This window comes from Oncorhynchus kisutch, linkage group LG18, assembly GCF_002021735.2.
Source record: "Oncorhynchus kisutch isolate 150728-3 linkage group LG18, Okis_V2, whole genome shotgun sequence".
Lineage (NCBI taxonomy): Eukaryota > Metazoa > Chordata > Actinopteri > Salmoniformes > Salmonidae > Oncorhynchus > Oncorhynchus kisutch.
Genome location: NC_034191.2, coordinates 75,777,205 through 75,849,293, shown reverse-complemented (window position 1 = coordinate 75,849,293; position 72,089 = coordinate 75,777,205). Strand labels below are relative to the sequence as shown.

Genomic DNA, 72,089 nt, shown 5'->3' with positions numbered 1-72,089 from the left:
AGTGGTGCAGAGAGAATGATTATTTATATTGTTGCTGTTTTATAGCACCTCATGCTTGTGTTCACATTTTTCCATGAGGCTGATATTAAATGTTGCAGTTTTAACGCTACAATCAGTTCTACACATTTTGCTATCATATGCTATCTGGGGCCGTTCAGTAATCCCTGCTGCTGACCTGCTTCCAGAGTCGCTTCTTATTGAAGTGCCGTGAAGAGAATGTCGCGGGTGACACAGGAGGGAGCCAGCCACCTGCAGGTCCTGGACAGCAAGGAGGACATGGGTGCCCTCTTCGGTGGTCAAGTCTAGATGGGATTAAGCTTTTGTCAAAATGATGTGAAAAGTATCATTATTACAGCATTTTAGCTAATCCTAACCCTATTTTGTACTTCAATTTAATTTTCATAACCTGCTATGTTAATTCTCCTAACTTGCAGCAAAAATTCTCCCTAACTTGCTAGAAAACTCAATTTTGACAAAAGCTGTATCCTTTCTAGACAAAACCCTCACCCTTCCCAAAGTCCTTCTGGGAGAAGGAGACCCAGGAACTGAGGGCGTACTTTACCCAGCAGGTGGGAGCCGACCTCCCCCAACAGGTGGTCTCCCAGGCTTCAATGGGAACGTGTGTGTGATGTTTTGTCTAAACGAGTTAAATCATAATCGTTGAATAGAACAAGTGTAGACCTTACCGTGAAATGATTACTTACAAGCCCTTAACCAACAGTGCAACTCAAGAAAGAGTTAAGAAAATGTTTACTAAATTAACTAAGGTAAAACATTAGAAAAAGGAACACAAAAACTGTGCAATAACAAGGCTATATTCCTGGAGTACCGGTACAGAGTCAATGTGGGGGTACAGGTTAGTCGAGGTAATTTGTACATGGAGGTAGGGGTGAAGTGACCATGCATAGATAATAAACAGCGAGTAGCAGCAGTGTACAAAACAAATGAAGGTGGGGGAGTAAATGTAAATAATCCTTTGGCCATTTGATTAATTGTTCAGCAGTCTTATGGCTTGGGGGTAGAAGCTGTTAACGAGCATTTTGGTCCTATACTTGGCGTTGCGGTACAGCTTGCTGTGCGGAAGTAGAGAGAACGGTCTATGACTTGGGTGACTGGAGTCTCTGACAATTTTTGGGGATTTCCTCTGACACCGCCTAGTATATAGGTCCTGGATGGCAGGAAGCTTGACCCCAGTGATGTACTGGGCCGTACGTACTACCCTCTGTAGGGCCTTAGGGTCAGATGCCGAGCAGTTGCCTTACCAGTCGGTGATGCAACTAGTCAAGATGCTCTCGATGGTGCAGCTGTAGAACATTTGAGGATCTTGGGACCCATGCCAAATCATAGGGTTGCCATTTTTTCAACATAAAAAACAGATTTGGTATGAAACAGAGTAAGTGTAATTGTATCTGACTGATTCTCACACGCACCACTCAACTTGTCCTACACCAACTTCCTCTTTTTCTTGCTTAACTTCCTCTTTAAAGTCTATTTGCCAAGAAAACCCTGGTGGGCTGGATGACACATTTTCACACCACTTCTATACAGATTTGACTTTGTCGTATCAGGCTAGAAGAATTAATGCAGCAGGTTAGGAGAATTACGGCTATGGGTTACGGTTAGTGAAAATGCTCTCCTAACCAGGGTCGGACGACCCCACACACCCTCTCTTACTTACTGCATTTCAACCCATTTTGCCATGGTGGGGAGAGAATTTCAACCCATTTTGCCATGGTGTGGAGAGAATTTCAACCTATGGTGCAGAGATGCATATTTACAGTTTTATAATGCTATTCGACATGTTGTCATGAAGCTGACAAAAAATGTTGTTTTCGAGCTAATTTCCCACTATTCAACATATTTTGCTATCATATGCTATATGGGGCCGTTCTGTAGTCCAGCCCTGCTCCTAACCTGCTACCAAAATCACTTCTTATTGAAGTGGCGTGAAAATAATGTCCCGAGACCGCGACCAACAGGTACTGGGAGGCAAGTTGGACATGGGCTCACTCTACAACGGTCAAGTCTAGTTGGGATAAAGCTTTTGTAAAATTGACGTCAAACTCTTTTAGCATTTGAGCTAATCCTAACACTTTTCCATTCCTTGATCTAATTATCATAACCTGCTACGTTAATTCTCCTAACCTGCAGCCTAATTCTCCTAATCTTGCGAGAACACTAAATTTGGACAAATCACTCTTCGACCTTCCCAAGACCTTCTGGGAGAAGGAGACCCAGGAGCTGAGGGCGTACTTTACCCAGCAGGTGGGAGCCGACCTCCCGCAACAGGTGGAGGGAGAGCTGAAGGCTCTGGAGGACAGGATCAGGAATTGAGAGGTGGAGGGACCAGATGATTCAGAGAGAGAAGAGAGATAGTATTGTCTATTGGACATTATAATACGCTGATACTGCAATATGGTGATACGGACAAAAAATTACTAACAAGGTCATTTCAATTTTGTGGAAGCTGCTTTGCCTATCTTTGGTCAAATGTATGGAAATACAATGAAACGATGTGCCTGCATGCAGATCACGCCACCACTCACTATCAATGGATATATGAGTAGGTATTAGGTGATAAAACAGAACCAGTCTTACTGCTCTTTCCATGACATAGACTGACCAGGTGAATCCAAGTCAAAGCTATGATCCCTTATTGAAGTCACTTGTTAAATCCACTTCAGTGTAGACGAAGGGGAGGGAGACAGGTTAAAGAAGGATTTTTAAGCCCTGAGACATTTGAGAAGTGTGTTGTGTATGTGTGCCATTTAGAGGGTGTTTGGGCAAGACAAAAAAATTTAAGTGCCTTTGAATGAGGTGCGCTTGTTGGTGCCAGGCGCACTGGTTTCAAGAACTGCAACACTGCTGTTTTTTTTATCTCACTCTAAACAATTTCCGGTGTGTATCAATAATGGTCCACCACCCAAAAAACATCCAGCCAACTTGACACAACTGTAGGAAGCATTGGAGTCATAATGGGCCAGCATCCCTGTGGAACGCTTTCGTCACCTGGTAGAGTCCATTCCCTGATGAACTGAGGCAGTTCTGAATACAAAAGGGGTTTCAACTCAAAGTTAGGAAGGTGTTCCTAATGTTTGGTATCCTCAGTGTCTTCAGAAAGGACCTCTTGACATATTCCACATTCTGTTGTTTTACAGCTTAAATTAAAAATGGATTAAATAGAATGCCCATAACATGGTGCAGCCATCACCTTGAAAATATGAAGAGTGGTACTCAGTGATGTGTTGTGTTGGATTTGCCCCAAACATACACTTTTTATTCAGGACATAGAATTAATTTCTTTGCTCATTTTTAAGCAGTTTTACTTTAGTGCCTTATTGCAAACAGAATGCATGTTTAGGAGTATTTTAATTCTGTACATGTTTCCTTCTTTTCAGTCTGTCATTTAGGTTAGTATTATGGACTAAGTACAATGTTGCTGATTCATCCTCAGTTTTCTCCAACCACAGCCGTTAAACTATGTAACTGTTTTAAAGTCACCATTGACCTTATGGTGAAACCAGTGGAGGCTGCTGAGGGGAAGACAACTCATAATAATGTCTGGAACAGAGCAAATGGAATGGAATCAAACACATGGAAATCATGTTGGATGAATTTGGTACCATTCCACCTGTTCTGCTCCAGCCATTACCACGAGTACGTTCTCCCCAATTAATGTGCCACCAGCCTCCTGTGGGTGAAATCCCTGTGCAGTGTTTTTCCTCTCCGGCGACTGAGTTAGGAAGGACGCCTGTATCTTTGTAGTGATTGGGTGTATTGATAAACCATCCAAAGTGTAATTAATAAACTCACTACGCTCAAAGGGATATTCAATGTCAGATTTCTTTTCATTTTATCCATCTAGAAACAGGAGCCCTTCTTTGTGAGGCAATGGACAAGCTGGTTATATCTGTTTGAAAGTTGCTGCTTGACTGAGGGACCTTACAGATAATTGTATGTGTGGGGTACAGAGACGAGGGAGTCATTTAAAAATCATGTTAAACACTAGTATTGCACACAAAGTGAATCCATGCAACTCATATGACTAGTTAAGGAAATCTTTACTCCTGAACTTATTTAAGCTTGCCATAGAAAAGTGGTTGAATACATATTGACTTTCAGCTTTTCATTTTTATGTCTAAAAACATAATTCCACATTGTGTGTAGAACAGTGACACAGAATCTCAATTTAATCCATTTTAATGAGATGTTAAATGTTGGACCAATAAGACCAAAAGATTTCATGGAAATGGAATGTAAAGGTTTTTATTGCAGGACAATTCATAAACAACCTTAATAAATTCAGTCTCAATTGTTTCTTCGATTTAACACTCAACATAAAAACTGAAACAATTACTTCTAAATAGATATAAACTGAAAATAGATATTATTGTTATTCTGGGAACTGCACAAAATAATAAGAGAAACAGTGACTAGTAGATGTTAACACCATTCTGCCGTCATGTAGACTTCCTGCACCAACTTCCTGTCTTGTATCATACCACTGTCTCTCCAACTAACTGTGTCTTCTCTCCTCAGTCATCATTGACTTTATATGGTCTTAATCTGCCTTCCGTGAGCTAGTTGAACTCAGCAGTTCCTCTATACTGGAACCCATTAAACAGATGCTCTGTGAACTCAACACTCAAAATAAATGGTCTAAAATAAAGAGTAGCCTGCATCATCATATCACCACTATAGTAACAGTTAAACACTTTTCATCCTAGCAAATTCTACAAATATGCAGATAATCAAAGAGCACACAATTATAAATGTAACAAAAGTACCATTAGAAACTAATACACAATGACAATACTGTACATAAAAACACTTAATACCCAATTGTCAAAATACTTAACCTCCACCTCTTTAATTCACTTGTGCATAAAGCCCATCTAGGTTGTTAAGAGGTGGTTCCTGGGCCCTACTCCCGGTCACGTTGACTTCAGCGTACTCACTCTCCTGTCCCTGGATCCTGTCCTGGGCTGCAGCTGGGGTCTCTTTGGTCTGTAGTTTGGAGAAGTCTATGTCACCGTATTGGATCTCTTCAGGCTGGTCTTCTGCAGGTTCCTCTGGTTCCTCTCCGGCTGTGGTCTGGTTAGTACACACTGTCCCAACCGGGGAGTTCTGTGGAGAGAACACAGAGAGAGGAACAGGTGTAAAGCTCTAAGCTCAGTAATGTGTAAAACTCTTAAGGTCAGCAGGTTACACAACACATACTGAGTGGATGACAATGAAAATGTCAATTCAACTGACAGGTGTAAAGACAGTAAACACTGTCAAAGTCCAACAGCCATTCTGTTATCATTCCATGTCATTACAGGATGTGGCATTGCTTTCGGTGTGGTCATCTCCCCCTAAACTTGCTCTGAAATTATGTTAACCTCATGGCTTTAAATAGTTTCAGCATTAATTCAGTACTTCCTTAGATACACTATGTAGATGGTTTTGTAAGTTGAGCCTTATTCCCACCTGTCCCTGTGGACTGTCTGTCCTTTCAAGTCCATCGTGGAGCCTCGAGTTTCTCCTCCTGGAAGACATTTACAAAGGTATTCTGAATGCACTGAGAGGGTTTCCATATGCAAAAGCACAAACACAGCAGAAATAAAATTGTTTTGCGTTGATGCCAGGAATAGTTCTTACCATACAAAAAGACTGATCAGGCTGATAAGCAAAATGGCCCCCAGAGTTCCTGCTGCAACCCCAATAACCAATTCTTGACCTGAAAATACAGCACATATTGTGGTCAATTCTCACAAAAAGTTCTCTAAAGTACACTACATGACCAAAAGTATGTGGACGCCTGCTCGTCGAACATCAATTCCAAAATCATGGGCATTAATATGGAATGTAGAATGTCATTGTAGGCTGTAGCGTTAAGAATTCCCTTCACTGGAACTAAGGAGCCCAGCACAAACCATGAAAAACAGCCCCAGACCATTATTCCTCATCCACCAAACTTTACAGTTGGCACTATGCATTGGGGAAGGTAGTGTTCTCCTGGAATCCGTCAAAACCCAGATTCGTCCGCCGGACTGCCAGATGGTGAATCGTATTTTCAACACGCCAGAGAACAGATTTCCACTTCTCCAGAGTCCAACGGCAGTGAGCTTTACACAACTGCAGCTGATTCTTGGCACTGCGCATAGTGATCTTAGGCTTGTGTGCGGCTGTTCTGCCATGGAAACCCATTTCATGAACCCCTCAAAAAACAGTTATTGTGCTGCCATTGCTTCCAAAGGCAGTTTGGAACTCGGTAGTGAATGTTGCCATCCTACTGCCAATGCTTGTCTACGGATTTTAAACACCTGTCAGCAACATGGGAGGTTTTAATAACTGAATCCACACATTTGAAGGGGTGTCCACATACTTTTGAATATATATTGTATATCTAACCTACAATTGTGCCCATTTTACCTTTTATAGCCAGCTGCACTTCATTCGACTTCCCACAGCCGTGACTATTTCTTCCTTCACAGTAGTACTGTCCTCCATCACCAGCAGTCACATTGAGGAAGTAATTCTGTCCAGATGCAACCTTTGTTGTTTTACCCTCACTGATATGGAACCAGGTGAAGTTTGTCACAGGAGGGTTGGCTGTACTGCTGCAGGTCAGATTAACACAGCTGCCCACTAATACTGAATCAGCTGGACTGATGGAGGCCGAGGTGTCCTTAGGAGAGACTGGGGGAGAGGGGTTCATTTACAATGTATCTGGATATGGTATATTGAATAGTCTCATCAAAACCACTCTATTACAATCAGAGAAAACATGATAGAATGATCTATTCTACAGGAACCGGTGACTAAATCTTACATGAAACGTTAAGCATCATGTTATGTTCAGCTGTCTTGTTGCTTGTCCCTACTGGGTAGACTGCAGTACAAGTGATGTTCATCTCATGATGAAGGTATGACGGAGTGAAGGTCACCGTGGAGAGAACTGAATTGGTTTGGTCTGGATTCTCCTGCAGTTGGTTCTCAGATGTAAACTGTGTTGGGAGAGTCCATGTCAGCTCAGGGGGGTGTTCGGGACAGGGAGCGACTGCAGAGCAGTTCAAACTGACAGGGGTCCCTTCCTTCACCTCACCTGAGAAAGTAATGATGGGACTGGAAGGAAAATCTGTAATACATTGTAGATAAATATATTTTACACTAACAGTTAAACTGTCCACTTGTTCAACTCTTTTCTTTGATGCAAGGAATCTAAACTGGAAAAAATTGTTGGTTAAAAGATAAATTGTCTCTTACCTCTGACAACTATATTAACAAACTTTTCAGGATCTGTTGCACGGTATGGTTGACTCTCAATCCTGAAGTAGTATCTATTAGTGTAATTGGTGGTTACATTGAAGAAGATTGTGGTGCAGTTCTTCTGGGACATGTTTCCAGTTATCTTCCCTTGATATCTGTTGAACGTCTCGCTACTGTTAAATATCACTCTGTCCGGATGCTCACCAAAGTTTGAGTTTTCTTTAATCCACACACCAGAGGGTAGTATTGCGCTGATAAATGTATCCTTATGTTGGACGGGAACATCAAATGAACATGGGATTTGCACACAGGAGCCAGTCAGTACGTCCAGTCTATCTGGCATTGTGGTGATCAAATGTCGTTGGCCAAAACAGGCCAAAACACCTGCAACATGAAGGACAACATCAGGGAGGTAATATGATCTTTTCAGTACAGTCACTCTTTCTGCAGCAAAAAATATGAACTCATTTCAATGTACAGGTGATTCCTGATGTCACAACTCCATGCCCTAAACTGGATCATGAACATATCTGGAGCACAATGTTTGAATCCAGACTATTAAACTATGCTTTTCTATACATTGAGACAGATGGGAAAACAGCTCATAGTATGAAACATCATCCCTTGTACTTATTCCTCTGTCTGATTCATAACTAGTTGTTGTTATGTGGAAGACTCACCTGATATAAAGAGGACAATGAGAAAAAACATGTTCTCAGGACAAGCCATGTGAGAACTCACACACTACTGATCACCTGAAACAGTACAAACATACACACATTTAGTAACTCAACACACTGCCCCTCCTTACCTTCAGGCTCAAACCCAACACCCGAGCACTCCATTCTCCCACCCCTACAGGAGTGCAGCTCCCACTCAGGCTGTCCAAGCTCTTTTCTGTCCTGGCACCCCAATGCTGGAACCAGCTTCCCCCTGAAGCTACCTGCCCATCTTGCGAAAACATCAGAAACCCTACCCCTTCAGGGCATTTTAAATAATCCCACAGAACCCCCCCCCTTTCACAGCCCGACCTCAAAAAAGCCTTTTGTGAACTAACATCCGCACTTGACCCCCCCACACACACACACACTAGCTCTGACTTTGCTGATGCCTGCTTGAGTGTACTTACTATGAATGTAATGCGGTTGTCTCACCTGACTATCATAAGATGAATGCACCAACTGTATGTCGTTCTGGATAAGAGTGTCTCTGCTAAATTACTCAAATGTATTACATTGAACCTTAATGCGTACAGTGCATTCAGAAATGATTCAGACCTCTTGACTTTTCTCCCCTTGTTGTTATGTTGTTCTAAAATGGATGAAATTGTTGTCTCCCCTCAATCTACACAATACCCCATAACAAAAACAATAACCATTTTTTAGAAATTATTTGTCATTATGGGGTATTGTGTGTGGATTGATAAGGAAAAATAATTTAATGTATTTTACAATGAGACTAAAGTAACAAAATGTGGAAAAAGGAAAGGGGTCTGAATACTTTCTGAACGCAGTGTATGGCTTTCAGTTGTGAAGCTATAACATGAACCAACAGCAGCAGCATTTCAAATCATTACCAGTCATAACATTTCAGTGAGTCTAAACATTAAAATGAAAAGATAGTGAAGAAGTCAACACTTGCCTTACGATCTTGAAAAGCGATCACAGGAAAGGAGATGATATCACACCCATAGTGAGTTCTGACAAACTGAAGTGTTGCAATTCAAGTTGGACAATGACATGTGATGTACTTCCTATTCCTTATAAGTGAACAAAATTATTTGCATTTTCAAAAGCAAGTAGTATAATTCTCTACTAATTATACAGTCAAAAGTTTAGACAGACCTACTCAAGGGTTCTCTTTTACTATTGTCTACATTGTAGAATAGTAAAAACATCAAAATGATGAAATAACACATATGGAATCATGTAGTAACCAAAAGTGTTAAACAAATCAAAATATATTTTATATTTGAGATTCTTCAAATTAGCCACCCTTTGCCTTGATGACAGCCTTGCACTCTGTGACACTGGTTCCCTAATATACTGATAGACTCATCACCACCATCTAATACACTGATAGACTCATCACCACCCCCTAATATACTGATAGACTCATCACCACCCCCTAATATACTGATAGACTCGTCACCACACCCTAATATACTGATTGACACACTAATATACTGATAGACTCATCACCACCCTCTAATGTAATGATAGACTCATCACCCCGCAATATACTGATAGACTCATCACTACCCTCTAATATACTGATAGACTCATCACCACCCTATAATGTAATGATAGACTCATCATCACCCCTTAATATACTGATTTTATTTTATTTTATTTATTTAACCTTTATTTAACCAGGTAGGCAAGTTGAGAACAAGTTCTCATTTACAATTGCGACCTGGCCAAGATAAAGCAAAGCAGTTCGACAGATAAAACGACACAGAGTTACACATGGAGTAAAAACAAACATACAGTCAATAATGCAGTATAAACAAGTCTATATACAATGTGAGCAAATGAGGTGAGAAGGGAGGTAAAGGCAAAAAAGGCCATGATGGCAAAGTAAGTACAATATAGCAAGTAAAATACTGGAATGGTAGTTTTGCAATGGAAGAATGTGCAAAGTAGAAATAAAAAATAATGGGGTGCAAAGCAGCAAAATAAATAAATAAATAAAAATTAAATACAGTTGGGAAAGAGGTAGTTGTTTGGGCTAAATTATAGGTGGGCTATGTACAGGTGCAGTAATCTGTGAGCTGCTCTGACAGTTGGTGCTTAAAGCTAGTGAGGGAGATAAGTGTTTCCAGTTTCAGAGATTTTTGTAGTTCGTTCCAGTCATTGGCAGCAGAGAACTGGAAGGAGAGGCGGCCAAAGAAAGAATTGGTTTTGGGGGTGACTAGAGAGATATACCTGCTGGAGCGTGTGCTACAGGTGGGAGATGCTATGGTGACCAGCGAGCTGAGATAAGGGGGGACTTTACCTAGCAGGGTCTTGTAGATGACATGGAGCCAGTGGGTTTGGCGACGAGTATGAAGCGAGGGCCAGCCAACGAGAGCGTACAGGTCGCAATGGTGGGTAGTATATGGGGCTTTGGTGATAAAACGGATTGCACTGTGATAGACTGCATCCAATTTGTTGAGTAGGGTATTGGAGGCTATTTTGTAAATGACATCGCCAAAGTCGAGGATTGGTAGGATGGTCAGTTTTACAAGGGTATGTTTGGCAGCATGAGTGAAGGATGCTTTGTTGCGAAATAGGAAGCCAATTCTAGATTTAACTTTGGATTGGAGATGTTTGATATGGGTCTGGAAGGAGAGTTTACAGTCTAACCAGACACCTAAGTATTTGTAGTTGTCCACGTATTCTAAGTCAGAGCCGTCCAGAGTAGTGATGTTGGACAGGCGGGTAGGTGCAGGTAGCGATCGGTTGAAGAGCATGCATTTAGTTTTACTTGTATTTAAGAGCAATTGGAGGCCACGGAAGGAGAGTTGTATGGCATTGAAGCTTGCCTGGAGGGTTGTTAACACAGTGTCCAAAGAAGGGCCGGAAGTATACAGAATGGTGTCGTCTGCGTAGAGGTGGATCAGGGACTCACCAGCAGCAAGAGCGACCTCATTGATGTATACAGAGAAGAGAGTCGGTCCAAGAATTGAACCCTGTGGCACCCCCATAGAGACTGCCAGAGGTCCGGACAGCAGACCCTCCGATTTGACACACTGAACTCTATCAGAGAAGTAGTTGGTGAACCAGGCGAGGCAATCATTTGAGAAACCAAGGCTGTCGAGTCTGCCGATGAGGATATGGTGATTGACAGAGTCGAAAGCCTTGGCCAGATCAATGAATACGGCTGCACAGTAATGTTTCTTAACGATGGCGGTTAAGATATCGTTTAGGACCTTGAGCGTGGCTGAGGTGCACCCATGACCAGCTCTGAAACCGGATTGCATAGCAGAGAAGGTATGGTGAGATTCGAAATGGTCGGTAAACTGTTTGTTGACTTGGCTTTCGAAGACCTTAGAAAGGCACGGTAGGATAGATATAGGTCTGTAGCAGTTTGGGTCAAGAGTGTCCCCCCCTTTGAAGAGGGGGATGACCGCAGCTGCTTTCCAATCTTTGGGAATCTCAGACGACACGAAAGAGAGGTTGAACAGGCTAGTAATAGGGGTGGCAACAATTTCGGCAGATAATTTTAGAAAGAAAGGGTCCAGATTGTCTAGCCCGGCTGATTTGTAGGGGTCCAGATTTTGCAGCTCTTTCAGAACATCAGCTGAATGGATTTGGGAGAAGGAGAAATGGGGAAGGCTTGGGCGAGTTGCTGTTGGGGGTGCAGTGCTGTTGTCCGGGGTAGGAGTAGCCAGGTGGAAAGCATGGCCAGCCGTAGAAAAATGCTTATTGAAATTCTCAATTATGGTGGATTTATCAGTGGTGACAGTGTTTCCTATCTTCAGTGCAGTGGGCAGCTGGGAGGAGGTGTTCTTATTCTCCATGGACTTTAGTGTCCCAGAACTTTTTTTAGTTAGTGTTGCAGGAAGCAAATTTCTGCATGAAAAAGCTAGCCTTGGCTTTTCTAACTGCCTGTGTATAATGATTTCTAGCTTCCCTGAACAGCTGCATATCACGGGGGCTGTTCGATGCTAATGCAGAACGCCATAGGATGTTTTTGTGTTGGTTAAGGGCAGTCAGGTCTGGGGAGAACCAAGGGCTATATCTGTTCCTGGTTCTAAATTTCTTAAATGGGGCATGTTTATTTAAGATGGTTAGGAAGGCATTTAAAAAAAATATCCAGGCATCCTCTACTGACGGGATGAGATCAATATCCTTCCAGGATACCCCGGCCAGGTCGATTAGAAAGGCCTGCTCGCAGAAGTGTTTCAGGTAGCGTTTTACAGTGATGAGTGGAGGTCGTTTGACCGCTGACCCATTACGGATGCAGGCAATGAGGCAGTGATCGCTGAGATCTTGGTTGAAGACAGCAGAGGTGTATTTAGAGGATAGACACATCACCACCCCCTAATATACTGATAGACTCATCACCACCCCCTAATATACTGATAGACTCATCACCACCCCTTAATATACTGATAGACTCATCACCACCCCCTAATATACTGATAGACTCATCACCACCCTCTAATATACTGAGACTCATCACCACCCCCTAATATACTGATAGACTCATCACCACCCCCTAATATACTGATAGACTCATCACCACCATCTAATATACTGATAGACTCATCACCACCCCCTAATATACTGATAGACTCATCACCACCATCTAATAAACTGATAGACTCATCACCACCCTCTAATGTAATGATAGACTCATCATCACCCCTTAATATACTGATAGACTCATCACCACCCCCTAATATACTGATAGACTCATCACCACACCCTAATATACTGATTGACACACTAATATACTGATAGACTCATCACCACCCTCTAATGTAATGATAGACTCATCATCACCCCGTAATATACTGATAGACTCATCACCACCCTATAATGTAATGATAGACTCATCATCACCCCTTAATATACTGATAGACTCATCACCACCCCCTAATATACTGATAGACTCATCACCACCCCCTAATATACTATTAGACTCATCACCACCCCCTAATATACTGATTGACTCATCACCACACTGTAATATACTGATAGACTCATCACCACCCTCTAATGTAATGATAGACTCATCATCACCCCTTAAAAGGTGCGAATTGTCACCTCATACTACTATGCATGTCAATTGAGACATGCTCAACTACAACAACGTTTTTACAACTTGAAAACGTGTAGAATTAGAGACGCACTCATGCAAGAATATTCTACGGTAGTTTGTTCACAAACAATATTGATCATTTTCGCCCCAAAACAGGCGCTCTACACTTGTAAAGCTGATGTTGATGTGTATTTCAATGTGGTATGGAACACCGTTTGGGTCTTTGCGTGTCAAACACGTCAAATAACACTATTTGACACGTTAAATAATCTCATAATTTGACAAATAACAGTTTAATTGTAGAATGTTGTGTTGGACTGCAACTTCTGGGGTAGCTAGCTAGCGTTAGCTTGGTACCTAGCTAACACCAATACAACCAGCCTGAAAACAATGACCAGTAGAAACTGCAGTTATTTTCATTATTCTTAGCAATGATTTAGGAATCCTTGTAAGTATTAGCAAGGTCGCTTGTTGTTCGCCTATTGACATTAAACTTCAGTTCATGAAAATAAATAGCTAGCCAGCTACTAAACCCTGTTGCCCAAAGTTAACTATAAGCAGCCAGCTAGGACCGGGACCGGGTTGTGCGCCTACATATGAGACTCCCAATTACGGCCAGACGTGAAACAGCCTGGAATCAAACCAGGGACTGTAATGACTGACGCCTCTTGCACTGAGATGCAGTGCCAAAAACCACTGCACCACTCGGGAGCCCATATTATGACAAGAAAACCTCAAATAAGCAAAGATAAATGACAGTCCATTACTTTCAGACATGAAGGTCAGTCAATGTGGAAAATGTCAAGAACTTTGAACGTTTCAGTGCAGTCTCAAATTATCAAGCTATGATGAAACTGGCTGTCATGACGACCGCCACAGGAAAGACCAAGAATCACCTCTGCTACAGAGGATAAGTTCCTTAGTTACCAGCCTCAGAAATCGCAGCCCAAATAAATGCTTCAGAGTTCAAGTAACAGACACATCTCAACATCAACTGTTCAGAGGGGACTGTGTGAATCAGGCCTTCATGGTCGAATTACTTCCAAAGAAACCGCACCTAAAGGACATCAATAAGAAGACTTGCTTGTGCCAAGAAACACACGTAATGGACATGAGACTGGTGGAAATCTGTCCTTTGGTCTGGAGTAAAAATGTAAGATTTTTGGTTCCAAATGCCATGTCTTAGTGAGACGCAGAGTAGGTGAACAAAAGATCTCTCCATGTTTGGTTCCAACTGTGAAGCATGAGGATGAGTTGTGATGGTGCTTTGCTGGTGACACCGACAATGATTTAGAATGCAAGGCGCACTTAACCAGCATGGCTACCACAGAATTCTGCAGCGATACACCATCCCATCATGTTTTCCTACAGGACAATGACCCAACACACCTCCAGGCTGTGTCAGGGCTATTTGACCAAGAAGGAGGGTAATAGAGCGCTGAATTACAGAGTACTTTGTTGAAGCACCTTTAGCAGTGATTACAGCTCCAGTCTTCTTGGGTATGACACTACAAGCTTGATACACCTGTATTTGGGGAGTTTCTCCCATTATTCTCTGCAGACCCTTTCAAGCTCTGTCAGGTTGGATGGGGAGCATCACTACACAGCTATTTTCAGGTCTGTAATGTAACAAAATGTGGAAAAAGTCAAGGGGTCTGAATACACTGTGTGTGTGTGTATATATATATATGTATATATATATATATATATATATAGAGAGAGAGAAAAAAAAGGACAGTATTAATTTAACATAATGCTTTTAAAGTCTACACAAGAACGGAAATGTGCTATAAAAAACATTTCCCCTTTCTAATGACTCTATACCCTAGCACATTTTGTTTGTCATATTGATAATGCAACAAAGCTTCAGCAAGAGGCATCTCCCTCTCCCCTAGCTCTGACTTGAATGGGAATGCATGTTACATTTAATTTGATATAAAAATAATAATAATTAAAATTCAAGCCGAAATCCATTATTTTTTTTTAAAATACTTTATTCAAAAGAATAAACATTCATAAAACTTGCCTAGTTCAACATGAAAAACAGACTTGATCAGACGCACTATAATTGTAGTAAGTAATTGTAGCTAAGTGATTCATACACTCCTGCACTAACTTCTGCTATACTTGCTTCACTTCCTGTTTGTAGTCTATTTGCCCTTCTTAAATTTGCCTGGGGTTGCACCGGTCTTCTGTTTCTTCTTGTTGGATCCCTTTGTCTCAGGTTCCTAAACAAGGAGGAAGTAGAGGATTATTTTAACATGGATACAGTATGGTCAAGAGACTTCATGTTGTTGTTTCTCTCTCAAGACAATCTGTAATAGAACAAACTGTCAACCATTTAGATTGTTCAGGTTTCTAGCTCCACTTCTCTCCCTCTGTGTGCCATGCTGTCAAGTATGTGATGTAGTGACCTAAGCACCTTGCGTTTTGATGACAGAGACCCGGTGATGGTGAAGAAGGTGTCCAGTCGTCCCTGTGTGCTGCCCTGTCGGCTCTTCAGAATCTTCTTACAGCCGTTCTTGATGCGGTCCTCACTGAAAACACATCACACACACACCTGAAAGGATGAGTCACAAACTTCATCACTCACACATGCATGCATAGATTCACATTGTGATATTGTTGTATTGAACATGTTGTGGATGTGTGTGGTGTAGAGATGTTATATGATGTACTGTTTAATCTTTAGTTCATTCAGTACAAACGTAGTTCACTGTTTTATCTTTGGTTTTTACATATAATGTGGGTGCTTTGGTGTGTTTGGACCCCAGGAAGAGTAGCTTAAGGGGATCCATAATAAATAGAAATACCAACCACGGCATAACTTGTGGATGTGGTGTGAAATTGGTGTGGCAGGTAGCTAGCAGTTAAGAGCGTTGGGCCAATAACCGAAAGGTCACTGGTTCGAATCACCAACTAGGTGAAAAATCTGTCAATGTGTCCTTGAGCAAGGCTCTTAACCCTAACTGCTCCTGTAAGTCCCTCTGGATAATAGTGTCTGCTAAAATGTAAATGTTAACATTTAAAACAGTGAAAAGGCAGCAGAGGTCTACAAGCACTGCACCACTTAGAATAATTGACTGATTTAGAACACAGAAGTGTGACTGAAGCATCTATTCCACTATTTACACCATTTGGGGCAAATCCCAACTTCCACTTTAGTTGAATTTCCCCTTAGTCATGCGATGACATCAAATGGGAGAATTTAGGACTCGCCCCTGCCATTCTAAACTCACATAAATCATTAGGTAAAGAGTATTAAAGTTCTGTTTGACACATGTGTTACTTTTATGCCATGTAAAAACATTTAAAAAAAAAAAAAATATATATATATATATATATATATATATATATATAAGGGGCCAATAATGTTCATTGCTCAGACTATCAGTCACCTGAACTGTTTCTCTGCACACATGAACTGGATGAGGGCATCCTCGTTAGGCTCGCTCCACTTGAGGTCTACGGTGGAGCAGTCCACCACGTCAGGCTGCAGGAACAGCCCTCTGGCTTCCTTATACAGCCAGTCCTCTGGGGCAGGGTGCTTCTGCAAGGGGCCAAGGAGACAGACACTCAGACTGACTTCTGGGACAGGGAGAACTGCTGCATCGTTGTTTTGAACTTAAACTAAAGACTGTTAGTAATGTGGGAGTGTCCTGAATGACTGTGCTGAAGAGGAGCAATGGAGACAATGGAGAATGTAATACAGTGAACACTACTTAGCTACGGACAGTCAGTAGAGCAGTACTCACAGATGGGTCGATGTTCTCCAGAATCTCCTCGATGGAGCCGTGTTGTCTGATCAAGTCAATGGCTCTCTTGGGCCCGATTCCCTTGATAGTACCACAGTAGTCACAGCCCAGCAGTATGCACAGGTCTATGAACTGAGACAGAGGCGAGAGAGGGGAAGAGTGAGTGGCGGAGGTAGAGGACTACACAGTTACAAACAAAAAGGTCATGGTCTGATGTCACAACATGACATTATACTGACAGTTCTTGACCACAGAAGACAGGTATGTCTGGAGATACCTGCTCATGGGTCAGATTAATGTCCTGCAGAAGGCGACTGAACAGGAACTCCTGGATAGGAAGCTTTCTAGGATAGAGGAACATAAATGTTATAAAACTTAAAAAAATATGAATATCTAACACACATCAAATACAATAACATACACTGCTTTTTCTACTGTTAAAATAGGACAACAAACTGTATGGCTGTGATGCTGCAAATACTGTATTATGGGATGAAAAGATAGGTAATGATTAAGGTAGTATAGGAAGTGCAGTAGTACTTGGCTTCGCTGGCAGTGAGGTGCCTTAGTAGGACCCCTGTTCCAAAAGTCAGACCGTCCATATCCTCTGTTGCAGTGGCAAACACCTTCCCAGCCTTAACCAGAGCAGCGCAGCTCGCCTCAGCCTCACACGGAGCCTAGATGGTGAGATGGGAGATTGTATCTTCACTATCAAAACAGAACAAATGAACTAGCCAAAACAGTAATACTATCAGATCCCCCAAATGGGCACATTTATGCCGACATATGTACGCAAGCCAGGTAGCCTATAGGCCTACTTCTAAGCATAATCAGGTGCATGTCCTTACTCAACATTGACAGGAACGCTCCAAACAAAAGACAATGACTAAATTGAATTGACAAAACTCTTAAAGGGAATGACATAAACCTTCAATTGTTTCTCACAAGTGTTGCATAGGTTGTCCACTGTGCAAACAATGTGTCCACTCTGACAACGAGAATGGTAAAAGGAGTAATAATATATTGAATGCATTAAACAGAAATGACCGTAACCAAACAAACATTGTAGATTAAAAATTATAGGAAGTAACAGTAAATGTAACTGGTGATAACCATATCTACACGTACATACTACCTCAATCAGCCTGACTAACCCCACTGCCAGCGAAGTCTGTATGTAGCCTCGCTACTGTATATAGCCTGTCTTTTTACTGTTTTATTTCTTTACCTACCTATTGTTCACCTAATACTTTTTTTGCACTATTGGTTAGAGCCTGTAAGTAAGCATTTCACTGTTGTATTCGGCGCACGTGAAACTTTGATTTGATATATGTAATGGGGAATAGACAAACTAGCAATCAAACACTAACAATAAAATGCAAACAATTCACACAATGCAGTTATGAAACAATGAATGTGCACAAATTGGCGGGAGAGAGCACATTCTGGAGACAGAAGTACATTGTGCATCTGGATGCCGCATAGTCAATCTGACGTCTGCACCTTTACGGTGATACGGCCTCTGCAAAAGTCAGAGCATTGCTGTTGTGAAGGAAGTTGTCAAGGAAGTGAGTTTGTGTTTAAACAGGATGTACCGCCCTCACCTACCGTCAACCAATCATGTCAATGCAGAGCTAAACAGAGCCCTCCGCATTGTTACAACATTTGGGAGGCGCATGGCATTGCAGCACAGAGTTTGATTTGGCCTCTGCATGTCTGTGGAGGCTCCACAGTTGCGTCACACCCTCCACCACATTTTCAGATCAAGCATAAATTGTCTTTTAGTCTAGGATTCCGCAATGGATTAGTTCACCGAGACGGCATATGCGCAACAGAAAAATATCTTTATGGACATAGGTATACCTAACTACATTCACATAACATTCAACTGTTTATGATTGGCTAAGGAAAGGAACTAAACAGAGATTTAGACAAACCTCAATGTATGGCACCCCCATCAGGGTGAGCAGCTTCTTGCATTCGTCGTTGTGTTGCCGGGTGACTTTCACCAGACGTTTACTGAACTTATCAATGTTCTCCTGCTCCCCTAGTGGCGAATATGAAAATAGGTTGTCACTACACAATTCCATGGTGTAATTTCTGTTTGCATTCAAACATGAAGTAAATCAATGTCAGTTTGCAGTGGGTGACTTGCTCTACCTGCTTCCTGTGCCTGGGCCAGCAGTTTCTCAGCCTCAGCCCTCCTCTCTCCTCTCTTCTCCAGCTAGAACCAGAGAGAGAAAGAGCGAGACAGAGAGAGAGCGAGCAAGCGAGTTAGATTGTTCAATATTTGAGTAAACGCATGTAGACTAACCTTTCATCATACTCTCATTGATGCAGAGTAAGTTAAAATGAAGTTTATTCTACATTGTAAAGGGACTGTTAGAAAAATGTGTTTTTATCTAAAAGTTAACAGTGGAGGCGTGTCCAGTCCACACTGACTCATAGAGGCTAATGTGACCTCAGCCTGTCTCACCTCTCCTGACTTCAGCTGTGGGGGCTTGCCATCAAACACATAGACAGGCTTGATGCCGTGCTCCAGCATGCGGATAGTTCGGTAGAACATGCCCATGAGATGGCTGAGGATGCAAGAAAATTCACGTGACAAAACCGACTTGAAACTTGAAAATATCACATTAGAACGGGTTAGAAGAATATATAAAGTATATTAATTCACTATTATTAACGTTATATCTCACACATGCACGAGTAGCTCTACAGGCATGCGGGAACATGTAGCTAGTTAGCTACCTTGTGGTCTCTCCATCCTCGTTTTGTAGCACATTACCATCCTGTCTGACAGCGACAAGGAACTGATACATACACATGGAGGCGTCTATTGCGATCTTCCGCCCTAAAGTAGTCAAGAGAACAAGACAACATTGCAATGGCGTGATACACCCCTACATAACGAGAAAGCTTGGACGGCAACAACAACAAAAAATAACAGTCATGTTAGGTGGTTACCAAAGTAGTTCTTGATGTCTTGTTCTTTTATAGCAGATGGTGCCTGGTCTGCAATCAACTTTGCAAGCCCGTGAATTCCCATTGTGGAATGTGCTCTGCAAAACAATGAATGCGATAGTTAGCTGACTGAGAGCAAATTAGCTAACGTTAGCAACTAGCTAGCTATGCATTGTGTACATGAAAGACTGCTAGTGTCCTCCTCGCGCTCAATTATGATATTTAACTTAAAATAGCTGCATGAAGCTATTTTAATGTAGATATGTTGTGCAATATTAGACGTTAATCAACTACCGACGTATGATGACTAACATGCGAACAAAACGTTGTTTACCTGCGACTCACCGAATGTTCTAGTCGTGATACTTTCCCGGAGTCCACTGCTTCCGGCGCGAAGACAATGCCTCAATTTCGCGCGAAATCCAAATCCAGGCATTACAAGTCGAGTGTTCGAATCGTTTCGGGTACAACGCCATTAAACAAGCCTTCATCGATTGACCGATAACGGATTAAGATGCCTGTATCTCTGACAGAGTTCATAATCATATTTGATTGGTTAGCGAGATTAAGGGCAATCCATTCGAGAGAAATATCAGTCATTTAATAAACACAGGTGAAGAGAAAAGCTTTTTTGTTTGTTTTGTAAAGTACTGCAACGCAGATCTTGTATTCGTTCAAAAAACACATTCATGCAAAGAGGACTATAATAATTGGAAAAATCAGTGGGGCATTGTCATTTTTTTGGGCCCACGGGACTAATCATTCAGCTGGGATTGCAATTTTAGCACACAATTCCAAATATATATTTTTGTTTAGTCAAATGGATTCCAATGGACATTGGCTAGTAGCGGTCATCAACCACATGGACAGATTATTTGTGTTGTGTAATGTATATGGATACTGTTCTAGTCCTCCAAATAACTTACTTCTAGAGGAAATTTAAGAAACTCTTAAAAGTCTTTTGAGAAAATGTACGTCCAGTCAGATTATAGCTGGTTGAGATTTTAATATGGTTTATTCTAATGAGACTGATAGATTGCCTCATAGGCCTAACATTGGTGTGAACAAGTTCGTGAATTTCTGTCAAAACCCGGACTTAATTGACAAATGGAGAGTTAAAAACCCCGGAGAGAGACGATACACATGAAGTAATAGAGATTGTTCTCTACAATCAAGAATTGATTTGTGGGTGATAACCTCTAGTCTTGAGCTCAACACTGTAGAGGTAAAAATATTGCCTGCAGTCCTGACGGATCATAGAGTCATACGGTTGACTGTAAGAATGTGCAGCAATGATGGTAAGGAATACTCGGGTGGTTATTGGAAATTAAATAACTCATTGTTATTGCATGATGATTTAAAAAATGGGATTAAGAATCTAATTTCTGTTTACTGGATTTTAGCTACATCTAATGCAGAATTTGGTCAATATTGGGAACTGCTGAAATTTAAAATCCGCTCAGCCTGTATTACTTATGGAAAACGGCTTGCTTTAAGAAGGAGATGTGAGGTAGCTGAACTCTAAGACAAATGCGGATATCACAGAGATTGAGCATCTTGATTTTATTGAAAAAGCTAAATTGGATGATTTACAGAATCAACTAGATACATTGTATGAGGAAAAGGCTAGAGGAGCGTTCATAAGATCCAGAAAACAATGGCTTGAAAAAGGCGAAAAGAACAGTAGATACTTTTTTAATTTGGAAAAGAGGAGAGGGGAACTCAACACACTTCGGAAATGTAAGATTAATGGGGTTACCACTGAGGATAGAGAGTTGTTATCAGACTTTACCACTAAATTGTATGAGAATCTTTACTCCTTAGATAACAATTTGGGTGACTCTAAGGATCTCCTTGATTCTATAGAGAAAGTTAATTCGGTTAGTGAAGAATTCAATCGGTCTTGTTGTCAAGATTTATCCATTATGGACATCCAGTACGGGATTGCTCAGTTAAAAAAATAACAAATCTCCAGGTTGTGATGGATTAACCTCTGAACCTTCTCTGAAGAAAGAGCACAATTTTTACTTGAAACCTTTAAGGAGGCTTTAAAGAAGGGAGAACTACTTGCCTCTTTGAAGCAAGCGGTTATTACTCTTATACCTAAACCACACAAGGATCTCTTAAATCATGGTAATTGATAACCTCACTTTTTTGAAAAATGTGTCACAAACTAGATTAGCATTGGATATCGTGAAGCAGTTCTCCAAAATCTCAGGTTTGGTATTAAATCTTTCCAAATGTGAGATGTTTGTTTTGAAAGGATCTTTCAATTCAGCAGAATGTAACATCTCTGAAAAAGATACTGTAACCTACCTCGCTGTAAAGATCACCAAAAATCTGAAGCCTGTGAATGATCTTAATTTGAACCTTGTAACTGAATCTGTCAAAAAAATCTCATGGTTAGGGAGGGATTTAAGTCTTCAAGGAAGGGTGCTTTTATCCAAAGCTGAGGGGCTATCTCGTGCATCCTATCTTTTTTTAATCTATTGACATTCCCAAATCCACTTGCTGTTTCTTAGATAGGCTATTGTACATGTTCATATGGAAAAACAAGCCACATAAGAATAAAAAAAAGAGATGTTTATCACCAACAGGGTTTGTGGTGGCGTTCTAAATGTCTTAGACTTCACTCTATTCAATCAGATATCAAAAATCAATTGGGTTAAAAGGTACATAAAAAATCCTCATAGTTTCTGGAAAATTATACCTCTTTTTGTTTTTCAGAAGTTCGAAAAGCTTCATTTTTTTACTACAATGTCCATATATTGTTGGTAAACTTCCTGTGAAACTGGCAGCTTTTCACAAGCAGGCTTTAATGTGCTCGGCTTTGTTCTATAAACACAACTTTTCACCTCATACATGTTTTATATGGAACAATGGGTCGTTATTACATAGAAAAAAACATGTTATTTTACCATAAATGGTTCTCGAAAAACATTATCCTTGTCCAGACAATTAGTTAATATTAGTGGGAACCTATTTACGTGGAAATAATTTATGGAAAGATACAACTTTGAGGTTTTAAGCGAGGAATATGACACTGTTATTACAGTTATACCTAGTGGGATAAAAACTTTTCTTCAGAATAATGTATATTTTGGAATATCGCCGATTGTAGGTGATATCCAGGTAAATGGCATTGGTCTACTAGATACGAAATTCAACAATTGTTTATTAAGGGATATTTTCTACAGGAAGTCTATTCCCTCTGCGATATTTTGTTGGCCTTCATCGTTTGATGTAAACTGGAGCCGTGCTTGGCTCACTCCACACACATTTATGGTGACCAATAAAGTAAAGGAGATGTCCTTTCAGATTATCCATAGATTCTATCCGTGTAGTACCTTGATTTCTAAATATATACCTGATGTTACCAATGAATGCAGTTTTTTAAAACTAGAAACGGAATCTATTGAACACTTATTCTGTCATTGTTTATATAGTGAAGTGTTCTGGACTGATGTAAAACTATATCTTGGCCTCAAATTGCATACAACCATTGACATTTCTAAGTTTGACATATTGTTCTACTACACTGATTCCACAATTGAACGTGAGTATGTCATACATCTCTTTATTTTAAGAGGAACATCTGTCTTACACAAATCAAAATTTATGAAGAAAAAGCCCCTTTTCTCATTTTTTTTTAGATCTGATGTGGAATGCTATTTAGAGTCATTAAAACGTATACAAAACAAAATGTTAAAAAATGTATTCGCTACATGTCTGTATTTGAATTGATATGTGGATTCGTTTTTTTTTCATTTCTTTGTGGAATTACTCTGGCTGTTATGTTTAATAAATAATAAATAAAAAACTTTTTTTTTTAAGGATAAAATAAAAAAAAATAAAAAAAATAAACACAGGACGGTTCTTATTAGTACACATTACTCAGTACACATTACAACAGTGAATATGCACACTCAAAATATTATATATTATTTAAATGGTCAAATATGAGGGTTTAATGAATAATCCTTTGAAGATAGATTAACGAGGTGGCAAGGACAAATTTTGGAGGTGTGTTTTTTGCTTCTTCACCCCGCCCACTCCGAAAAAGTCAGCCGTCGTTATTTGTATTTTTTAAGGTGAGGTGTCGGTCTCCTTCGATTCATGTGTCTTTAAATCCCCGCAGGACATTGGTGAGGAGGAGAGAGGAGTCGAGTAAGTATTATTGGGCCTGGAATCTGAGGAATCCAGGTTTGGTAGCGTAAAAATAAGTACGTTCTAGAGCTAGTTGATGCACGGCACGATAGCTAGTTCCTCGATGTACAGTTGAAGTGGAAAGTTTACATACATCTTAGCCAAATACATTTAAACTCAGTTTTTCACAATTCCTGATATTTATTCAAAGTAAAAATTCCCTGTCTTGAGTTAGTTAGCATCACCACTTTATTTTAAGAATGTGAAATGTCAGAACAATAGTAGAGAGAATTATTCATTTAAACTTGTATTTCTTTCATCACATTCCCAGTGGGTCAGAAGTTTACATACACGCAATTAGTATTTGGTAGCATTGCCTTTAAATTGTTTAACTTGGGTCAAACTGTCAGGTAGCCTTCCATAAACTTCCCACAAATTGGGTATATTTACTTATGGTGAAATGCTAATGTTTTGCAATAGTGTGATGTAATCCCAGAATATGCTTCTAGTATTTTTCACCCTTGACCTGTTCAACTCTTGCGGTACTGTATTCTTAATAAATTGAAACTCTATTACTTTTCAACAGGGCTCGTAATGGCTGAAATGGAGAATCCTACACAGCAAGAAGTCTGCAGGATGATAGGCTATTGCACATTGGTCCTGTGTCTCATACCACAGGTGACATGGGTTATAAGCAAGGGGATCCCGAAACCATATACGTCAACAAAGTCGGTCCTTACCACAACCCGGAACCCCAGGGAACTTATCATTACTACATGTTGTCTGTTTGCAGGCCAAGAGGTCCGTGAATACATATGAATATGCAAATACATGACTAATGATTTTATGCTTGTACGGCTCTTCAGTTAACTGAAATGTATGTTAGCAGTACTGTATATAATATCTCCATTAGGACTTAGCATATCATGTCTGAGAAACTTTTTTTCCTCATGTGCTCCATATGTCCCTTAGTGTGGGAGAAGTGCTTGATGGAGATCGGATGACAGAGTCCCTGCATAAAATCAAATTCTGGGAGAATACAGAGAAAAACAAGTCACTGCCAGCTAAGTCTAACAGAGAAAGAGGTATTTGCATTTGGACTAAATACACACAACTTCACAGTACATTGCATAATTGAAAGGTGTACCTGAGTCTAATTGGTGACATCTTTCCTTTTATGTCTCCTTTCTTGTAGGTGGACCAGCTCCGAGAGGCCACAGAGGAGCCGCGCTACTTCGAGTTTGTCCTGGATGACATTCCCATCTGGGGCTTTGTGGGGTACATGGAGGAGAGTGGCTTCCTGCCTCAAAGTCATAAGGAGGGTCAGTTGGTCGTTCTTCAGTTCTATCTCCCTTTACATCCCAGTACAGACCCATATGGCTTAGCCCAGATACATGTCTACGTGCTCTCACTGTGTGACACTGTGTGTGTCTGTCTGTGTCTTTTATGTGTACACAGGTGGGGCTGTGGACACACCTGGACTTCAACATCATCCTCGTGTTATACGCCTGCATCTCGGTGGTGCTGTACTACGTGGGGCTGCGAGCATTACACCCTGTGTAGCATCATCCTCGTGTTATACGCCTGCATCTCGGCGGTGCTGTACTACGTGGGGCTGCGAGCATTACACCCTGTGTAGCATCATCCTCGTGTTATACGCCTGCATCTCGTCGGTGCTGTACTACGTGGGGCTGCGAGCATTACACCCTGTGTAGCATCATCCTCGTGTTATACGCCTGCATCTCGGCGGTGCTCACCTACTTCATTCGCTACATCAAATCAAACTTTATTTGTCACATGCGCCGAATACAACAAGTGTAGACCTTACCGTGAAATGTTTACTTACAAACCCTTAACCACCCTTAACAATTTTTTTTACCAAACACAATAAAATAACAATGGGGGTACCGGTTCACAGTCAATGTGCGGGGGTACAGGTTAGTCGAGGTTATTTGTACATGTAGGTAGCAGGTAGCCTAGTGGTTAGAGCAGGCCATGAACTGAAATGTTGCTGGATCGAATCCCCGAGTGGACAAGGTAAAAATCTGTAATTCTGAACAAGGCAGTTACCCCACTGTTCCCCGGTAGGCTGTCATTGTCAACAAGAATTTGTTCTTAACTGCCTAGTTAAATAAAAACGGCAGGGGTGAAGTGACTGCATAGACGTCTACCGCATCCTCAAGATGGACTAAGGGTATGGACACACACCGGCCCAGTTTGAATGTTTCAGGTTTCAGGTTGGGTTTCCCTGCTCAGACGCTGCCTGCATCAACCAATGGTTGCACGCCGGGCACCAGATTGCTCTAACGAGGTGGCTAGTAGATATGTAAAATACCTATCCAGGCATTGTAAGATCTGACATGTGTCAGGAACATCCGAGTAGAGGAACACACCCAATGCGTGTCCTGTCTTTTGAGGTAGTTAATCTGATTGGTGGAAGCAAAGTGAAAAGGGTGTTTGCTTAGCCAATCACATACAGGCCAATGATCGCCTCAAGGAAGTGGGGAAAGATGCATTTGGAAATGACTAACAGGGCTGTGTACAGACCTCCTGTGGGGGGAAAATAAATATAGATGTCAGACAGACTGCCACAAAGGCTGAAAGGGGATGCAAGGAATTATGTTAATGGCTCTAGAAGGGGATGAAAGTGTATGACGTGAATGTGTCAGTGTGACGCAGGCTTGCGGTTTGGCAGAAGGATCAGTTCTAGCATGATGTAATGTCAGTGATGGACCAATATTGTGTACCATAGTTGCCATCGACTGAGTTGGTTCCAATGTAAATACAATCTTTTCAATAAAGACATCTATTACAATGAGATAGATATAGCGAGTAAGACGAGATATATACACACACACACACAAACCAAGTATTGAGTCAGTGTTTGCTCTGATAAGACATGCTTTATTTGTACAACCAGGCCTTGTTTCCCCTTTGCAAGAGTGACAGATCAGGCAACAAGATGACATTACCAACAATCCTGGTCGAAGCGTTCCGTGTAGAGCTTTTAACAGTTGGCGGGTTCTCCAAAAAACTGCCCTGTGTAAAGACAAAGAAAAGTAAATCCCACCAACATGGCCACATCATTTCATTACAGGTGGACGGTAAAACCAAAAGGGTTTATGATCCAAATAGAAGGGAAAAAAAGCATAAGGCATAACTAAGAGGTAAAAATTCTAAAAAGTTAAAAAGAGAAAGGTCACACGTTCAGATGTGTAGCATCTGTAGTTAAGTGATGGCTTAAAAAAAAACAAAAAAAGCCTGCCACTTCCAACATAGACAGTGAAAAAGTTTGTCAGAGTTGCGTGTAAAAAATCACAAGGAGCAATGAACTCTTTAACGATATTAAATACTCTGGAAAGGTATTTAAAAAAAAAAATAGGGCAACATTGGGATAAAACATATGAATAAGGGATAAAAGTCCAAACAGACCTGCACATTTTTAAGATGGATTGATATAATTAGCCAACACCGCATTATTTGAGAATAACCTGTGTCTGAATCTCAACCTTAATTATAAGAATCCTTCCAAACAACCAAACATTTGGGAAAACAATCGATTTACCACTGAGACATTCCCCTGTGTATTATTGGCTAGCATTGTGAAAACAGGGTCGTATGGAGCTGTTGGTATGAGTAGGGCTCCTGTCGTCGTGATGCTGCAGTCGTGTTTTACACTGTCCATGTTGTAGCCCCTTGCTGTGCTGTAGAAGCCATTAGTGGGGCATGGCTGGTGGCAGGGGCCAGTTGCCCAGGGGCCTCGCAGTGGCCTGGGAGGGAGAGGAGGATGGCTGAGGGTATCCACCGGTGTAGTAAGGCAGGTTCTGCTGGCGGCTCTCAATGAACATGGCCTCTTGGAACTGTTGAGTGTTGGAGTGATGATCCAGAATCTGTGTTTGGGCTTCTCCCTGAAACTAGAAAGAGATGGTGGTTAATATCACCATACGATCAGCATGAAGCTAGAGCACTGATGTGTGTAGAGATGTTTCATCCTGCCTTTAAAGACACTATGTCCAAGCCTATTGCCCCTGTTACCAACCAACAGGAGGCACAAGCTAGACAACTGCTGGAGCAATAAATGTAGTTTAAGATAAATGTAGTCTTGTACAACATAACCAAACATATCAAATAGGAAAAGAACATGTCTGTTGTGCAGTTTTACACAGCATTATAATTGTGCTCACCTGAGGGCGTGGTGGCATTTTAGGGTAGCCAGGGTTTGGATACCCAGCAGATTCCCAACCGTTGTCTTTCTGGTGCCTTTTCAGTTTCATCCTGCGATTCTGGAACCAAGTTTTTACCTACAAGACATGCATATAATTAGTCAACATCTGAAGTAAATACCAGCTAAATGTATGATTTGACACAATGGTGAAGAGTGGGTTACGCTCATAACAGTTGGCTAATCAATCAACTCACCTGTTTGTAAGTTAGCCCTGTCAGTCCAGCCAGGGCCTTCATCTCAGCAGGGGATAGGTACCTCTGCATGTTAAACCAATGGGTCAGGGCATCCATCTGGCCTGTTGAAAAAGCAGTCCGAGCTTTTTGTTTGGGGGTGTCCTTGTTCGCTTTCTCCGGGAGAGGCAAGGGCGGTGGGGCGTTGTCCTCACTCCCCAGAATTTGTACGCTTGTGTTCTCTGGATAGGAGCTGGAGACAAGCTCACTACCATTTGGCCTTCCACTTTCCATCTCCTCTTCCAACTCCCTTTTCACCCAGGTGGCAGGGTTGGTTTGAGGATAGATTTTCTCCGAAGTCCAAGAATCTGCGCGAGAAAATAGGAGAAAGTTATTTACACTTGTCGGTACATAAAGTCTGCATTTTGGCTTGGTTGAATTTGAACAGTTCCACAGGGTGGCGCCATTGTACATGCAGTCTGACTAAAGGTTAAGAGGGGACACTTTTGGCGGTTCACAAGCACAAACATGTAGTTAGCAAGATGGCGTCAGATACTCACACATGGACTTTGTTTGAGAGGGAGATCGCAACTTTCGCCAGAGACCCAGCAAATGCAAGTACAATAACTACCACTATGTCGACCTAACAGTCTGCTTCATAGACAATTCAAAATCAAAATTATATAGCCCTTCTTACATCAGCTGATATCTCAAAGTGCTGTACAGAAACCCAGCCTAAAACCCCAAACAAGCAATGCAGGTGTAGAAGCACGAACTACCTAGAGTACTGTAGGCCGTATATACACGGTAAGAGACCTGCTCTTAACCATATTGCACAAAACAACTAAATGTAATGTCAACTAGCTTGGCTAGCTAACGTTATTTACCTGGTGATCTGTGCAACACTGGATCTCTTTGAGTGTAGTTACCTGGCTGCTCGATCTCCTTCGGAGGTTGATCAAACGGAGTCCGGTTGTGGGGAATGAAAAGGCCTCCAATCGGAGTATGGCTCCGAGGGTCGCCGAGATACATTACAGGACCTGGGTGGTGGGAATTGCCATGACTAATGTTGTGTTCGGGATTCCTGGGTGGGGATTCATGCGGCGCTTGCTGGTGGTATCCGCCGCTGACCCCAGAGTTGTGAACGGCCTCTGCCCAGCCTGAGATGTTGGGATGATTTTGCTCAGGCCCTGTTTGGTACATGATACCATAGGAAAAAGCATGGTAGGATGGATTGTAGCTCACTGGTGACCTCCAATCTGCCATCGCTTCCACAGTTCCTCTTCTTTGCAAGCAAGAAATGTCCAAAAAGACCCCCTAAATTAAGGATGCTGTAGCCAACCTTCCGGAAGTTTGAACGCTTCTTGCTGTAGCTAGCTAGTATAAACTAACTACGGACTGCTGGAAAAAACCCGAAGTTTATCGCTTTGAAGAATATTTATACTGTCCATCGAATCTGGGGGTCTTGTTTATAGGGCAAGGTGTGGGTCAGGTCTCAGCCAATCATCAAGTCTTCCATTCAGGTATCGGTATTGAGGCCGCGCCCCTTGAAAGGTCTGTTCAGGAGAAATTACATTTTTGTCATTTAATCACTGCCCTGAACTTTTAATGTATTTCTTGAACTAGTAATTCTAAGAAGCTAAATAAGCAGCAAAAAACAACATTTTTTTCTCAGAAACACTATTTGATGGTTGATTTATTTTGGTGCAATTCATTAGTCATTATCCAACATATATATCAGATATCCATTAAATCCTCACTATTTTATATTTTAAAACATATGAGTTTAAAAGTTTCATTAATTGGAAGTAACACAATGAGTGGACACTTAATGGTCACAGTATTTTGTAATATTTGCAACTGTTCGTGTATCCCATATTTTATCCTCTCTCAATCTTTGATTAATTAATGTGTTGAAGTTTAATGAGTACAGTTTTCTGCTTAGTCTGCTTCTCTTATATTTTAATTTGTTAGCTCTATAATTGAAATTTCAATCATAGAGTCATATCAATTCTATGTGTAAAGCCTAATTTATAACAAATGTCAAACATGTTTACATTTCCGGCTTGGATCATAATGTTCATTCTCTCACATCCCTGCCATAAAGTGTCTCTTCAGAGCTGTCCCATTGCCTCAAGGCAATAGTGACCACAACAGTTAATGTGACCAAGGCTGCTGGTGGTGCATTATGCTTGAATTGTAGAGAAAGGCTACAGAAATGTGTGTAGCAATGGTGGTAGAAATACTGTAGATGTATTTATTTAATCTGCAGAAATGTGTTGACTAGTATGTAGCCTAAAGACTATGTTTTATTCTCCCTAGTTTTGCCCAGACATAGGACATAGACTTGGGTCGGGGGACAACTCCACTTGGTTAGATGTGATTATCACATATGCATCTGTGTTATTTGGCTTAAAAGTGGAAATGGAAGCAGGAATCTATATGTTTCTCACAGCATGCTGTTGACGATGCAGTTAGCATAACTCAAAACACAAGGTAAGTGATCACCGATCACTTTCTACCTGAGCCTTTATCCCTTCTCAAATACAGATTTTTGTAGTTCAATTCAGGCAACTTGGAGACAGATGTCTATAATGCCTGGACATGTAAATGCAGTGTATAGTCAGCACCTGTTAGCAATGCTTTCACATACTGGACCAAACTGGCCCAAGAATTACCATTCAAATGCTTGCTTTTAGTCTACCTCCGTGGCTGCATTGTAATTGTAATTGTTCAGTTAGAGGTGAGAATATGGGACTATTGAAATAGCTACTGATCTCTAACTGGGCAGAGGGGGGTGATAGGGGGGTAGAGTGGGGTGTGTGTTTTGGGGGATGGGTGTGGTGGGAGGCTTGTTGTTGGGGGGGGGGGGGGGGGGGGGCAGGCAAGTGAATAGAAGATGTATCCTAAATGCTTTTTTATTCTAAATGCATTTAGTATATAAATCATAGGGCTATTTTTTTTATTTAACTTTCATTTAGCATCCTTTGTAGATGCCCAAAACAACACAGACAAATGTAACTGCATGTTATGGCAAATGTGACTGAAGCCTATCTATTCTCAGCAGTTTGTGGGTAGAACTTTATTTGATTGTTAAAAGGTTAAAATCGGATTGTGTGAACGTTTGGTTTTGCTGCACCAATGAAGGGAGAAATACTTATTATAAACCGGGTTGATGGAGCCCTGAATGCTGATTGGCTGAAAGCTGTCGTATATCACACCTTATACCACAGGTACTTGTTTACTGTTTCTAATTACTTTTGTAACCAGTTTATAATAGCAATAAGGCAACTCGGGGGTTTATGGCAATATTGTGTACTGTAGTTGACATCGACTGATTTTGGGTCCAATGTCAATACAATCTTTTCAATAAAGACATATTTCTATTACAACTTAACACTTTAAAAATGACTTACTGATCTAGATAGAGTGAATAATATGCAGCTGTAGTACAGTTAGTCTCCATTTACTTTACATGGACCGCTTTGGGATAAATACAAATCAGCCAAGAATGCAAATGGCTGCTGAAATCCTAGCCAATCAAAGTTACTGTCTACCTTTCCACTCTGAACTAATTGGAATATTGCAGCACCTGCTGCCCTCTTAATACCGCACAAGTTGTCGAGGTCCAACCTAAAACCAAGTATTGAGTCAGTGTTTGCTCTGATAAGACATGCTTTATTTGTACAACCAGGCCTTGTTTCCCCTTTGCAAGAGTGACAGATCAGGCAACAAAATTACATTACCAAAAATCCTGGTCGAAGCATTCCATGTGGTTCAGTGTAGAGCTATTAACAGTTGCCAGGTTCTCCAAACATGTCTGCCTATGAAAAAAAATGGCTGAAAGCCATGGTGTATAGCACCTTAAACCACAGGTACATGTTTACTGTTTCTAATTACTTGTTTCTAACCAGTTTATAATAGCAGTAAGGCAACTCGGGGGTTTGTGGTATATACCACGGCTAAAGGCTGTATCCAGGCACTCCATGTTACATAATGCATAAGAACAGCCCTTATTGGCCATATACCACACCCCGCCGGACCATATTTCTTAATGTAGTACAGTAAATAACTTTTTATAGGTATCATAGGACAATTCAGGCCACTTGGAGACAGATGTCTACAATGGCCGGACATGTAAATGCAGTGTATAGTCAGCACCTGGTAGCAATGCTTTCACATACTGGACCAAACTGGCCCAAGAATTACCATTCAAATGCTTGAATGCTTTAGCCTACCTCCGTGGCTGCATTGCAATTGTAATGGTTCAGTTAGAGGTGAGAATATGTGATCATGTTGAGACTATGGGACTATTGACATAGCTACTGATCTCTAACTGGGCAGGGGGGGTCATAGGTGTGGAGTGTGTGTTTGGCAGGTTCGATAATCGATTTCTTTAGTGTCCGTGTCTCTTTTGTGACCTTTATTAAAAGGTGCGAATTGTCACCTCATACTACTCTGCATGTCAATTGAGACATGCTCAACTACAACAACGTTTTTACAACTTGAAAACGTGTAGAATTAGACACGCACTCATGCAAGAATATTCTACGGTAGTTTGTTCACAAACAATATTGATCATTTTCGCCCCAAAACAGGCGCTCTACACTTGTAAAGCTGATGTTGATGTGTATTTCAATGTGGTATGGAACACCGTTTGGGTCTTTGCGTGTCAAACACGTCAAATAACACTATTTGACACGTTAAATAATCTCATAATTTGACAAATAACAGTTTAAGTGTAGAATGTTGTGTTGGACTGCAACTTCTGGGGTAGCTAGCTAGCGTTAGCTTGGTACCTAACTAACACCAATACAACCAGCCTGAAAACAATGACCAGTAGAAACTGCAGTTATTTTCATTATTCTTAGGAATGATTTAGGAATCCTTGTAAGTATTAGCAAGGTAGTCGCTTGTTGTTCGCCTATTGACATTAAACTTCAGTTCATGAAAATAAATAGCTAGCCAGCTACTAAACCCTGTTGCCCAAAGTTAACGTTATAAGCAGCCAGCTAGGACCGGGACCGGTTTGTGAAGCTAGCCAACCTCGTTTAGCATGAGCTATTCAATTATGGCATAATTCTACTATTTGTATTTTATTTGCATCACTGTCAATTACATAATTTTATTTTGGAGGCTAACTGCAAAAGTCCACTATTGTGGTTAATCCTTATTGTGGCTAGCTTCACATAGATGGGTCTGACCATTAATCAAATAAGAACTGTCTTGTAAATTAGGGTTATTTTAGATGACCCCTAGCTACTGAAACAGATTGTTGTTTTTGCTATGCTTTTGGGGATGAACATTGTTTGCATCCATGAGCTAGCTAGCTCTTTTTATGACCAGCACTGTAGGTGCTCGATTCAACTTTAGCATACGTATCGATGAATCGTTGTGACATATTAAATACGAGTGATAGTGTAATCAATGTGTAATAACTAGTTAACATTTTTTTAAATGTATGAATTCGTTAAATTATGTGACGTGCAGTCATATTCAGGTCCTGGGTGGTCAACAAGCTTATTTGACACGTCAAATAGTGTTATTTGGGACGTCAAATAGGGTTGATATGACACATCAAATAGTGTTATTTGACTTGTATCTTTTTTTCTCTCAAAACGGCGTTCCAGAATGTGGCCCTTTTAACGAGGCTGTTCACGTGGAACCCTCCCTGGGTTGGTTCTGTGCCGCGTGGCATTGTGATAGAACGAACCAGACTGGGATTCGAAACCCAACCGTCGCCTATATTGAGGTTCCTATAAATCGGCGGAGGAGAAGATTATCCATAGATATGTTTTGATACGCTAATAGCTAGCAGAGTTGCTAACTAGCTACAGATAATTTGTTGACATATTAGTCGAGTTAGCAAACTGGCTATACTTTGACCATTCAGACCGTTCTCCCAGTTTATGCCTGTCAAAGGGTCATGTTTTAGCGTGACAGTTTGCGCATCATTTTGAATAATAACATCTCAGAAACATTGAGATTTTGGAAGAGCCAAGATGTCTGGGGAACTAGAGCAGATTCTCTTACAGCTCACGCAGCCTGACAATGCGATTATTCAGCAGGTAAAGACTCTCCTGATTTAGCCTGTGAAATTGGGATTGACACTTACCCTGGCATGCTTTGATAACAAGCACCAACGGGCTATCAAACTGTTAACGTTTAGTTATCAAAATGGACAACTATTAGCAAGCCAAATTATGTCACAAACGAGTGTGGCTAAAACACAGTTATTTTCCTACATGGTCTGTCTCACTTTATAAACTTGACAGTTCACGAATGTTTTAGCTGCCTGGCTAGTTTACTTTATTTCAGTCAGTATTCGCCATATCCAACATTTTTTTTCCTCCTACAGGCCACCGCCCAGCTGAAGCTGGCTTTTAAAGACCCAGCCATCATCCCAGCGTTGTGTGCTGTCATGACTGGGTCCCAGAACACGCAGGTATGTAGGTGACACATGAGTTACACTAACACCTATCATCTGTGTGAAGATACCAGATGTTGAACCCAGGGCCTTGCATGAGTTATCTTTGTGCGGCTTATCGCTGACTCTCACCAGTGAATTAATCGTTGCTCCCCCCTCTCATCAGATCCGCCAGTCAGCTGCAGTAATGTTGCGGATGAGAGTGAAGAAGCATTGGAAGAAGATTAGCCCTGATCACAGAGAGAGGTTGGCTGCCCTTTGTTGTCCAATTCCCCCCCCCATCAGTAATTTTCAAGTCCTCTGTATTTGGACTGTTGAATGAATTCCCACTGAGCATTATTTTTTAAACATTTCTATTGTATTTGAGATGTTTTTTTGTTTTTTTTGCGTCATAGTTTGAAAGCAGTGGTCCTGAAAGCCTTCCAGCAGGAGACAGAGTAAGCATATTTTATCCTTTACATAAAAACACACAGTCACACATTTTATTTTGAGGTGGAAAACGCGATTTATTAGAATATCAGTGGATTATCAAACAGATAGCTATAACCTATATCGGACCATAACCACTAACTCATCCATACACACCGATGAAACTTGTTACATCTGAACTTGACAATAACCCCTGTCTCTGTTTCCAGACACACAGTACGCCACTCCCTCTCGCAGCTCAGCGCAGTGATGGTCAAACACGAGACGCCAGACCGCTGGCCTGCTCTATTCACACTCCTCAACCAGTCCACCAAGAGCAACAACCCAATGGACAGACAGGTATCAGCTTCTTTAGATAGAACTAAAAAACTGCAACATCTTTGTTGTAATTCACGGGATATAAAAGGATGGCTTCAGTTGGCTTGTCCTGACAACGTGAACATCGAGAGGTTGGGCTTTACGTGGATTTGACCGGCGCTCTTGATGGTTGCTCACTGATTGGTCAGAATATGCATTGATCAAAATGTCTCCCTCAGGTGGGTCTACTCTTGCTCAGCAAAGTGGTGGAGTCCAATCCGGAGCCCTTCAAGCCCCACTATCGCCAACTGCTGCAGCTGTTTGGCACCGTGCTGCGAGACCTGGACAACCCCACAGCCATGTACTACAGCATCCTCACCCTCACCGCTATGACTGCCTACACTGGCACAGAAGAGATGGTGAGGCCACAATCTTATCTATTTGATGTCCTTTTGGAGTGAACAGAGGTTTTAGTCTACCAGTTTCCTTCGTTGCTGTGTTGAAATGAAATGTCTTGTCTTTCAGAACCTAATGCGCTCCCTCATCCCAACACTGATCATTGCTCTCAGACACCTCATCAAGGCAGACCAGGTAGGGAATAGTTCAATATGTCAGCCCCCACTAGCACCACTGGTGACTGCACCAGTCTTCAGGGATGACTGTTGAAAAACACTATTGTCCCTTGATTGGAGTTATTCTATGTGTTGATCAGGCCAGTGAGCCCATGGAGGTGTTATTAGACTGTTTCTATGTGTTGACCAGAATCAGGCCAGTGAGGCCATGGAGGTGTTATTAGACTGTGTCTATGTGTTGACCAGGATCAGGCCAGTGAGGCCATGGAGGTGTTATTAGACTGTTTCTATGTGTTGACCAGGATCAGGCCAGTGAGGCCATGGAGGTGTTCGATGAGCTGATGGAGAGTGAGGTGTCCATCATGGTCCCACACATCACTGAAATTGTCCACTTCTGCTTGGAGGTGAGAACAAGGAGCTTATAAAAATATTTCTAATGACTTTTTGCTTACATGCCATTGTAGGAAAAGTGATGGTTTGTCTTATTGACAATGACATGTGTGTATGTGTGTCTCAGGTCAGTGCAGACACTACACTGACTGACTCCCTGCGTGTGAAGGCTCTGTCCTGCATTGCTTTTCTCATTCGTCTCAAGAGCAAGGTAAAGTCACCAGTTATAAAATGGATGCCCTGGCCTAGATTCACCCTCCAGTGAGCCCTCTTGTCCTTAAACTGAGGTATATGTCAAAAGTCTCTCTAAACCACTAAACCATAGAGATGAGCCTTTCTCCTTTTGTCAGTTAAAAAATGTGTAGCTTGTCAAGTGATGTATGCTGGGTTGTTCTCTCTCTCCGCTTCAGACAGTGTTAAAGCAGAAGCTGCTCAATCCCATCCTGCAGACGGTGTTCCCCGTGCTTAGTGCAGCGCCACCACCTGGGGAGGAGGACCCTGAGGACGAGGAGAACAGCAATGAGGACGACACTGACAACGAGAGTCCCAAACACTTTGCTGCTCAGGTAAACTTCCCTTCTCTGTTGTTGGACTGTATATATCATGCACAGAAAATATATCATGCACAGAAAACAGGTGATGTTTTTTCAGAGAGCGTGTTTGAAATAGAATGTATTTTTGTTTGCAGGTTATTGACACCATGGCTCTTCACATGCCCCCTGAGAAACTATTCCACCAACTGGTTAGTGAACACACTCACTCGCTTCATACATCATTTGCCTGCCAATCAGTCATTTCAATTCATATTATTATCATCTCTGTGACATAGCGGTAGGATTGTAGCAGCAGTATTTTTTAAACTAATTTGCGGTCTTGTACTGAGGTACACCAATTTCCATGCATAGAAGTACATATGGTTTTAGTAAGTATGTATGTCTGACCCATGGTGTGTCCATCAGATGCCGCTGACTCAAGCATGTCTGGCCAGTGATAACCCCTATGAGAGGAAAGCTGGCCTGATGTGTCTGGCAGTGCTGGCCGAGGGCTGTGCCGACCACATACGGACCAAGTGAGTCCCCTGTGCAATGCTGTTTCTGATGTCTATTCAGTGGCTCCGTGTCCAAAAAAAGAAGTTTTTTTAAAGGTTTACATTTGGCAATGTGTGTAATGTAGATATAAACCACAGTCATGGTTTTTATTTTTCCTCTTATTCAAATGGAGAGATTGTATTTTTCCTGCTAATCCCACTCTGTCTGTCAGGATGCTGTCGTCCATGTTGCAGACGGTGTGCCAGAGTCTGTCAGACAGTAACCAAGTGGTCCGCAGCGCCGGCCTCTTTGCCCTGGGACAGTTTTCTGAGCACCTGCAGCCTGAGGTCAGTAAGTATTGTGCTGAGCTGATGCCACTGTTGCTGGGCTACATGTCTGCTCTGAACCAGGCCAAGATCGGACACGTCACCAAGGCCTTCTACGCCCTGGAGAACTTCCTGGAAAACCTGGGTGAGGATCCTCCCATTCACCTTATCCTGATCCATAACCATCTGTCTTGCTATTATTTGATTCTGTTCTGTTCTATACTCAGATAATAAAATGCTAAACTGTAGCTAGGTAAACAAATATTCAGTCAATGACTCTCTTGTTTTTTAGTCTCGTCCCCAGACTACTTTCAATGTACAGATAAGATGAGGTTGAATTTGTCATCATCTCTGTTCTGTGCTGATATTTTCACTAACAGTGTTCCATCCCCTATCAGGTTCAGAGATTGAGCCCTACCTGCCCACCCTGATGGAGACCATGTTGTCTGCCCTCAGCAACGCAGAGAACCTGAAGCTCAAAGAGCTGGCTGTCAGTGCTATAGGAGCTATAGGTAACACCCAGCAAAAGGCCTTTCAATAGAGCATGTTACATCTCAATAATGTAGCGCTGGTGTCTTCCTTCATCCACACTGGTCTGAAAGCTAAAAGGTAGTCCCAGTTGTTTTAAAAACTGTTTTCAGATCAGTGCAGATGGAGAGGACAGAAGTTGAGGAAGCCACTTGAGACTGTTGAGATGCAAGTGGTGCGTACGTAGCTAACTGTATTAACTCCTCTCTTCCTTTCAGCCAATGCAGCCAAAGAGAAGCTAGTTCCTTACTTCCTGCCTGTCATTGAGAGTCTGAAGGGCTTCCTCACTGACACCAGGGATGAGATGAGGTCTCTGCAGACACAGGCTCTGGGTAGGTTAACTATCTCTAAGGCTTAGTCAGTTTGATGTGGTCGTTCAGCAGACACTTTTAGTCAATATGACTGACAGCTTAGACTTGACAGTATACTATATGTGGCCCCGGTAGTTTTCTAAATTTAAACTCTTATATTTCATAGCACTATGCTCCAACTAACTGAGCTATCGGAACCCGTCTTGTGTAAACAAGATGAATGAACTATGAGTCACCTGTGAATGGGGATTGATGGGTATACATTGTCCTTTCAGATACTCTGTCAGTGCTGGCCCGCACCATAGGTAAAGAGGTGTTCAGCCCCCTGGCTGCAGAGTGTGTTCAGCTGGGACTCAATCTCACCAACACTATCGATGACCCAGACCTGCGCCGCTGCACGTATGTAGTTACCGGGTGTTTGTGTGCCAGATACTGCTACTCTCTAGTAGAAGTCCTGCCAACCTTTTTTGGGGTGGGCTTTCAGAGTGCATGGCTGTTTTCTGACTTGTAGATTAGTTTGTATATCGCCCAACTCTCTGCCTTTCTCTCGGTGTGTGCAGGTACAGCCTGTTTTCGGCTGTGTCCACAGTGAGTCCAGACTGTCTGAACCCACACCTCACTGCCATCACCACCATCATGCTTCTGTCTCTCAAGTCCACAGAGGGAGTCACGGTCAGTCAATGGGCTTTATGGCTCCAAACCCTTCCTATTCTCACCACTCAGGACGTGGCGTTGTATTCCATTTCAACTCAGCCAATTCAGGACGTGACAAGAAATGCATGAATGAAAAGTCCACATAGATACGTAATGACATTTTCAATGGACCGAATTGAAATGGAGTTGATCCTGGTATCATGCTATGCACATCCATAATGTCTGAAAGAATTGATCCTCTGATGAACTCTTTCTTTTCTCCATGATCAGGCTCACCTTGAGGAGGACAAGACGTTTGTCCTGCTGGATGGCGATGATGATGACGACGAGGCTCAGGGAGACACCATTTTGGACGAGGAGGGGACTGACAACGTGGACCCAGACATCGCCGGGTATGTCTGAGATGTTGATGATGATCTTGTGATGTTTGATGTTCATACACAATGCAAAGGCTCCCTAAAGCAGCCTTTCAAGGCAGCTCTCATAAAAGGTGTCAATGGTAACCATGTTGTTTTCCCCGGCACTGAGCTAGGCAGAGGGACCTCTCCATCCCCCATCCTAACCTCTGTGCTCTCACTTCATTCCCCAGGTTCAGTGTAGAAAACGCCTACATTGATGAGAAGGAGGATACCTGTGACGCCCTGGGAGAGATTGCCTTCAACACCGGGTAAAGACTCGAGATCATAGACATCTTTGGTGGTGGTTGTCACAGACCATTAAGGCTCTATATTCATTCAGGACTGCATGGTATCAGCAGTCAGCCACTACTCTGGTTCCACTTTTCATTAGTCAGTGCATGAGCAATTCGACATCTGGCATTGTTGGTCTCCATTCCTCTCTGTGCCGGGAGACCTGGTATACAATCGTTTTACTTCCCAGCAACTGAAATGTGTGTTCTGTTGACTAACATTTTTAAAAGGTTATATATTCATTCCTATGCTGTATATACACTATATATACAAAAGTATGTGGACACGCCTTCAACTTAGTGGATTTGGCTATTTCAGCCACAAACAGGTGTATAAAATCTTGTACACAGCCATGAAATCTCCATAGACAAACATTGGCAGTAGAATGGCCTTACTGAAGAACTCAGTGACTGCTAGCCTCTGCCATCCCAGCGGAGACCTTCCAGCCCTATCTCAACGAGCTTCTGCCGCTCATCATGAACAAGGCTGTGAGTAACACAACCATCACCACACCTTTTCTCCCTTAACACAAATCATTTACTCTAGTTGACAAGCCATCAATATAGAGATAAATAGACCTAATTCCTAGTTCAGTTTTGGTTGAAATTCTACAATTTCCTCAATTAAAGTTTTATTTTGAGTTTGCAAAAAAAGTCACCATGAGCACAGAAAGGATAAACCTTTTATTTAGAGATGTAGTTAAATGTAGTTATATGTATTGAATGAGTGGATTTATTTCTCTTCCTCTGTAGAAGTTGTCGTACACAGTGGCCGACCGTTCATTCTCCGTGGGCACGCTCGGAGAGATCCTGCAATCCCTCGTCAACGTATCTGGGGGCAGGGCCTGTGCCGGCAAACTGTCCAATCAGCTGCTGCCTGTCCTAGTGGCTGGGGTGAGAGACAGCGACAGTGAGGTTCGCAACAACAGCGTGTTCGCACTGGGAGCACTGGCCCAGGCTGCTGGACCCCTCGTCGCACGGTATCCCTCAATAATAATGAAGTGTATGTGTGCGTGTTCAGGGTTGATCACTGATATGGTTCTGATGAGAAGCTAGACACATTGACCAGCCCTGACCATATCAGTAGATTCTATTACTATGTTACTGACCTGTCCCAGAAGACCAGGGTCTTTTCCTCAACTCCTGTCCCTCCCAGAGACTACCCCATGATGCTGTCCCTCTTCTCCAACCTGCTGTCTAAAGAACAGGATAGGAGGGTGATTGACAACCTGTGTGCTGCCCTCTGCAGGATGATCATGAGCAACATGGAGGGTGTCCCTCTGGAACAGGTACTGTCTATGCACATTCATTCATGGGATGTAATACCGGGCCACTGCCTACCTTGAGGTTTGTGCATGACTCAGAGATTTGATCTCCAGTTCTTTAATGTCCCAAATGCTGTACATTAGATTTACAATGTAAGAGTTTTCCACATGCTTTTTGACATACAGACACATGAGTTGATGAACTGATTGTTACTCAGTGATGCTCACTTAGCTAACTCTGCCTGTCATAGGTGGTCCCTGCCCTCCTGGCTCACCTCCCTCTGAAGGAGGACATGGAGGAGAATAAGACTGTGTACAGCTGCTTGGCCATGCTCTACTCTCAGAACCCTGCACTGGTACGCTGATCTTCAGTGGTGTTCTTCCATCATGTTGACTAATCTGATTGTGCTGTTACATACCCATCTGTTTGTATATTAGTATTTATGTTGTCTCCTCAGGTCCTGAGTCAAATTAAGCCAATAGTATCTGCTTCCAGCCACGTCCTGGGAACCAATGATCTTGACACAGGCGAGAGCTTTAAATCCTGACAGGTTTCCTCACCTTGTTGTGTAGAAATGTTGTCTTAACGTTCTAACAATGTAATAACAACGTAGGTCTTTGTGTTCCAGAAACCCAGAACACCCTGGTCATGCTGCTCCGAGACGTCGCTCAGCGTCACTCCAAGGAATTCGAGGTCGCCATGAAGTCACTTCCCGCTGAGCAGAAGATGAAGCTGACAGGGGCCGTTAGCCAATCCTAGCACACCACGTCAGCCAGCTATTCCATGCCAGTCAAAGCCAGCGAATTGTAGGATTTGTGTTACTACATATGACAAGTGGGACAGTAGTTGGAACACGTTCAAATTGGGTAAACCTGCAAACTCCTGCACTTGAACCATTCTACTATTAGGATTCTATCATTATTCAGAGGTTCTGTTCCTAGTTCTCACTTTTTAATTTATATTGTCTGTGCTTTTTAGAAGTTATTAATTTTTTGTGTGTTACTAGTATGTGTTTGTTTACATAATGCATAAGAACAGCCCTTAGCCATGGTATATTGGCCATATACCACACCCCGCCGGACCATATTTCTTAATTGTAGTACAGTAAATAACATTTTATAGGTATCATAGGACAATTCAGGCCACTTGGAGACAGATGGCTACAATGGCTTCACATGTAAATGCAGTGTATAGTCAGCACCTGTTAGCAATGCTTTCACATACTGGACCAAACTGGCCCAAGAATTACCATTCAAATGCTTGAATGCTTTAGTCTACCTCCGTGGCTGCATTGCAATTGTAATTGTTCAGTTAGAGGTGAGAATATGTGATCATGTTGAGACTATGGGACTATTGACATAGCTACTGATCTCTACCTGGGCAGGGGGGGGGGGGGTCATAGGTGTGGGGTGTGTGTTTGGCAGATGGTGGGGGGTGGGGGGGTTTCGATAATCGATTTCTTTAGTGTCCGTGTCTCTTTTGTGACCTTTGTGACTGATAGACTCATCATCACCCCATAATATACTGATAGACTCATCACCACCCTCTAATGTAATGATAGACTCATCATCATCACCCCGTAATATACTGATAGACTCATCACCACCCCCTAATATACTGATAGACTCATCACCACCCTCTAATACACTGATAGATTCATCACCACCCCCTAAAATACTGATAGATAGACTCATCCCACCCCCTAATATACTGATAGACTCATCACCACCATCTAATACACTGATAGACTCATTGCCACCCCCCTAATATACTGATAGACTCATCACCACCCCCTAATATACTGATAGACTCATCCCCACCCCCTAATATACTGATAGACTCATCACCACCCCCCAATATACTGATAGGCTCATCACCACCCCCTAATATACTGATAGACTCATCACCCCGTAATATACTGATAGACTCATCACCACCCTCTAATACACTGATAGACTCATCCCCACCCCCTAATATACTGATAGACTCATCACCACCCTCTAATATACTGATAGACTCATCACCACCCTATAATGTAATGATAGACTCATCATCACCCCTTAATATACTGATAGACTCGTCACCACACCCTAATATACTGATTGACACACTAATATACTGAGACTCATCACCACCCTCTAATGTAATGATAGACTCATCATCACCCCGTAATATACTGATAGACTCATTGCCACCCCCAATATACTGATAGACTCATCACCACCCTCTAATGTAATGATAGACTCATCAACACCCCCTAATATACTGATAGACTCATCACCACCCCCTAATATACTGATAGACTCATCACCACCCCCTAATATACTGATAGACTCATCACCACCCCCTGATATACTGATAGACTCGTCAACCACACCCTAATATACTGATTGACACACTAATATACTGATAGACTCATCACCACCCCCTAATATACTGATAGACTCATCACCACCCCCTAATATACTGATAGACTTCGTCACCACACCCTAATATACTGATTGACACACTAATATACTGATAGACTCATCACCACCCTCTAATATACTGATAGACTCATCACCCACCCCCTAATATACTGATAGACTCATCACCACCCCCCTAATATCTGATAGACTCATCACCACCCCCTAAATACTGATAGACTCATCACCACCCCCTAATATACTGATAGACTCATCAACACCCCCTAATATACTGATAGACTCGTCACCACACCCCTAATATACTGATTGACACACTAATATACTGATAGACTCATCACACCCCCTAATATACTGATAGACCTCATCACCACCCTCTAATATACTGATAGACTCACACCACCCCTAAGACACTGATAGACTCTTGCCACCCCCAATATTACTGATAGACTCATCCCCACCCCCTAATATACTGATAGACTCATCACCACCCTCTAATGTAATGATAGACTCATCATCACCCCGTATATACTGATAGACTCATCACCACCCCTAATATACTGATAGACTCGTCACCACACCCTAATATACTGATGACACACTAATATACTGATAGACTCATCACCACCCCCTAATATACTGATAGACTCATCACCACCCCCTAATATACTGATAGACTCGTCACCACACCCTAATATACTGATTGACACACTAATATACTGATAGACTCATCACCACCCCTTAATATACTGATAGACTCATCACCACCCTCTAATATACTGATAGACTCATCACCACCCCCTAATATACTGATAGACTCATCACCACCCCCTAATATACTGATAGACTCGTCACCACACCCTAATATACTGATTGACACACTAATATACTGATAGACTCATCACCACCCCCTAATATACTGATAGACTCATCACCACCCTCTAATATACTGATAGACTCATCACCACCCCCTAATATACTGATAGACTCATCACCACCCTCTAATATACTGATAGACTCATCACCACCCCCTAATATACTGATAGACTCATCACCACCCCCCTAATATACTGATAGACTCATCACCACCCTCTAATATACTGATAGACTCATCAACCACCCCCTAATATACTGATAGACTCATCACCACCCCCTAATATACTGATAGACTCATCACCACCATCTAATAAACTGATAGACTAATCACCACCCCTTATATCCTGATAGACTCCATCACCACCCCCTAATATACTGATAGACTCATCACCACCCCCTAATATACTGATAGACTCATCACCACCCCTTAATATACTGATAGACTCATCACCACCCACTAATATACTGATAGACTCATCACCACCCCCTAATATACTGATAGACTCATCACCACCCCCTAATATACTGATAGACTCGTCACACACCCTAATCTACTGATTGACACACTAATATACTGATAGACTCATCACCACCCCTAATATACTGATAGACTCATCACCACCCCCTAATATACTGATAGACTCGTCACCACACCCTAATATACTGATAGACTCATCACCACCCCCTAATATACTGATAGACTCATCACCACCACCCCCTAATATACTGATAGACTCATCACCACCCCCTAAAATACTGATAGCTAGACTCATCCCACCCCCTAATATACTGATAGACTCATCACCACCATCTAATACACTGATAGACTCATTGCCACCCCCTAATATACTGATAGACTCATCACCACCCCCTAATATACTGATAGACTCATCCCCACCCCCTAATATACTGATAGACTCATCACCACCCCCTAATATACTGATAGGCTCATCACCACCCCCTAATATACTGATAGACTCATCACCCCGTAATATACTGATAGACTCATCACCACCCTCTAATACACTGATAGACTCATCACCACCCCTCTAATATACTGATAGACTCATCACCACCCTATAATGTAATGATAGGACTCATCATCACCCCTTAATATACTGATAGACTCATCACCACCCCTAATATACTGATAGACTCGTCACCACACCTAATATACTGATTGACACACTATATACTGAGACTCATCACCACCCGCTAATGTAATGATAGACCTCATCATCACCCCGTAATATACTGATAGACTCATTGCCACCGCCCAATATACTGATAGACTCATCACCACCCTCTAATGTAGATGATAGACTCATCATCACCCTTAATATACTGATAGACACATCACCACCCCCTAATATACTGATAGACTCATCAACACCCCCTAATATACTGATAGACTCATCACCACCCCTTAATATACTGATAGACTCATCACCACCCCATAATATACTGATAGACTCATCACCACCATCTAATACACTGATAGACTCATTGCCACCCCCAATATACTGATAGACTCATCACCACCCTCTAATGTAATGATAGACTCATCATCACCCCTTATATACTGATAGACTCATCACACCACCCCCTAATATACTGATAGACTCATCACCACACCCTAATATACTGATTGACACACTAATATACTGAGACTCATCACCACCCTCTAATGTAATGATAGACTCATCAACACCCCCTAATATACTGATAAACTCATCACCACACCCCTTAATATACTGATAGACTCATCAACCACCATCTAATACACTGATAGACTCATTGCCACCACCCAATATACTTATAGACTCATCCCCCACCCCCCTAATATACTGATAGACTCATCAACCACCCCCCCCCTAATATACTGATAGACTCTCAACACCACCCTAATATACTGATAGACTCATCACCACACCCTTAATATACTGATAGACTCATCACCACCCCCTAATATACTGATAGACTCATCACCACCCCCTTAATATACTGATAACTCATCACCACCCCCTGATATACTGATAGACTCGTCCACCACACCCTATATACTGATTGACACACTAATATACTGATAGACTCATCACCACCCCTAAATACTGATAGACTCATATCACCCCACCCCCTAATATACTGATAGACATCGTCACCACACCCTAATATACTGATTGACACACTAATATACTGATAGACTCATCACCACCCTCTAATATACTGATAGACTCATCACCACCCCCTAATATACTGATAGACTCATCACCACCCCCTAATATACTGATAGACTCATCACCACCCCCTAATATACTGATAGACTCATCACCACCCCCTAATATACTGATAGACTCATCACCACCCCCTAATATATTGATAGACTCATCACCACCCTCTAATGTAATGATGAGACTCATCACCACCCCTTAATATACTGATAGACTCATCACCACCCCCTAATATACTGATAGACTCATCAACACCCCCCTAATATACTGATAGACTCATCACCACCCCTTAATATACTGATAGACTCATCACCACCCCCTAATATACTGATAGACTCATCAACACCCCCTAATATACTGATAGACTCATCACCACCCCTTAATATACTGATAGACTCATCACCACACCCTAATATACTGATAGACTCATCACCACCCCCTAATATACTGATAGACTCATCCCCACCCCCTAATATACTGATAGACTCATCACCACCCCCTAATATACTGATAGGCTCATCACCACCCCCTAATATACTGATAGACTCATCACCCCGTAATATACTGATAGACTCATCACCACCCTCTAATACACTGATAGACTCATCACCACCCTCTAATATACTGATAGACTCATCACCACCCTATAATGTAATGATAGACTCATCATCACCCCTTAATATACTGATAGACTCATCACCACCCCCTAATATACTGATAGACTCGTCACCACACCCTAATATACTGATTGACACACTAATATACTGAGACTCATCACCACCCTCTAATGTAATGATAGACTCATCATCACCCCGTAATATACTGATAGACTCATTGCCACCCCCAATATACTGATAGACTCATCACCACCCTCTAATGTAATGATAGACTCATCATCACCCCTTAATATACTGATAGACACATCACCACCCCCTAATATACTGATAGACTCATCAACACCCCCTAATATACTGATAGACTCATCACCACCCCTTAATATACTGATAGACTCATCACCACCCCATAATATACTGATAGACTCATCACCACCATCTAATACACTGATAGATCATTGCCACCCCCAATATAACTGATAGACTCATCACCACCCTCTAATGTAATGATAGACTCATCATCACCCCTTAATATACTGATAGACTCATCACCACCCCCGAATATACTGATAGACCTCATCACCACACCCTAATATACTGATTGACACACTAATATACTGAGACTCATCACCACCCTCTAATGTAATGATAGACCATCCACACCCCTAATATACTGATAAACTCATCACCACCCCTAATATACTGATAGACTCATCACCCACCCCCTAATATACTGATAGACTCGTCACCACACCCTAATATACTGATGGACACACTATATACTGATAGACTCATCACCACCCCTAATATACTGATAGACTCATCACCCACCAGCCCTAATATACTGATAGACTCCGTCAACCACACCCTAATATACTGATAGACTCATCACCACCCCCTAATATACTGATAGACTCATCACCACCCCCTAATGATACTGATAGACTCATCACCACCCGCCCCTAAAATACTGATAGATAGACTCATCCCACCCCCTAATATACTGATAGACTCATCAACCACCATCTAATACACTGATAGACTCATGCCACCCCCTAATATACTGATAGACTCATCACCACCCCCTAATATACTGATAGACTCATCCCCACCCCTAATATACTGATAGACTCATCACCACCCCCTAATATACTGATAGGCTCATCACCACCACCACCCCGAATATACTGATAGACTCATCACCCACCCCCGTAATATACTGATAGACTCATCACCACACCCTCTAATACACTGATAGACTCATCACCACCCTCTAATATACTGATAGACTCATCACCACCTATAATGTAATGATAGACTCATCATCACCCCTTAATATACTGATAGACTCATCACCACCCCCAATATACTGATAGACTCGTCACCACACCCTAATATACTGATTGACACCACTAATATACTGAGACTCATCACCACCCTCTAATGTAATGATAGACTCATCATCACCCCCGTAATATACTGATAGACTCATTGCCACCCCCAATATACTGATAGACTCATCACCACCCTCTAATGTAATGATAGACTCATCATCACCACCCTTAATTACTGATAGACACATCACCACCCCCTAATATACTGATAGACTCATCAACACCCCCTAATATACTGATAGACTCATCACCACCCCTTAATATACTGATGACTCATCACCACCCCATAATATACTGATAGACTCATCACCACCATCTAATACACTGATAGACTCATTGCCACCCCCCCAATATACTGATAGACTCATCACCACCCTCTAATGGTAATGATAGACTCATCATCACCCCTTAATATACTGATAGACTCATCACCACCCCCCTAATATACTGATAGACTCATCACCACACCCTAATATACTGATTGACACACTAATATACTGAGACTCATCACCACCCTCTAATGTAATGATAGACTCATCAACACCCCCTAATATACTGATAAACTCATCACCACCCCTTAATATACTGATAGACTCATCACCACCATCTAATACACTGATAGACTCATTGCCACCCGCCCAATATACTGATAGACTCATCCCCACCCCCTAATATACTGATAGACTCATCACCCACCCCCTAATATACTGATAGACTCATCAACACCCCCTAATATACTGATAGACTCATCACCACCCCTTAATATACTGATAGACTCATCACCACCCCCTAATATACTGATAGACTCATCACCACCCCCTAATATACTGATAGACTCATCAACCACCCCTGATATACTGATAGACTCGTCACCACACCCTAATATACTGATTGACACACTAATATACTGATAGACTCATCCACCACCCCCCTAATATACTGATAGACTCATCACCACCCCCTAATATACTGATAGACTCGTCACCACACCCTAATATACTGATTGACACACTAATATACTGATAGACTCATCACCACCCTCTAATATACTGATAGACTCATCACCACCCCCCTAATATCTGATAGACTCATCACCACCCCCCTAATATACTGATAGACTCATCACCACCCCCCTAATATACTGATAGACTCATCACCACCCCCTAATATACTGATAGACTCATCACCACCCCCTAATATATTGATAGACTCATCACCACCCTCTAATGTAATGATAGACTCATCATCACCCCTTAATATAACTGATAGACTCATCACCACCCACCCCCTAATATACTGATAGACTCATCAAACACCCCCTAATATACTGATAGACTCATCACCACCCCTTAATATACTGATAGACTCATCACCACCCCCTAATATACTGATAGACTCATCAACACCCCCTAAATATACTGATAACTCATCACCCACCCCTTAATATACTGATAGACTCATCACCACCCCCTAATATACTGATAGACTCATCACCACCCCCTAATATACTGATAGACTCATCCCCACCCCCTAATATACTGATAGACTCATCACCACCCCCTAATATACTGATAGGCTCATCACCACCCCCTAATATACTGATAGACTCATCACCCCCCGTAATATACTGATAGACTCATCACCACCCTCTAATACACTGATAGACTCATCACCACCCTCTAATATACTGATAGACTCATCACCACCCTATAATGTAATGATAGACTCATCATCACCCCTTAATATACTGATAGACTCATCACCACCCCCCTAATATACTGATAGACTCGTCACCACACCCTAATATACTGATTGACACACTAATATACTGAGACTCATCACCACCCTCTAATGTAATGATAGACTCATCATCACCCCGTAATATACTGATAGACTCATTGCCACCCCCAATATACTGATAGACTCATCACCACCCTCTAATGTAATGATAGACTCATCATCACCCCTTAATATACTGATAGACACATCACCACCCCCTAATATACTGATAGACTCATCAACACCCCCTAATATACTGATAGACTCATCACCACCCCTTATATACTGATAGACTCATCACCACCCCATAATATACTGATAGACTCATCACCACCATCTAATACACTGATAGACTCATTGCCACCCCCAATATACTGATAGACTCATCACCACCCTCTAATGTAATGATAGACTCATCATCACCCCTTAATATACTGATAGACTCATCACCACCCCCTAATATACTGATAGACTCATCACCACAACCCTAATATACTGATTGACACACTAATATACTGAGACTCATCACCACCCTCTAATGTAATGATAGACTCATCAACACCCCCTAATATACTGATAAACTCATCACCACCCCCTTAATATACTGATAGACTCATCACCACCATCTAATACACTGATAGACTCATTGCCACCCCCAATATACTGATAGACTCATCCCCACCCCCTAATATACTGATAGACTCATCACCACCCCCTAATATACTGATAGACTCATCAACACCCCCTAATATACTGATAGACTCATCACCACCCCTTAATATACTGATAGACTCATCACCACCCCCTAATATACTGATAGACTCATCACCACCCCCCTAATATACTGATAGACTCATCACCACCCCCTGATATACTGATAGACTCGTCACCACACCCTAATATACTGATGACACACTAATATACTGATAGACTCATCACCACCCCCTAATATACTGATAGACTCATCACCACCCCCTAATATACTGATAGACTCGTCACCACACCCTAATATACTGATTGACACACTAATATACTGATAGACTCATCACCACCCTCTAATATACTGATAGACTCATCACCACCCCCTAATATACTGATAGACTCATCACCACCCCCTAATATACTGATAGACTCATCACCACCCCCCTAATATACTGATAGACTCATCACCACCCCCTAATATACTGATAGACTCATCAACCACCCCCTAATATATTGATAGACTCATCACCACCCTCTAATGTAATGATAGACTCATCATCACCCCTTAATATACTGATAGACTCATCACCACCCCCTAATATACTGATAGACTCATCAACACCCCCTAATATACTGATAGACTCATCACCACCCCTTAATATACTGATAGACTCATCACCACCCCCTAATATACTGATAGACTCATCACCACCCCCTAATATACTGATAGACTCATCACCACCCCCTAATATACTGATAGACTCGTCACCACACCCTAATATACTGATTGACAAACTAATATACTGAATAGACTCATCACCACCCCCTAATATACTGATACTCATCACCACCCCCTAATACACTGATAGACTCATTGCCACCCCCCAATATACTGATAGACTCATCCCCACCCCCTAATACACTGATAGACTCATTGCCACCCCCAATATACTGATAGACTCATCCCCACCCCCTAATATACTGATAGACTCATCACCACCCTCTAATGTAATGATAGACTCATCATCACCCCGTAATATACTGATAGACTCATCACCACCCCCTAATATACTGATAGACTCGTCACCACACCCTAATATACTGATTGACACACTAATATACTGATAGACTCATCACCACCCCCTAATATACTGATAGACTCATCACCACCCCCTAATATACTGATAGACTCGTCACCACACCCGAATATACTGATTGACACACTAATATACTGATAGACTCATCACCACCCCTTAATATACTGATAGACTCATCACCACCCTCTAATATACTGATAGACTCATCCACCACCCCCTAATATACTGATAGACTCATCACCACCCCCTAATATACTGATAGACTCGTCACCACACCCTAATATACTGATTGACACACTAATATACTGATAGACTCATCACCACCCCCCTAATATACTGATAGACTCATCACCACCCCCTAATATACTGATAGACTCATCACCACCCTCTAATATACTGATAGACTCATCACCACCCACCAATATACTGATAGACTCATCACCACCCTCTAATATACTGATAGACTCATCACCACCCCCTAATATACTGATAGACTCATCACCACCCCCTAATATACTGATAGACTCATCACCACCCTCTAATATACTGATAGACTCATCACCACCCCCTAATATACTGATAGACTCATCACCACCCCCCTAATATACTGATAGACTCATCACCACCATCTAATAAACTGATAGACTCATCACCACCCCCTAATATACTGATAGACTCATCAACACCCCCTAATATACTGATAGACTCATCACCACCCCTTAATATACTGATAGACTCATCACCACCCCCTAATATACTGATAGACTCATCACCACCCCCTAATATACTGATAGACTCATCACCACCCCTTAATATACTGATAGACTCATCACCACCCCCTAATATACTGATAGACTCATCACCACCCTCTAATATACTGATAGACTCATCACCACCCCCTAATATACTGATAGACTCATCACCACCCCCTAATATACTGATAGACTCATCACCACCCTCTAATACACTGATAGATTCATCACCACCCCCTAATATACTGATAGACTCATCACCACCATCTAATACACTGATAGACTCATTGCCACCCCCTAATAAAATCAAAATCAAATCAAATTTATTTATATAGCCCTTCGTACATCAGCTGATATCTCAAAGTGCTGTACAGAAACCCAGCCTAAAACCCCAAACAGCAAGCAATGCAGGTGGAGAAGCACGGTGGCTAGGAAAAACTCCCTAGAAAGGCCAATACCTAGGAAGAAACCTAGAGAGGAACCAGGCTATGTGGGGTGGCCAGTCCTCTTCTGGCTGTGCCGGGTGGAGATTATAACAGAACATGGTCAAGATGTTCAATGTTCATAAATGACCAGCATGGTCGAATAATAATAAGGCAGAACAGTTGAAACTAGAGCAGCAGCACAGTCAGGTGGAAGTTGAAACTGGAGCAGCAGCATGGCCAGGTAGACTGGGGACAGCAAGGAGTCATCATGTCAGGTAGTCCTGGGGCATGGTCCTAGGGCTCAGGTCAGTTGAAACTGGAACAGCAGCATGGCCAGGTGGACTGGGGACAGCAAGGAGTCATCATGTCAGGTAGTCCTGGGGCATGGTCCTAGGGCTCAGGTCCTCCGAGAGAGAGAAAGAGAGAAGGAGAGAATTAGAGAACGCACACTTAGATTCACACAGGACACCGAATAGGACAGGAGAAGTACTCCAGATATAACAAACTGACCCCAGCCCCCCGACACATAAACTACTGCAGCATAAATACTGGAGGCTGAGACAGGAGGGGTCAGGAGACACTGTGGCCCCATCCGAGGACACCCCCGGACAGGGCCAAACAGGAAGGATATAACCCCACCCACTTTGCCAAAGCACAGCCCCCACACCACTAGAGGGATATCTTCAACCACCAACTTACCATCCTGAGACAAGGCTGAGTATAGCCCACAAAGATCTCCGCCACGGCACAACCCAAGGGGGGGGGGGGGGCGCCAACCCAGACAGGATGACCACAACAGTGAATCAACCCACTCAGGTGACGCACCCCCTCCAGGGACGGCATGAGAGAGCCCCAGCAAGCCAGTGACTCAGCCCCTGTAATAGGGTTAGAGGCAGAGAATCCCAGTGGAAAGAGGGGAACCGGCCAGGCAGAGACAGCAAGGGCGGTTCGTTGCTCCAGAGCCTTTCCGTTCACCTTCCCACTCCTGGGCCAGACTACACTCAATCATATGACCCACTGAAGAGATGAGTCTTCAGTAAAGACTTAAAGGTTGAGACCGAGTCTGCGTCTCTGACATGGGTAGGCAGACCGTTCCATAAAAATGGAGCTCTATAGGAGAAAGCCCTGCCTCCAGCTGTTTGCTTAGAAATTCTAGAGACAATTAGGAGGCCTGCGTCTTGTGACCGTAGCGTACGTATAGGTATGTACGGCAGGACCAAATCAGAGAGATAGGTAGGAGCAAGCCCATGTAATGCTTTGTAGGTTAGCAGTAAAACCTTGAAATCAGCCCTTGCTTTGACAGGAAGCCAGTGTAGAGAGGCTAGCACTGGAGTAATATGATCAAATTTTTTGGTTCTAGTCAGGATTCTAGCAGCCGTATTTAGCACTAACTGAAGTTTATTTAGTGCTTTATCCGGGTAGCCTGAAAATAGAGCATTGCAGTAGTCTAACCTAGAAGTGACAAAAGCATGGATTAATTTTTCTGCATCATTTTTGGACAGAAAGTTTCTGATTTTTGCAATGTTACGTAGATGGAAAAAAGCTGTCCTCGAAATGGTCTTGATATGTTCTTCAAAAGAGAGATCAGGGTCCAGAGTAACGCCGAGGTCCTTCACAGTTTTATTTGAGACGACTGTACAACCATTAAGATTAATTGTCAGATTCAACAGAAGATCTCTTTGTTTCTTGGGACCTAGAACAAGCATCTCTGTTTTGTCCGAGTTTAATAGTAGAAAGTTTGCAGCCATCCACTTCCTTATGTCTGAAACACATGCTTCTAGCGAGGGCAATTTTGGGGCTTCACCATGTTTCATTGAAATGTACAGCTGTGTGTCATCCGCATAGCAGTGAAAGTTTACATTATGTTTTCGAATAACATCCCCAAGAGGTAAAATATATAGTGAAAACAATAGTGGTCCTAAAACGGAACCTTGAGGAACACCGAAATTTACAGTTGATTTGTCAGAGGACAAACCATTCACAGAGACAAACTGATATCTTTCCGACAGATAAGATCTAAACCAGGCCAGAACATGTCCGTGTAGACCAATTTGGGTTTCCAATCTCTCCAAAAGAATGTGGTGATCGATGGTATCAAAAGCAGCACTAAGGTCTAGGAGCACGAGGACAGATGCAGAGCCTCGGTCCGATGCCATTAAAATGTCATTTACCACCTTCACAAGTGCCGTCTCAGTGCTATGATGGGGTCTAAAACCAGACTGAAGCATTTCGTATACATTGTTTGTCTTCAGGAAGGCAGTGAGTTGCTGCGCAACAGCCTTCTCTAAAATTTTTGAGAGGAATGGAAGATTCGATATAGGCCGATAGTTTTTTATATTTTCTGGGTCAAGGTTTGGCTTTTTCAAGAGAGGCTTTATTACTGCCACTTTTAGTGAGTTTGGTACACATCCAGTGGATAGAGAGCCGTTTATTATGTTCAACATAGGAGGGCCAAGCACAGGAAGCAGCTCTTTCAGTAGTTTAGTTGGAATAGGGTCCAGTATGCAGCTTGAAGGTTTAGAGGCCATGATTATTTTCATCATTGTGTCAAGAGATATAGTACTAAAACACTTGAGCGTCTCTCTTGATCCTAGGTCCTGGCAGAGTTGTGCAGACTCAGGACAACTGAGGTTTGGAGGAATACGCAGGTTTAAAGAGGAGTCCGTAATTTGCTTTCTAATAATCATAATCTTTTCCTCAAAGAAGTTCATGAATTTATCACTGCTAAAGTGAAAGTCATCCTCTCTTGGGGAATGCTGCTTTTTAGTTAGCTTTGCGACAGTATTAAAAAGGAATTTCGGATTGTTCTTATTTTCCTCAATTAAGTTAGAAAAATAGGATGATCGAGCAGCAGTAAGGGCTCTACGGTACTGCACGGTACCGTCCTTCCAAGCTAGTCGGAAGACTTCCAGTTTGGTGTGGCGCCATTTCCGTTCCAATTTTCTGGAAGCTTGCTTCAGAGCTCGGGTATTTTCTGTGTACCAGGGAGCTAGTTTCTTATGAGACATTTTTTTTGTTTTTAGGGGTGCAACTGCATCTAGGGTATTGCGCAAGGTTAGATTGAGATCCTCAGTTAGGTGGTTAACTGATTTTTGTCCTCTGGCGTCCTTGGGTAGGCAGAGGGAGTCTGGAAGGGCATCAAGGAATCTTTGTGTTGTCTGTGAATTTATAGCACGACTTTTGATGTTCCTTGGTTGGGGTCTAAGCAGATTATTTGTTGCAATTGCAAACGTAATAAAATGGTGGTCCGATAGTCCAGGATTATGAGGAAAAACATTAAGATCCACCACATTTATTCCATGGGACAAAACTAGGTCCAGCGTATGACTGTGACAGTGAGTGGGTCCAGAGACATGTTGGACAAAACCCACTGAGTCGATGATGGCTCTGAAAGCCTTTTGGAGTGGGTCTGTGGACTTTTCCATGTGAATATTAAAGTCACCAAAGATTAGAATATTATCTGCTATGACTACAAGGTCCGATAGGAATTCAGGGAACTCAGTGAGAAACGCTGTATATGGCCCAGGAGGCCTGTAAACAGTAGCTATAAAAAGTGATTGAGTAGGCTGCATAGATTTCATGACTAGAAGCTCAAAAGACGAAAATGTCATTTTTTTTTTTGTAAATTGAAATTTGCTATCGTAAATGTTAGCAACACCTCCGCCTTTGCGGGATGCACGGGGGATATGGTCACTAGTGTAGCCAGGAGGTGAGGCCTCATTTAAAACAGTAAATTCATCAGGCTTAAGCCATGTTTCAGTCAGGCCAATCACATCAAGATTATGATCAGTGATTAGTTCATTGACTATAATTGCCTTTGAAGTAAGGGATCTAACATTAAGTAGCCCTATTTTGAGATGTGAGGTATCATGATCTCTTTCAGTAATGACAGGAATGGAGGTGGTCTTTATCCTAGTGAGATTGCTAAGGCGAACACCGCCATGTTTAGTTTTGCCCAACCTAGGTCGAGGCACAGACACGGTCTCAATGGTGATAGCTGAGCTGACTACACTGACTGTGCTAATGGCAGACTCCACTATGCTGGCAGGCTGGCTAACAGCCTGCTGCCTGGCCTGCACCCTATTTCATTGTGGAGCTAGAGGAGTTAGAGCCCTGTCTATGTTGGTAGATAAGATGAGAGCACCCCTCCAGCTAGGATGGAGTCCGTCACTCCTCAGCAGGTCAGGCTTGGTCCTGTTTGTGGGTGAGTCCCAGAAAGAGGGCCAATTATCTACAAATTCTAACTTTTGGGAGGGGCAGAAAACAGTTTTCAACCAGCGATTGAGTTGTGAGACTCTGCTGTAGAGCTCATCACTCCCCCTAACTGGGAGGGGGCCAGAGACAATTACTCGATGCCGACACATCTTTCTAGCTGATATGCACGCAGAAGCTATGTTGCGCTTAGTGATTTCTGACTGTTTCATCCTAACATCGTTGGTGCCGACGTGGATAACAATATCTCTATACTCTCTACACTCGCCAGTTTTAGCTTTAGCCAGCACCATCTTCAGATTAGCCTTAACGTCGGTAGCCCTGCCCCCGGGTAAACAGTGTATGATCGCTGGATGATTCGCTTTAAGTCTAATACTGCGGGTAATGGAGTCGCCAATGACTAGAGTTTTCAATTTGTCAGAGCTAATGGTGGGAAGCTTCGGCGTCTCAGACCCCGTAACGGGAGGAGTAGAGACCAGAGAAGAATCGGCCTCTGACTCCGACCCGCTGCTTAATGGGGAAAACCGGTTGAAAGTTTCTGTCGGCTGAATGAGCGACACCGGTTGAGCGTTCCTACAGCATTTCCTTCCAGAAACCGTGAGAAAGTTGTCCGGCTGCGGGGACTGTGCCAGGGGATTTACACTACTATCTGTACTTACTGGTGCCACAGACGCTATTTCATCCTTTCCTACACTGAAATTACCCTTGCCTAACGATTGCGTCTGAAGCTGGGCTTGCAGCACAGCTATCCTCGCCGTAAGCCGAGTACAGCGGCTGCAATTAGAAGTCATCATGTTAATGTTACTACTTAGCTTCGGCTGTTGGAGGTCCTGACGAATCGTGTCCAGATAAAGCGTCCGGAGTGAAAAAGTTGAGGAAAAAATAAATAAATATATGAACGGTAATTAAAAAGTGAAAACCGTAAAGTTGTCAGGTAGCAAAACAGGTTAGCAACAAAACGCACAGCAACTCGAAAACAAGCCTGCAAGTTGTGACCGGAAATGACGTCAATGACAGATACTCAGAGCTAGAGCTCTAATATACTGATAGACTCATCACCACCCCCTAATATACTGATAGACTCATCCCCACCCCCTAATATACTGATAGACTCATCACCACCCCCTAATATACTGATAGGCTCATCACCACCCCCTAATATACTGATAGACTCATCACCCCGTAATATACTGATAGACTCATCACCACCCTCTAATACACTGATAGACTCATCACCACCCCCTAATATACTGATAGATAGACTCATCCCCACCCCCTAATATACTGATAGACTCATCACCACCCTCTAATGTAATGATAGACTCATCATCACCCCGTGATATACTGATAGACTCATCACCACCCTCTAATATACTGATAGACTCATCACCACCCTATAATGTAATGATAGACTCATCACCACCCCCTAATATACTGATAGACTCATCACCATCACCTAATATATTGATAGACTCATTGCCACCCCCAATATACTGATAGACTCATCATCACCCCTTAATATACTGATAGACACATCACCACCCCCTAATATACTGATAGACTCGTCACCACCATCTAATACACTGATAGACTCATTGCCCACCCCCAATATACTGATAGACTCATCACCACCCTCTAATGTAATGATAGACTCATCATCACCCCTTAATATACTGATAGACTCATCACCACCCCCTAATATACTGATAGACTCGTCACCACACCCTAATATACTGATTGACACACTAATATACTGAGACTCATCACCACCCTCTAATGTAATGATAGACTCATCATCACCCCGTAATATACTGATAGACTCATCACCACCCCATAATATACTGATAGACTCATCACCACCATCTAATACACTGATAGACTCATTGCCACCCCCAATATACTGATAGACTCATCACCACCCTCTAATGTAATGATAGACTCATCATCACCCCTTAATATACTGATAGACTCATCACCACCCCCTAATATACTGATAGACTCATCACCACACCCTAATATACTGATTGACACACTAATATACTGAGACTCATCACCACCCTCTAATGTAATGATAGACTCATCAACACCCCCTAATATACTGATAAACTCATCACCACCCCTTAATATACTGATAGACTCATCACCACCATCTAATACACTGATAGACTCATTGCCACCCCCAATATACTGATAGACTCATCCCCACCCCCTAATATACTGATAGACTCATCACCACCCCCTAATATACTGATAGACTCATCAAACACCCCCCTAATATACTGATAGACTCATCACCACCCCTTAATATACTGATAGACTCATCACCACCCCCTAATATACTGATAGACTCATCACCACCCCCTAATATACTGATAGACTCATCACCACCCCCTGATATACTGATAGACTCGTCACCACACCCTAATATACTGATTGACACACTAATATACTGATAGACTCATCACCACCCCCTAATATACTGATAGACTCATCACCACCCCCTAATATACTGATAGACTCGTCACCACACCCTAATATACTGATTGACACACTAATATACTGATAGACTCATCACCACCCCCTAATATACTGATAGACTCGTCACCACACCCTAATATACTGATAGACTCATCACCACCCTCTAATATACTGATAGACTCATCACCACCCCCTAATATACTGATAGACTCATCACCACCCCCTAATATACTGATAGACTCATCACCACCCCCTAATATACTGATAGACTCGTCACCACCCTCTAATGTAATGATAGACTCATCATCACCCCGTAATATACTGATAGACTCATCACCACCCTCTAATATACTGATAGACTCATCACCACCCCCTAATATACTGATAGACTCATCACCATCACCTAATATATTGATAGACTCATTGCCACCCCAATATACTGATAGACTCATCACCACCCCCTAATATACTGATAGACTCATCACCACCCCCTAATATACTGATAGACTCATCACCACCCCCTAATATACTGATAGACTCATCACCACCATCTAATACACTGATAGACTCATTGCCACCCCCAATATACTGATAGACTCATCCCCACCCCCTAATATACTGATAGACTCATCACCACCCCCTAATATACTGATAGACTCATCAACACCCCCCTAATATACTGATAGACTCATCACCACCCCTTAATATACTGATAGACTCATCACCACCCCCTAATATACTGATAGACTCATCACCACCCCCTAATATACTGATAGACTCATCACCACCCCCTGATATACTGATAGACTCGTCACCACACCCTAATATACTGATTGACACACTAATATACTGATAGACTCATCACCACCCCCTAATATACTGATAGACTCATCACCACCCCCTAATATACTGATAGACTCGTCACCACACCCTAATATACTGATTGACACACTAATATACTGATAGACTCATCACCACCCCCTAATATACTGATAGACTCGTCACCACACCCTAATATACTGATAGACTCATCACCACCCTCTAATATACTGATAGACTCATCACCACCCCCCTAATATACTGATAGACTCATCACCACCCCCTAATATACTGATAGACTCATCACCACCCCCTAATATACTGATAGACTCGTCACCACCCTCTAATGTAATGATAGACTCATCATCACCCCGTAATATACTGATAGACTCATCACCACCCTCTAATATACTGATAGACTCATCACCACCCCCCTAATATACTGATAGACTCATCACCATCACCTAATATATTGATAGACTCATTGCCACCCCCAATATACTGATAGACTCATCACCACCCCCTAATATACTGATAGACCTCATCACCACCCCCTAATATACTGATAGACTCATCACCACCCCCTAATATACTGATAGACTCATCACCACCCCCTAATATATTGATAGACTCATCACCACCCTCTAATGTAATGATAGACTCATCATCACCCCTTAATATACTGATAGACTCATCAACACCCCCTAATATACTGATAGACTCATCACCACCCCTTAATATACTGATAGACTCATCACCACCCCCTAATATACTGATAGACTCATCACCACCCCCTAATATACTGATAGACTCATCACCACCCCCTAATATACTGATAGACTCGTCACCACACCCTAATATACTGATTGACACACTAATATACTGATAGACTCATCACCACCCCCTAATATACTGATAGACTCATCACCACCCTCTAATATACTGATAGACTCATCACCACCCCCTAATACACTGATAGACTCATTGCCATCCCCAATATACTGATAGACTCATCCCCACCCCCTAATATACTGATAGACTCATCACCACCCTCTAATGTAATGATAGACTCATCATCACCCCGTAATATACTGATAGACTCATCACCACCCCCTAATATACTGATAGACTCGTCACCACACCCTAATATACTGATTGACACACTAATATACTGATAGACTCATCACCACCCCCTAATATACTGATAGACTCATCACCACCCCCTAATATACTGATAGACTCGTCACCACACCCTAATATACTGATTGACACACTAATATACTGATAGACTCATCACCACCCCTTAATATACTGATAGACTCATCACCACCCTCTAATATACTGATAGACTCATCACCACCCCCTAATATACTGATAGACTCATCACCACCCCCTAATATACTGATAGACTCGTCACCACACCCTAATATACTGATTGACACACTAATATACTGATAGACTCATCACCACCCCCTAATATACTGATAGACTCATCACCACCCCCCTAATATACTGATAGACTCATCACCACCCTCTAATATACTGATAGACTCATCACCACCCCTAATATACTGATAGACTTCATCACCACCCTCTAATATACTGATAGACCTCATCACCACCCCCTAATTTACTGATAGACTCATCACCACCCCCTAATATACTGATAGACTCATCACCACCCTCTAATATACTGATAGACTCATCACCACCCCCTAATATACTGATAGACTCATCACCACCCCCTAATATACTGATAGACTCATCACCACCATCTAATAAACTGATAGACTCATCACCACCCCTTAATATACTGATAGACTCATCACCACCCCTTAATATACTGATAGACTCATCACCACCCCCTAATATACTGATAGACTCATCACCACCCCCTAATATACTGATAGACTCATCACCACCCCCTAATATACTGATAGACTCGTCACCACCCCCTAATATACTGATTGACACACTAATATACTGATAGACTCATCACCACCCCCTAATATACTGATAGACTCATCACCACCCCCTAATATACTGATAGACTCGTCACCACACCCTAATATACTGATTGACACACTAATATACTGATAGACTCATCACCACCCCCTAATATACTGATAGATCATCACCACCCTCTAATACACTGATAGATTCATCACCACCCCCTAAAATACTGATAGATAGACTCATCCCACCCCCTAATATACTGATAGACTCATCACCACATCTAATATACTGATAGACTCATCACCACCCCTAATATACTGATAGACTCATCACCACCCCCTAATATACTGATAGACTCATCACCACCCCCTAATATACTGATAGACTCATCACCACCCCCTAATATACTGATAGACTCATCACCCCTAATATACTGATAGACTCATCACCACCCCTTATATACTGATAGACTCATCACCACCCCCTAATATACTGATAGACTCATCACCACCCTCTAATATACTGATAGACTCATCACCACCCCTAATATATGATAGACTCATCACCACCCCTAATATACTGATAGACTCATCACCACCCCCTAATATACTGATAGACTCGTCACCACACCCTAATATACTGATTGACACACTAATATACTGAGACTCATCACCACCCTCTAATATACTGATAGACTCATCACCACCCCTAATATACTGATAGACTCATCACCACCCCAATATACTGATAGACTCATCACCACCCTCTAATATACTGATAGACTCATCACCACCCCTTAATATACTGATAGACTCATCACCACCCCCTAATATACTGATAGACTCATCACCACACCCTAATATACTGATTGACACACTAATATACTGATAGACTCATCACCACCCTCTAATATACTGATAGACTCATCACCACCCCCTAATATACTGATAGACTCATCACCACCCTCTAATATACTGATAGACTCATCACCACCCTATAATGTAATGATAGACTCATCACCACCCCTAATATACTGATAGACACATCACCACCCCCTAATATACTGATAGACTCATCACCACCCCTAATATACTGATAGACTCATCACCACCCCTTAATATACTGATAGACTCATCACCACCCCTAATATACTGATAGACTCATCACCACCCCTAATATACTGATAGACTCATCACCACCCCTAATATACTGATAGACTCGTCACCACACCCTAATATACTGATTGACACACTAATATACTGATAGACTCATCACCCCCCTAATATACTGATAGACTCATCACCACCCCCTAATATACTGATAGACTCGCACCACACCCTAATATACTGATTGACCACATAATATACTGATAGACTCATCACCACCCCCTAATATACTGATAGACTCATCACCACCCCCTAATATACTGATAGACTCATCACCACCCCCAATACACTGATAGATAGACTCATCCCACCCCCTAATATACTGATAGACTCATCACCACCATCTAATATACTGATAGACTCATCACCACCCCCTATATACTGATAGACTCATCACCACCCCTAATATACTGATAGACTCATCACCACCCCCTAATATACTGATAGACTCATCACCCCCCTAATATACTGATAGACTCATCACCACCCCTAATATACTGATAGACTCATCACCCCCTAATATACTGATAGACTCATCACCACCCCCAATATACTGATAGACTCATCACACCCTCTAATATACTGATAGACTCATCACCACCTATAATATACTGATAGACTCATCACCACCCTCTAATGTAATGATAGACTCATCACCACCCCCTAATATACTGATAGACTCATCACCACACCCTAATATACTGATTGACACACTAATATACTGAGACTCATCACCACCCCATAATATACTGATAGACTCATCACCACACCCCTAATATACTGATAGACTCATACCACCCCCAATATACTGATAGACTCATCACCACCCTTAATATACTGATAGACTCATCACCACCCTTAATGTACTGATAGACTCATCACCACCCCTAATATACTGATAGACTCATCACCACCCCTAATATACTGATGACACACTAATATACTGAGACTCATCACCACCCTCTAATATACTGATAGACTCATCACCACCCCCTAATATACTGATAGACTCATCACCCCTCTAATATACTGATAGACTCATCACCACCCCTATAATAATGATAGACTCATCACCACCCTTAATGTACTGATAGACTCATCACCACCCCCTAATATACTGATAGACTCATCAACACCCCCTAATATACTGATAGACTCATCACCACCCTTAATATACTGATAGACTCATCACCACCATCTAATATACTGATAGACTCATTCCACCCCCTAATATACTGATAGACTCATCACCACCCTCTAATATAATGATAGACTCATCACCACCCCCTAATATACTGATAGACTCATCACCACCCCCTAATATACTGATAGACTCATCACCACACCCTAATATACTGATTGACCACTAATATACTGAGACTCATCACCACCCTCTAATATACTGATAGACTCATCATCACCCCTTAATATACTGATAGACTCATCACCACCCCTTAATATACTGATAGACTCATCACCACCATCTAATACACTGATAGACTCATCCCACCCCCAATATACTGATAGACTCATCACCACCCCTAATATACTGATAGACTCATCACCACCCCCTAATATACTGATAGACTCATCAACACCCCCTAATATACTGATAGACTCATCACCACCCTTAATATACTGATAGACTCATCACCACCCCCTAATATACTGATAGACTCATCACACCCCTTAATATACTGATAGACTCATCACCACCCCCTAATATACTGATAGACTCGTCACCACACCCTAATATACTGATTGACACACTAATATACTGATAGACTCACTAATATACTGATAGACTCATCACCACCCCCTAATATACTGATAGACTCGTCACCACACCCTAATATACTGATGACACACTAATATACTGATAGACTCATCACCACCCCTAATATACTGATAGACTCATCACCACCCCCTAATATACTGATAGACTCATCACCACCCCTAATATACTGATAGACTCATCACCACCCCTAATATACTGATAGACTCATCACCACCCTCTAATATACTGATAGACTCATCACCACCCCTTAATATACTGATAGACTCATCACCACCCCTAATATATGATAGACTCATCACCACCCCTAATATACTGATAGACTCATCACCACCCCTAATATACTGATAGACTCATCACCACCCCCTAATATACTGATAGACTCATCCACCCCCTAATATACTGATAGACTCATCACCACCCCTAATATACTGATAGACTCATCACCACACCCTAATATACTGATTGACACACTAATATACTGATAGACTCATCACCACCCCTAATATACTGATAGACTCATCACCACCCCTAATATACTGATAGACTCATCACCACCCCTAATATACTGATAGACTCATCACCACCCCTAATATACTGATAGACTCATCACCACCCCCTAATATACTGATAGACTCATCACCACCCTCTAATATACTGATAGACTCATCACCACCCCCTAATATACTGATAGACTCATCACCACCCTAATATACTGATAGACTCGTCACCACACCCATAATATACTGATTGACACACTAATATACTGATAGACTCATCACCACCCCTAATATACTGATAGACTCATCACCACCCCCTAATATACTGATAGACTCATCACACACACCCTAATATACTGATTGACACACTAATATACTGATAGACTCATCACCACCCCTTAATATACTGATAGACTCATCACCACCCCCTAATATACTGATAGACTCATCACCACCCCCTAATATACTGATAGACTCATCACCACACCCTAATATACTGATTGACACACTAATATACTGATAGACTCATCACCACCCCCTAATATACTGATAGACTCATCACCACCCCCTAATATACTGATAGACTCATCACCACCCTCTAATATACTGATAGACATCACCACCCCTAATATACTGATAGACTCATCACCACCCTCTAATATACTGATAGACTCATCACCACCCCCTAATATACTGATAGACTCATCACCACCCCCTAATATACTGATAGACTCATCACCACCCTCTAATATACTGATAGACTCATCACCACCCCCTAATATACTGATAGACTCATCACCACCCCCTAATATACTGATAGACTCATCACCACCCCCTAATATACTGATAGACTCATCACCCCCTAATATACTGATAGACTCATCACCACCCCCTAATATACTGATAGACTCATCACCACCCTCTAATATACTGATAGACTCATCACCACCCTCTAATATACTGATAGACTCATCACCACCCCTAATATACTGATAGACTCATCACCACCCCCTAATATACTGATAGACTCATCACCACCCCCTAATATACTGATAGACTCATCACCACCCCCTAATATACTGATAGACTCATCACCACCCCCTAATATACTGATAGACTCATCACCACCCCTAATATACTGATAGACTCATCACCACCCTCTAATATACTGATAGACTCATCACCACCCCTTAATATACTGATAGACTCATCACCACCCCCTAATATACTGATAGACTCATCACCACACCCTAATATACTGATTGACACACTAATATACTGAGACTCATCACCACCCTCTAATTAATGATAGACTCATCACCACCCCTAATATACTGATAGACTCATCACCACCCCCTAATATACTGATAGACTCATCACCACCCTCTAATATACTGATAGACTCATCACCACCCCTTAATATACTGATAGACTCATCACCACCCCCTAATATACTGATAGACTCATCACCACACCCTAATATACTGATTGACACACTAATATACTGAGACTCATCACCACCCCATAATATACTGATAGACTCATCACCCCCTAATATACTGATAGACTCATCACCACCCTTAATATACTGATAGACTCATCACCACCCTTAATGTACTGATAGACTCATCACCACCCCTAATATACTGATAGACTCATCACCACCCCCTAATATACTGATAGACTCATCACCACCCCTAATATACTGATAGACTCATCACCACCCCCCCCTTATACTGATAGATCATCACCCCCCTAATATACTGATAGACTCATCACCACCCCTAATATACTGATAGACTCATCACCACCCCCTAATATACTGATAGACTCATCACACCCCCTAATATACTGATAGACTCATCACCACACCCTAATATACTGATTGACACACTAATATACTGATAGACTCATCACCACCCCTAATATACTGATAGACTCATCACCACCCCCTAATATACTGATAGACTCGTCACCACACCCTAATATACTGATGACACACTAATATACTGATAGACTCATCACCACCCCTAATATACTGATAGACTCATCACCACCCCCTAATATACTGATAGACTCATCACCACCCCTAATATACTGATAGATAGACTCATCCACCCCCTAATATATACTGATAGACTCATCACCACCATCTAATATACTGATAGACTCATCACCACCCCCTAATATACTGATAGACTCATCACCACACCCTAATATACTGATAGACTCATCACCACCCCCTAATATACTGATAGACTCATCACCACCCCTAATATACTGATAGACTCATCACCACCCCTAATATACTGATAGACTCATCAACCCCCTAATATACTGATAGACTCATCACACACCCTAATATACTGATAGACTCATCACCACCCTCTAATATACTGATAGACTCATCACCACCCTATAATATACTGATAGACTCATCACCACCCCTTAATATACTGATAGACTCATCACCACCCCTAATATACTGATAGACTCATCACCACCCCTAATATACTGATTGACACACTAATATACTGAGACTCATCACCACCCTCTAATAATGATAGACTCATCACCACCCCTAATATACTGATAGACTCATCCCACCCCCCTAATATACTGATAGACTCATCACCACCCCTAATAATGATAGACTCATCACCACCCTTAATATACTGATAGACTCATCACCACCCCCTAATATACTGATAGACTCATCACCACACCCTAATATACTGATTGACCACACTAATATACTGAGACTCATCACCACCCTCTAATATACTGATAGACTCATCACCACCCCTAATATACTGATAGACTCATCACCACCCCTAATATACTGATAGACTCATCACCACCCTAATGTAATGATAGACTCATCACCACCCTTAATATACTGATAGACTCATCACCACCCCCTAATATACTGATAGACTCATCACCACCCCCTAATATACTGATAGACTCATCACCACCCCTAATATACTGATAGACTCATCACCACCATCTAATACACTGATAGACTCATCACCACCCCAATATACTGATAGACTCATCACCACCCTCTAATAATGATAGACTCATCACCACCCTTAATATACTGATAGACTCATCACACCCCTAATATACTGATAGACTCATCACCACCCCTAATATACTGATTGACACACTAATATATGAGACTCATCACCACCCTCTAATATAATGATAGACTCATCAACACCCTAATATACTGATAGACTCATCACCACCCCTTAATATACTGATAGACTCATCACCACCCCTAATACACTGATAGACTCATTGCCACCCCCAATATACTGATAGACTCATCACCACCCCCTAATATACTGATAGACTCACCACCCCTAATATACTGATAGACTCATCAACACCCCCTAATATACTGATAGACTCATCACCACCCCTAATATACTGATAGACTCATCACCACCCCCTAATATACTGATAGACTCATCACCACCCCCTAATATACTGATAGACTTCACCACCCCTAATATACTGATAGACTCGTCACCACACCCTAATATACTGATTGACACACTAATATACTGATAGACTCATCACCACCCCCTAATATACTGATAGACTCATCACCACCCCTAATATACTGATAGACTCGTCACCACACCCTAATATACTGATTGACACACTAATATACTGATAGATCATCACCACCCCTAATATACTGATAGACTCATCACCACCCTCTTAAATTACTGATAGACTCATCACCACCCCCCTATATACTGATAGACTCATCACCACCCCCTAATATACTGATAGACTCATCACCACCCCCTAATATACTGATAGACTCATCACCACCCCCTAATATACTGATAGACTCATCACCACCCTCTAATATACTGATAGACTCATCACCACCCCTTAATATACTGATAGACTCATCACCACCCCCTAATATACTGATAGACTCATCACCACCCCTAATATACTGATAGACTCATCACCACGACCAATATACTGATAGACTCATCACCACCCCCCTAATATACTGATAGACTCATCACCACCCCCTAATATACTGATAGACTCATCACCACCCCCTAATATACTGATTGACACACCTTAATATACTGATAGACTCATCACCACCCCCCTAATATACTGATAGACTCATCACCACCCCTAATATACTGATAGACTCATCACCACCCCCTAATATACTGATAGACTCATCACCACCCCTAATATACTGATAGACTCATCACCACCCTCTAATATACTGATAGACTCATCACCACCCCTAATATACTGATAGACTCATCACCACCCCCTAATATACTGATAGACTCATCACCACCACCCTAATATACTGATTGACACACTTAATATACTGATAGACTCATCACCACCCCCTAATATACTGATAGACTCATCACCACCCCTAATATACTGATAGACTCATCACCACCCCTAATATACTGATTGACACACCTAATATACTGATAGACTCTCACCACCCCTTAATATACTGATAGACTCATCACCACCCCCTAATATACTGATAGACTCATCACCACCCCTAATATACTGATAGACTCATCACCACACCCTAATATACTGATTGACACACTAATATACTGATAGACTCATCACCACCCCCTAATATACTGATAGACTCATCACCACCCCCTAATATACTGATAGACTCATCACCACCCTCTAATATACTGATAGACTCATCACCACCCCCTAATATACTGATAGACTCATCACCACCCTCTAATATACTGATAGACTCATCACCACCCCCTAATATATACTGATAGACTCATCACCACCCCCTAATATACTGATAGACTCATCACCACCCTCTAATATACTGATAGACTCATCACCACCCCCTAATATACTGATAGACTCATCACCACCCTCTAATATACTGATAGACTCATCACCACCCTTATATACTGATAGACTCATCACCACCCCCTAATATACTGATAGACTCATCACCACCCCCTAATATACTGATAGACTCATCACCACCCTTAATATACTGATAGACTCATCACCACCCCTAATATACTGATAGACTCATCACCACCCCCTAATATACTGATAGACTCATCACCACCCCCTAATATACTGATAGACTCGTCACCACACCCTAATATACTGATTGACACACTAATATACTGATAGACTCATCACCACCCCCTAATATACTGATAGACTCGTCACCACACCCTAATATACTGATTGACACACTAATATACTGATAGACTCATCACCACCCCTTAATATACTGATAGACTCATCACCACCCCTAATATACTGATAGACTCATCACCACCCCCTAATATACTGATAGACTCATCACCACCCCCTAATATACTGATAGACTCATCACCACCCCCTAATATACTGATAGACTCATCACCACCCCCTAATATACTGATAGACTCATCACCACCCCCTAATATACTGATAGACTCATCACCACCCCCAATATACTGATAGACTCATCACCACCCCCTAATATACTGATAGACTCATCACCACCCCCTAATATACTGATAGACTCATCACCACTCTAATATACTGATAGACTCATCACCACCCCCTAATATACTGATAGACTCATCACCACCATCTAATATACTGATAGACTCATCACCACCCCCTAATATACTGA

The 72,089-nt window shown here is 42.0% G+C and overlaps 4 protein-coding genes and 1 long non-coding RNA gene across 6 annotated transcripts; 2 read left to right on the top strand and 3 right to left on the bottom strand.

Moving 5' to 3' along the window:
• Nucleotides 1-4,247: 4,247 nt before the first annotated feature.
• Nucleotides 4,248-8,213, bottom strand: LOC109909787 (sialic acid-binding Ig-like lectin 7). Its single transcript, XM_031796808.1, has 7 exons — nt 8,066-8,213; nt 7,252-7,638; nt 6,818-7,090; nt 6,418-6,684; nt 5,644-5,722; nt 5,473-5,530; nt 4,248-5,127 (listed from the first exon to the last, which is right to left on the bottom strand). The coding sequence occupies exons 1-7, from the start codon at nt 8,097-8,099 to the stop codon at nt 4,870-4,872; spliced, it is 1,356 nt and encodes a 451-aa protein (XP_031652668.1). The 5' UTR covers nt 8,100-8,213; the 3' UTR covers nt 4,248-4,869.
• Nucleotides 8,214-14,976: 6,763 nt separating this feature from the next.
• On the bottom strand, nt 14,977-20,177 carry LOC109909625 (flap endonuclease 1). 2 transcript variants are annotated; one of them, XM_031796806.1, is made up of 12 exons: nt 20,059-20,177; nt 19,728-19,822; nt 19,512-19,614; nt 19,237-19,339; nt 18,921-18,984; nt 18,698-18,807; nt 17,301-17,437; nt 17,038-17,104; nt 16,761-16,892; nt 16,404-16,555; nt 15,428-15,542; nt 14,977-15,233 (listed from the first exon to the last, which is right to left on the bottom strand). In XM_031796806.1, the coding sequence occupies exons 2-12, from the start codon at nt 19,807-19,809 to the stop codon at nt 15,156-15,158; spliced, it is 1,143 nt and encodes a 380-aa protein (XP_031652666.1). In that variant the 5' UTR covers nt 19,810-19,822; nt 20,059-20,177; the 3' UTR covers nt 14,977-15,155. The 2 variants fall into 2 exon arrangements, with proteins under 2 accessions (XP_031652666.1, XP_031652667.1); XM_031796807.1 differs by having other exon boundaries at nt 14,991-15,233; nt 20,070-20,154.
• A 3,603-nt stretch (nt 20,178-23,780) lies between these two features.
• Nucleotides 23,781-25,732, top strand: LOC116354825 (uncharacterized). Its single transcript, XR_004204056.1, has 5 exons — nt 23,781-23,891; nt 24,457-24,671; nt 24,843-24,955; nt 25,066-25,192; nt 25,329-25,732. It is a non-coding gene; the product is annotated as an uncharacterized LOC116354825 (long non-coding RNA).
• Nucleotides 25,733-26,765: 1,033 nt separating this feature from the next.
• Nucleotides 26,766-29,681, bottom strand: LOC116352959 (homeobox protein pv.1-like). The gene is made up of 5 exons (XM_031796805.1): nt 29,195-29,681; nt 28,290-28,633; nt 28,055-28,171; nt 27,436-27,784; nt 26,766-26,909 (listed from the first exon to the last, which is right to left on the bottom strand). The coding sequence occupies exons 1-4, from the start codon at nt 29,529-29,531 to the stop codon at nt 27,587-27,589; spliced, it is 996 nt and encodes a 331-aa protein (XP_031652665.1). The 5' UTR covers nt 29,532-29,681; the 3' UTR covers nt 26,766-26,909; nt 27,436-27,586.
• A 4,565-nt stretch (nt 29,682-34,246) lies between these two features.
• Nucleotides 34,247-42,493, top strand: LOC116354718 (importin-4). The gene is made up of 25 exons (XM_031795310.1): nt 34,247-34,333; nt 34,624-34,710; nt 34,859-34,938; nt 35,088-35,129; nt 35,331-35,460; nt 35,658-35,837; nt 35,944-36,009; nt 36,293-36,394; nt 36,508-36,591; nt 36,791-36,946; nt 37,069-37,122; nt 37,340-37,449; nt 37,641-37,879; nt 38,133-38,246; nt 38,481-38,594; nt 38,849-38,972; nt 39,134-39,245; nt 39,498-39,619; nt 39,817-39,894; nt 40,326-40,404; nt 40,669-40,895; nt 41,072-41,204; nt 41,432-41,536; nt 41,639-41,708; nt 41,810-42,493. Exons 1-25 carry the CDS (start codon nt 34,268-34,270, stop codon nt 41,938-41,940), a joined length of 2,805 nt encoding a protein of 934 aa, XP_031651170.1. The 5' UTR covers nt 34,247-34,267; the 3' UTR covers nt 41,941-42,493.
• Nucleotides 42,494-72,089: the final 29,596 nt, after the last annotated feature.

What these genes read in the sequence shown, in the direction of transcription:
- LOC109909787 (XM_031796808.1), bottom strand. Translation starts at nt 8,099, where the DNA reads ATGGAGTGCTCGGGTGTTGGGTTTGAGCCTGAAG. An exon ending in TGTTAATATAGTTGTCAGAG is followed by an intron (nt 7,091 to 7,251) that starts GTAAGAGACAAT and finishes TTACTTTCTCAG; the next exon opens with GTGAGGTGAAGGAAGGGACC. An exon ending in CATGATGCTTAACGTTTCAT is followed by an intron (nt 6,685 to 6,817) that starts GTAAGATTTAGT and finishes CCTCTCCCCCAG; the next exon opens with TCTCTCCTAAGGACACCTCG.
- LOC109909625 (XM_031796806.1), bottom strand. Translation starts at nt 19,809, where the DNA reads ATGGGAATTCACGGGCTTGCAAAGTTGATTGCAGACCAGGCACCATCT. An exon ending in GGCCCAGGCACAGGAAGCAG is followed by an intron (nt 18,808 to 18,920) that starts GTAGAGCAAGTC and finishes ATTCGCCACTAG; the next exon opens with GGGAGCAGGAGAACATTGAT. An exon ending in TGTGCAGAGAAACAGTTCAG is followed by an intron (nt 15,543 to 16,403) that starts GTGACTGATAGT and finishes ATGTGTTTTCAG; the next exon opens with TGAGGACCGCATCAAGAACG.
- LOC116352959 (XM_031796805.1), bottom strand. Translation starts at nt 29,531, where the DNA reads ATGGCAGATTGGAGGTCACCAGTGAGCTACAATCCATCCTACCATGCT. An exon ending in GAAGGAGATCGAGCAGCCAG is followed by an intron (nt 28,634 to 29,194) that starts GTAACTACACTC and finishes TTTCTCGCGCAG; the next exon opens with ATTCTTGGACTTCGGAGAAA. An exon ending in AAATGCCACCACGCCCTCAG is followed by an intron (nt 27,785 to 28,054) that starts GTGAGCACAATT and finishes ATCTCTTTCTAG; the next exon opens with TTTCAGGGAGAAGCCCAAAC.
- LOC116354718 (XM_031795310.1), top strand. Translation starts at nt 34,268, where the DNA reads ATGTCTGGGGAACTAGAGCAGATTCTCTTACAGCTCACGCAGCCTGAC. An exon ending in TCTGCAGACACAGGCTCTGG is followed by an intron (nt 38,595 to 38,848) that starts GTAGGTTAACTA and finishes TTGTCCTTTCAG; the next exon opens with ATACTCTGTCAGTGCTGGCC. An exon ending in GCTGGACCCCTCGTCGCACG is followed by an intron (nt 40,896 to 41,071) that starts GTATCCCTCAAT and finishes TGTCCCTCCCAG; the next exon opens with AGACTACCCCATGATGCTGT.